This window comes from Geotrypetes seraphini, chromosome 2, assembly GCF_902459505.1.
Source record: "Geotrypetes seraphini chromosome 2, aGeoSer1.1, whole genome shotgun sequence".
Taxonomy (NCBI): Eukaryota; Metazoa; Chordata; class Amphibia; order Gymnophiona; family Dermophiidae; genus Geotrypetes; species Geotrypetes seraphini.
Genome location: NC_047085.1, coordinates 516,111,629 through 516,171,576, shown reverse-complemented (window position 1 = coordinate 516,171,576; position 59,948 = coordinate 516,111,629). Strand labels below are relative to the sequence as shown.

Here is a 59,948-nt window from a genome sequence, read left to right as displayed (position 1 = left end):
ACCATTACCTCTGGACTTAAAAATGCATGATTACATTGCGGCTATGAAGGAGTGATTTTGCTAGCAGTAATTTTGATTTTGATCTATCTGTCTTAACTTTTGCTTTTGCATACCTTTTGTGCCTCGCTATTTAGTTATGATTTTTGATTTTATCATATATTGCCATTTATCAGTGATTTGGTTATCATTTATTTGGCTGGGTTCATATATTTTAGCCCTTGCCTTTGTGATTATTCTACATTGATTATTGATATCTTTGATTTATTGCTGATTTAGATGGTATTGCTGATGTTTATGCATTTGTATCACCTTGGGTCTTGACGATCCTTTCCTACTTAGTTAGGTTGAAGGTGAAATAGACTCCATTGAAGTTATTTCTCCTTCAAGGGGGGGGACTGTAGGGGTGTTTCTGTATTTGCACCTGAAGGTTAGGCCTCTCTGAAAGCCTGAACCATTGTCTACAAGAAATCATGGTCTGCAAGAAATCTTTCTGCTGCAAGAAATTTTCCAGCATGAACTTTACAAGATGAAAGAAGATACATCTTTGCTGTTTCTGCCTGATGCATTATGGGTATGTACCAGAATGTTATACTATTCAAGGACATCCATCTGTGCCTTCATAATGGGACTGTGTGATTCTTGGGGAAGTTATCCTGTTCTTATCTGTCTAACGGCCCTGGGTCTATCAGCCTATATGATACTTTACACAGAAAGGCTATTCATCTAAGTTCTGTTTCTGGATTGGTCCGAGGAAGTCATCTGATGAGATCCAAGTGAGAAGGTGCTAATTATTAATTAATCTGTGTTGAGATGCGAGGAAGCTCACATCTTCCCACAGGTGTTCTGCACGTAACCTTTTCTTTTAATAATTAGACCTGTAAAGTTACCTCGTGTGACTCTCTGCCTAAGAGAGGGTGATTCGGACTCTAAAACAGCTCTGAATTCAGCACTAAAAGGAACTTGTCTGCTGATGAATTATAGCCTTACCTAGGACTGACGAACACGTGTACCTTTAACAAGGATTTCCTGCATCGCCTCAAGCTAACAAGAAAAGTTTCCATTTCACCTAATTTGTGCCGGAGGCCTGATTAAGGGTGAGCATACGGAATTTACTGTCTTATCATCTGGGTTAGATAAGGATCCAATTGTGATAGAGGACAAGGTTTGTAAAGTTACCTTGGTGATACTGTAATCATTTGCTAATCAGGGATTATTATTATTATAAGGAATTGTTTAGTGTGTGTGTAATAAGTAGTTTTACTTAGCAATCTAACAATTGTATTGTGATAATTATGTACTAAGTTTCATTTATGTAATCAGATATTTTGTGAACAATATTTAGATATTGCAGCTGGCTTGTGAATTATATTTTTCTATTTTCATAATAAAGATATTTCTCATTAGCCTGGGTTTTGTGTCGTACAAAACAGACCAAGAAATTTGGACCTGGCAGCGTTTATGGTTTTCCCTAGACAAAACTAACAGACACGTGATTTGTTCATGCAACTGCTTAGTGTACCATAAATCTTGCTACAGAATGGACTTCCAGATTCTCTAAGACTGGTAGATCAATTATTTCAATTTCAAAAAAGTTTAAAAACCTGGTTGTTAATTTGAGTTTAGTTGTTGTATAGTAATTTTAAGCAATTCAACACACTTTTTTCTATCTTTTCCATCCATCTAATCTAACCAATTTCTGTTTTTATCCCACAGTTTTTAATTGTTATGTTTAATTTTTTAACAAACTGTAAACCGAGTTGAGCTCCTTAGAGCAGTGTTTTTCAACCGCTGTTCCGCGGCACACTAGTGTGCCGCGAGATGTTGCCTGGTGTGCCGTACGGTCAGGGCCGCCATCAGGGCAGTACCACCAGTCTAGGGAGAGGGGCGGTCCGCCCCACGTGGACAGGAGAGAGCTGGACGGGGGACCCGCGGAGTTCAATACATCTCGAGCCGCGAGGCTCGTCTTCTGTTCCTGCCTGCCCTGCAGCTAACATATAGCCGATCGCAAGCGTTCCCCGATGTCAGCGCTGACGTCGGAAGGAGGGCTTAAGCAAAGCCTGCCCTCCGACGTCAGCGCTGACGTCGGAGAATACTTCCGTTCGGCTATTTGTGCGTGGCAGGGCAGGCAGGAAGCAGAAGACAAGCCTCGCGGCTTGAGCTTCGTTTTGCTGAGAAAGTTGCAAAGATGGGCTGGTAGGCAAACACGGAACACAAAAGGGGGGAGGGAGTGCGTTTTGGACACAAGGCATGAACTTGGGAGAGAGGAAGGGAGGGAAAGAGATGCTGAGGTGGGGGAGGGAATGGGTTTTTGGACACAGAAGAAATGGACTTGGGAGAGAGGAAGGGAGGGAAAGAGATGCTGAGGTGGGGGAGGGAATGAGTGTTTGGACACAGAAGGCATGCACTTTGGAGAGAGGAAGGGAGGGAAAGAGATGGTTGTGTACATGGGGAATAGAAGAAAGGAGAATTTTTGGTCATAGGGAGAGAGTGAGGTACAGATAGTGGCATACCAGGGTGGGGGGGGGGCGGTCTGCCCCACCCCGGGTTTATGTCCCAAGGGGGTGCACAGCTGGCCACCCTCCAGTGTTGTCCCTAGGCCGGCAAACTGCGGCTCTTTAGCCACGGTGTTGTTGGCGGTGGCAGCATTATAAAATACTTTCTTTGTGTTTATTTGATTCCTATTCAAGAGAATTACTTTATATATAGTCAATATAGGCACAGAGTTAAATTTTTTAACATTTTCTAATGGTGGTGTGCCTCGTGATTTTTTTCATGAAACAAGTGTGCCTTTGCCCAAAAAAGGTTGAAAAACACTGCCTTAGAGAGTAGATTCGATATATAAAATGAAGATTAGGTTAGATTAGGGGTCTTTTTATTAAGGTATGCTAACCGATTTAGTGGATGCTAAATGCGCACCTTAATAAAAGGACCCCTAAGTGACTAAGGCTTAGTCTTAGCAGAAATATAGGGTTATAATATCTCCAACCCCACACCGGCTCTGTGGGATAAACAAAATAAAAATTGTAATCACAAAAGAGAAAATAAAATTATTTTTTCTACCTTTTGTTGGTCCCAGGCTCTGGTTGTCTTCTGATAACTTGCTTGCCAGGGTCTCTTGCCCATTTGTCGTTTTCTTCTTTCTCTGTGCTAACCATCCATCTTCCATCTCTGTCCTCCCCTTCCATTTCCCTTCCCTCCCCCGGAGTTCTGGCATCTTTCCTTTTTTTCATCTCCATCCCCCCGCAGCTGCAGCGATGGACCCCACCATCCCCAAATCCACCATCTCTCTTTTTCTCAACTACCCTTCATCCAGCATCTCTCCCTCCTTCCCCACCACCCCTGGGTCCACCAGCTCTCTGTTTCTCTTCCCAACTACCCTCCTATCCATTATCTCTATACCCCCTCCACACCATCCATTGTGTCCAACTTCTCTCTCTGTTCCCTCCCTCCATCCCATTGAATTCACGTCGGAGCCCCATTCAGTATATCGATAAAAGAATCAGATAAGTTTATCTTAAATTATACTATTTATTTAAAGTATTGGGAAAATAATTAAATATGTATAGAGGTCGATGAGGAGGCTGGAATGCTCAAGTTTTACATGAATTATGGGACTTGAGTGCAGCCGCTGAGGCCATTAACGAAATTAAATGAAATTAAATTATATGGAATGAAGATTGGAAGATTAGAGGTTATAAAAGAGATAAAGACTGCTGAAATTTAATATGACATTTCTGTGAACAATGAAATAATATCATAAATAACTGAAGATAACAGAGTGTGGTATTAATTGAAATTGAGTTTATACTGTCCTCACTCAATGAAATAAATAACATTCAAGCCAATTTAGATAGTGATTTCGATATATATTAGAGAATGACATGGTGGAGCGGTGAATGGCCTTGTCTCTGCAGTTAAGGGAGTTAGCACGTAGGGTCCTGCAGCCCCCTTTCTCCCACCGTCCGTCCAGACATCTCCCTTCCCCTTACCTTCCCTTCGTGGCAATTTCTACAAGGCTATGCATTCTATTGCAGCCAGAGCCTTGAAGTTGTGTTGCGTGTGTCTACTGGAAAGCTCTCCTCTAACACAACTTCCTGTTTCTGGTTGCGTCAGAGGAGAGCTTTCCAGCAGCCACACGCGATGCGACTTCAAGGCTCCGGCTATAATAGAATGCCTAGCCTTGTAGAAATTGCCATGAAGGGAAGATAAGGGGAAGGGAGGGAGATGCTCGGACGGATGGCAGGAGGGAGCTGCTGGACTGCGCGAAGGGTGCTGGGGGTAGAGAGGAGAAGACACTGAAGCAGCCTGAAGGGAACTGGGGAAGAGAGAGTGGGGGGGAAGACACTGGGAAAGAGGCTAGATTAAGAATGTTTGTCTTGCTATCACTAGATATCATTCTCCCCTTTTGACTCGTCCCTATCGATCTCCTCTGCCTTTTCTCCCTACCTCCCCACCCATCTCACCAGCTCCCTTCCCCAATCCCTTCCACTATGGTTAACTCCTACTTAAAGAACAATCTTCTCTCTAGGTTTGCGGGGACCGAGCTCGTGGAGACGGGACAGTGATAGGGATTGAATTCGCGGGGACGGTGATGGGGTCCAAGCTCACGGGGACGGGATGGGACGGGAGCTCGCTCACAGGGATGAGGACAAATTTTTTCCCCGTGTCATTCTCTACTATATATGTTAATTGTGAGCCGCTTTGGCTAAAAGTGGATTATAAATATTTTAAATAAATAAATAAATGAAGATCTAAACCCACAAGAGACATAAATCTGACCATTTTAAGGATCCCTCTCAGGGCCATTTCCTCTGCCCTTGCTTGGACCCTGTTTTTTTGCACCACTTATCTTGAAAATATTGAATTCCTTTATCTAATAAGGGATTCCCTCTTAATAGCTTCTAATGGTAACATCTTAACCACAGTATCTGGTTTTCTATGTGGTCAAACCAAACGTACACACTAAAAGTTCCCTGATCCCTGGGCAAAAGCAGGGGAAGGCTTTAATGCACTGCTCTCTTTTATAAAAAAGAGAGAGGCTGCAGAGTGCTCCCCTTTATAAGAAGGAAGACTGGAAAATTAGAATGCAAGTTAGACGAGTTAGGCTGAGAAATGCCCAATTCAGCCCACATTTATGCCTGCAACTGAAACAAGAGTACTGCCTTTATTTTCTAGGCAAAAGTTTAGCATAGAAATATTGTATTATAAAAAGATAAAAACTTCTGGGGGAAGCACGGAGCTGTAAGCAGAAGCACTTGCAGCTCCACAACACCCGAAACAGATCTGTACATTTTCAGTGATTTATTCCTTGTTCCCTGACTATACGTGTATACTTGGTGCGCATATATACTATGGACTACCGAACAGATCTGCGGGGGTTCATGGCCACCAAAATCATGAGAAAGGAGCGGGGAAAGCTCGGGTCGGTGCAATACAAGATGACGGACCATGCAGGCTCGCCTACTCCGATGACTCCCGGCTCCGTATAGATGACTGAAGTGACTGCGGAGGTCCAAGCTGCCATGGAGGCTACCACTGGAGATAAACTGAAACATATACTGGATAAGCTGGATAACTTAGACCAGCCCTTTGCCTCCTTAACATCTGATGTGCGCAAAGCTCAACAACACGGTTCAAATCAGTAAAGCAGAGGATGCGATACAGCGGATTACTCAGAAGCAAATGACCCACTCCAACACCCTTGCTGATATAAAGGCAAAGATCGAAGACTTGGAGAATAGGTCCCGCCGCAATAATCTGCATTTTGTGGGACTGTTAGAGGCCGTGGATGATAAGTCTCTTGGTGACTTTTTGAAACACTGGCTAACTGAATCTTTGCAGTTATCTACAGCGACAGGGCCTCTTTGTATTGAACGTGTGCACAGACTAGGCCAAAGGATTGAGCCTCAGGAAAAGCCGTATGTGGTGATCTGACACCTTCTCAATTATCACTGAGACAGGGTGGTAAACTACTGCATGAGAACAAGCAGATTATCTGCTTTCAAGACTATTCTGCGGGGATGTCTCAGGCTTGGCAGCATTTTTTCTCCGTGTTCCCACTTAGTGCAAAGGCAGATCTCCTTCACCCTGGTTTATCCAGTGAGACTCATGATGATTCACAAGGGGAGACCGCATCATTTTGATTCCCTTGATCAGGTTCAAAAATTTGTGGATGACCTTATACCAGAGGGAGCAGGGTGACTGATCGTCTTGATGCTACATGAACCTGCTTGGTGATTTGCGGACCTTCTGGGGCTGGCTTCCTGCTGAAATGGAGCACGGAGGACTGCGCTGAAGGGACTTTGCCCGTTCTTCTCTTTTTTTTCCCTCGTATCCTTCACTTTTCTTTCCTTCTGTGTGCTTGGTTCGGGCTGTGCCAGCTCCTGCTGTGAATCGTTTCTAGTTTCCTCGGTGGGAATCTGTGGGTTTAGATTAGGTGACTCAGGGTGTCATGGTTGGGAGGGCAAAGTGTGTGTTGACATGGTTGGGCATCCGAGTTATTCTTTTGGTTCTATTTCCTTCCTTGAGGTACTGGTGAGCTGGGAGTACGAGATAAGTGCTTAATCTGTTGGGGTTGCCGTTGAAGGTGTATTAATTTTGTGGAAGTGGCGCCATTTATGGTGCATGGTTTTTCATGAGGGATGCCGTTTCCCCAAGCTGTCAGAGGTCAGAAGCTTTGGGAAATTAGGAAGGTGACCTCCCCTGATCCCTCTAGTAGAGGCTACCCAAAATGAGCATCTTTATATAACCTATACATTCCTGGCAGCAGATGTGAATCCTGATGTTGAACTCAGGGGCTGTAATTGTGCATTTATTTCAAGCTTCCAAATTACTTATATCCTGCCTATCACGGAGATTGTCTAAGTGGGTTTTACATCCAGCATTTGTACAATCTAACTAATCTGCTTGGGGGAATAGAAGAATAAGTGACTTGCCCAGGTCGCCAGAAGCAGTGCTGGGGGAGACTCCTGCCCACTTCCTGCAGCCATTCTCCCACCCAGCTCCACAGCAACATTTGTATATGGCTCCTCCCCCTCCTCGAAGTAATAGGAGCCGAGATGCCTTCTTGCCTGCCCGCCCTCCGCCAATCAGGGCTAGAGGGCGTTCCCCTTGCACAACTCTCCCCGCCCCAGTGACCATTCTGACCAATCAGCACTGAAAAGAATCCACGAGCTTGCGCCTCCATTTTGTGACGTCATCATCCTGTGCCTAACCCGAGACCTCGTGTTTTGCTCTTTCTTCTTTGTTCCTTTCGTTTGCGGAGATCGCCAGCTCCAAGTCTCCGTTTCTGCCCTTCTCTCCCTCCCTCCTTCCCCGCGGCCAGAAAGGAAAATGCCTGCAGGAGCTTCTGGGCAGGTAAGAGACCATCTTGTTGCCCTTTGGCCCAGGTGCTCTGGGACTCTGGATTTGATCCCTCTGCTGAGCCCCATTGCCTCTGACTTCTAGATTCTCTACATCCAGCACCAACACTTGTGATCTCTGCCATTGTTTGTGTTTCAGATGCGGCTGAGCTTTGAGGATATCTCTGTCTCTTTCTCTCAAGAGGAGTGGGCTTATTTAGATGAAGAGCAGAAGGAGCTTTACAGGGAGGTGATGAAGGAGAATTATCAGACCCTGATCTCATTGGGTAAGGGATACTTTGACATGATTTTTAGCAGTGTCCAGACAAAGCAAATGAGGAAAATCTCATAAAACCCAAATATATAAATGCTCAAAAATAATGTTATGTAGAAACACCGTCATACTCGGTTGATCACATCATTGATAAAATAGACAGCAATGGACAATCTCCAGCTATAAATTGGCATCTTCAATTACAAATAAAAAATATTCTATTAATTTTGTTGAAATTGTTATTACACCTATTAAAAGGAAAATGTCTTCTCATGGTGGTGCTTAAACTATGTAAATAATGAAGATCCTTTCAAATTGAACTTTATTTTTATTCACGGATAATCAAAATACAGCTTAGATGGAAGGGAGTGCCCTGGGGTGGGACTTTATACTATGTTATGCTAATGGTGTCCACTCTGCTCCTTGTGGACTGTGGGCAGATCACTTGCTCCCCCATTGCCCCAGAGAGACTGTGAGCCCACCGGGGCAGACAGGGAATTATGCTTGAGTACCTGAATAAATTAATGTAAATGGACACCGTCTAGCCCGCCTACTACACAGGGCTTTAAACTAGGTAAGTTGGGGGAGGGTACGGGCTACCAATACTCTTTTGAGACTGAACTAAGTAAACACTACATTTCTGGGACACATTACAATTCTGGGTCTAGAGGGAGTACACACTGTAATTCTGGGACCAGCAAGAGTACACACGTTGCAAAATGCACTAAAGGAGCTCAAGTAGTCCAAACGGGAATACCCCCACAGGGTACACACATTACCAAGTCTGGGATAGGAGCACACTGTGGTCATGGGGAGTCCGGGATAGGTACACGCTGTAGCTCTGGGTCTAGGAAGTGTAAGAGACACACAAAAAATACTAATGGTGTCCTAGTTGATAAAGAGGGATTGTCCCCACTGAGATACAACAAACACACAACATGGAGGGCTATGTACGTCAACGCCCACAATCTGGGAAACAAGATCCTAGACTTGGAAACAGAAATGAGGAATGCCGACCTGGATGTGGTGGCGATATCTGAGACCTGGCTCACAGACTCCCACGGGTGGGACATGGTCATACCAGGTTACAACTTGCTTCGTCGGGACAGGGAGGGCAAAATGGGAGGTGGGGTAGCATTATATACTAAAGATGACATTAAGGTCACCAGAATCACAGATGTACAGTACAATGGGGAATCCCTTTGGGTAAATTTGGCCAGAGGGAAGGACAAATGCCTGTATCTTGGCGTAGTATACAGACCCCCAAGACATCAAGAAGACCTAGATATGGAATTAATCGGAGATATAGAGAATATCACTTTGCGGGGGGACACAGTATTGGTAGGTGACTTCAACATGCCCGATGTGGATTGGGTCACGCTTTCCTCTGCTTCCGGCAGCAGCAGGAAGCTATTAAATTATTTGAATGGAGCAGGACTCAGGCAACTGGTATTTGAGCCAACAAGGGATCAGGCAATTTTGGACCTGGTACTTACCAATGGAGAAAGTATCACAGAGGTCTCGGTGGGTGAAACTTTGGCCTCCAGTGACCACAATATGATATGGTTCAATCTCAGGAAAGGTTTCACGAAACCTACCTCACTGACCAAGGTTCTCAAGTTCAAGGACACAAACTTCCAAGACATGGGAGACTTTGTTCACCAAGCGCTACTAACCCAAGCAGACACCGACAGCGTGGAAGAAATGTGGTCAACTTTGAAAACCACCATACAGGAAGCAACAAACCGCTATGTTAAATCAGTAAGCAAACGGAGTAGGAACAACAAGCCACAGTGGTTCTCTATGGAGATCTCGGACCTCATCAAAGAGAAGAAAAAAGCATTCATCTCTTACAAACAATCAGGGACACAGGACTCCAGAGTAGATTATCTGACCAAGTCAAGAGCCGTCAAAGCGGCAGTTAGGGAGGCCAAATTCCGCATGGAGGAGTCTCTAGCAAAGAACATCCAGAAGGGTGATAAATCCTTCTTCAGGTATATCAGTGACAGAAAAAAGAAATCGGGTGGGATAGTACGACTCAGAAAACCAGACGATGACTATGTAGAGACGGACTTGGAAAAAGCCCAACTGTTTAATGAATACTTCTGTTCAGTCTTCACCCGCGAGGCGCCGGGAATCGGCCCTCAGCCACAGACAAGGATTAAATCAGTAGACCCGTTTAGTAATTTCAAATTTACACCCAGCAGCGTCTACTGCGAGCTGTCAAAAATCAAGGTCAACAAGGCAATGGGGCCTGACAACCTACACCCTAGGGTACTCAGGGAGTTGGGTGATGTCTTGGCGGAAACGCTATCCGCGCTCTTCAATCTCTCCCTTAGTACAGGTAACGTCCCGATGGACTGGAAGATGGCTAACGTCATTCCACTACACAAGAAAGGCTCCAGGATGGAGATGGCAAACTACAGACCAGTGAGTTTCACTTCAATAGTGAGCAAACTAATGGAAACCCTAATCAAACGCCAATTGGATAGAATCATGGACGAGGAGAATCTACAGGATCCCCGCCAACATGGATTTACTAAGGGGAGATCCTGCCAATCCAACCTGATCAGCTTCTTTGACTGGGTGACGAGGAAGCTGGATGTTGGTGAGTCCCTGGACATCGTCTACCTGGATTTCAGCAAAGCATTTGATAGCGTGCCACACCGCAGGTTGCTGAACAAGATGAGTTCTTTAGGTTTGGGCGACACATTAACCAAATGGGTTGGGAACTGGCTTGGAGGTAGGCTTCAGAGGGTGATGGTGAATGGCACCCCCTCCGAAATGTCAGGTGATAAGTGGAGTGCCACAAGGCTCCGTCCTGGGCCCGATCTTGTTCAACATCTATATAAGAGACTTGACAGAAGGGCTCCGAGGTAGAATAACATTATTCGCCGATGATGCCAAACTGAGCAATGTAGTGAGCAAAAGTACAACAGACAAAAAAGCAATGGCAGACGATATGGTGCATGACTTACTTCTGCTGGAGCACTGGTCTAGGTCCTGGCAACTCAGTTTCAATGCCAAAAAATGCAAAGTCATGCACCTGGGAAGCCAAAGTCCATGCAAGATTTACACCCTAAATGGCGAGATCCTGACAAGAACTGAAGCAGAAAGAGACTTAGGGGTGATTGTCAGGGAAGACATGAAGTCTGCAAACCAAGTAGAGCAAGCTTCATCCAAAGCAAGGCAACTCATAGGTTGCATACGCAGGAGTTTCGTCAGCCGTAAACCTGAAGTCATTATGCCACTGTATAGATCCATGGTGAGACCGCACCTGGAGTACTGTGTGCAATTCTGGAGGCCGCATTACTGCAAGGATGTGCTGAGACTGGAATCGGTCCAGGAATGGCCACCAGGATGGTCTCGGGACTAAAGGAGCTCCCGTACGAGGAGCGGTTAGGGAAATTGCAGCTCTACTCACTCGAGGAACGTCGAGAGAGGGGAGATATGATCGAGACATTTAAATATCTCACGGGCCGCATCGAGGTGGAGGAAGACATCTTCTTCTTCAAGGGTCCCGCGGCAACAAGGGGGCATTCGTGGAAAATCAGGGGCGGGAAACTGCACAGTGACACTAGGAAGCTCTTCTTCACTGAAAGGGTGGTTGATCGCTGGAATAGTCTTCCACTTTAGGTTATTGAGGCCAGCAGTGTGCCGGATTTTAAGGCCAGATGGGAAAGACATGTGGGATCTATCCGCAAAGATAGATAGGGAGGGCCATTGGAGTGGGCAGACTTGATGGGCTGTGGCCCTTATCTGCCGTCTATTTCTATGTTTCTATGTTCTGAGCTGATCTGGGAGAACAGAAAATTGAACAAATAAATACATTTATCTCTTGCTGGATTCAGAGTGATTTACAAACAGATGATTAGATGTATGACTGACTTCCATATATGGGCAAAATGTTCTGCAGGAAAATTCCCATCTAAGGACCCGTGACCCTTATTTATTAATTTATTTTCTGTCCCATCTTCCCCAAGAGCTCAGTACTTGGCAATGATATTATAATACAGGCAGTCCCCGAGTTACAGACACCCGACTTAAGTACAACTCAAACTTAAGAACGTGGTTGTGGCTTCATTTGATTTGATTTGATACACTTCCCCCTCCCCATTTGCAGTTTTTCACATAATCGTGATTTCACATAATCGCGATTTTTTTCTGGGGAGGGGGAAAATTTTAAAAACATATTTTTTACCTCCCTGCCACCTTCCCGGCCTTACCTGGTGGTCTAGAGGGCTTTCGGGGCAGGAGCGATCTTCCTACGCTCCTGCCCCGTGCAGATCGCCATGAGGAAATGGCTGTAGGGAGTTCCCGTCATCGTACCTTAAGAAGGATATGGCGTTACTCGAGAAGGTTCAGAGAAGAGCAACACGACTGATAAAAGGGATGGAAAACCTTTCATACGCTGAGAGATTGGAGAAACTGGGTCTCTTTTCCCTGGAGAAGAGGAGACTTAGAGGGGATATGATAGAGACTTATAAGATCATGAGGGGCATAGAGAGGGACAGATTCTTCAAACTTTCAAAAAATAAAAGAAGAAGAGGGCATTCAGAAAAGTTGAAAGGGGACAGATTCAATACAAATGCCAGGAAGTTCTTCTTTACCCAACGGGTGGTGGACATCTGGAATGCGCTTCCAGAGGACGTTATAAGGCAGAGTACGGTACTGGGGTTTAAGAAAGGATTGGACAATTTCCTGCTGGAAAAGGGGATAGAGGGGTATAAATAGAGGATTACTGCACAGGTCCTGGATCTGTTGGGCTGCTGCGTGAGCGGACTGCTGGGCATGATGGACCTCAGATCTGACCCAGCAGAGGTATTGCTTATGTTCTTAATTTGTATTTCTGCCCAATGACCCTGACATGCTCCGTGATTCTGGTATTCTGGGGTTAGCATCTGGTACGGTTGATTCAGAATCAACAAAATGCCTTAAGTAATTTAAAGATGTGATAGTGTCTGAAGATCTAAAGGTGAAAAAACAGTGTGACAAGGCAGTGGCTGCTGCCAGAAGGATGCTGGGATGTATAAAGAGAGGCGTAGTCAGTAGAAGGAAGAAGGTGTTGATACCCCTGTACATGTCATTGGTAAGGCCCCACTTGGAGTATTGTGTTCAATTTTGGAGACCGTATCTGGCGAAGGACGTAAGAAGACTTGAGGTGGTCCAGAGGAGGGCGACGAAAATGATAGGAAGAGAGACTGGAAGCCCTGAATATGTATACCCTAGAGGAAAGGAGAGACAGGGGAGATATGATTCAGAAGTTCAAATACTTGAAGGGTATTAACGTAGAACAAAATCTTTTCCAGAGAAAGGAAAATGGTAAAACCAGAGGACATAATTTGAGGTTGAGGGGTGGTAGATTCAAGAGCAATGTTAGGAAATTCTACTTTACGGAGAGGGTGGTGGATGCTTGGAATGCGCTCCCGAGAGAGGTGGTGGAGAGTAAAACTGTGACTGAATTCAAAGAAGCGTGGGATGAACACAAAGGGTCTAGAATCAGAAAATAAGATTAAATATTGAACTAAAGCCAGTACTGGGCAGACTTTCACGGTTTGTGTCTGTATATGGCCGTTTGGTGGAGAATGGGCTGGGGAGGGCTTCAATGGCTGGGAGGGTGTAGATGGGCTGGAGTAAGTCTTAACAGAGATTTCGGCAGTTGGAACCCAAGAAATAGCTAAGAAGAAAAAATTAAAAAATTTAAATTGAATCAGGTTGGGCAGACTGGATGGACCATTCGGGTCTTTATCTGCCGTCATCTACTATGTTACTATGATGTCCAATAATGTTATTAACGGATTCAAGAATGAGTGAAGGGCCTGTAAGGCCAGCATTGTTAAATTGCTGTGCCTGAAAACTAAAACTGAACAAGTCTAGGAGCTACTTGTGGATTTAGGCATTCAGATTTTAGCTCTGATGGAAACCTGGTTAAAATATGGGGAAGGACAATTCCTAGTTAGCTCAGCCCCTCCAGGCTTCTCCTCTAACTGTTGGTGTCTAGAGGGTTCCTAAAAATGGGGAGAGGGGTTTGGCACTGATATTTGCTAAAGAATTTTAGGCAGAAGATATTCCGGTGGGTTCACACCCATATAAAAAATTGTTCCCTTCCCCCTCCTTCTTTCCCTTTGTAAGTTGCCTTGAGCCTGAATAGGTATGCGTGATGCATTGTCTATATTTTCTCATGAGGCAACAATTTCCGAAGTGCCCTTGATATCTAATCTTCCATTTGTGAGTTGCACAAACCTATACAAGCTCAAGGCAACAGATTAAAGAGGAAGAGGGAAGGGGACTCAGAGAGCAAGTGGAGGGGCCTAGGAGGAAGGGATGATATACAGAAACTGAAACATTTAGTTGTCAAAGAGGTGAGGCTTCAGGTTTTTCCTGTATGCAGTAGTTTGTCTCCTTCCTGATTGCTTCTGGGAGGCCATTCCAGGTTTTTACACCCAGATAAGTTAGTATTGAGTAGAAGATTTGCTTGTAGTGGAGGTATTTTGTGGATGGCATGTTTAGTTGAATTCTGTTAAGGATTCTTCTTGATGTTGACCAAGCAGTAGCGAATAGTTGGATGAGGGGAGCTGCTGAATTTCCATACAATATCTGGTGTAGAATGCATGAAGTTTTGAAGATTATTCAGGATGGTATTGGAAACTAGTGCAGTTGCCTGATGAAGGCTGTGATCAAATCATATTTCTTTAATTTGTAGATTAGTCCGACGGCTTTGTTCTGGATGAGTTGCAGTTTGTGGATAAGAGTGGTGTTGTTGCCTAGGTGATGGAGTTGCAATAGTCCAGTTGAGGTAAGACCATCATCTGATGTGATGTGGGTGGAAGTATGGTCTCGTGAGTCGCAGTTGACGCATAGTGTGTGTAAGATGGTCTTTTTCCAAAGGTTAGAAATTTGTGGTTCCATTGAGAGAGTGCAGCCGAGTACCTTGGTGGATTTTTCCATTGTGAGAGTGATGCCCGATGGAAGAGTGAGATTGGACATGCCATTCTGTTGTGCAGTGCGGAAACCAATGGTTTTGGTGGCATTTAGTTTCAATTTGTTGATATTTGCCCAGGTTTGGATTTTATCTATATTGTTTGAGATTTTATCAGCGATATTTGGTTGGTTATAGATTATTGGAATGAGGAGAAGGATGTCGTCGGCATAGAACAGTATGGTTTCGTCTTCCATTTTGATGTGTCCCAGCGAGTTCATAAATAAATTGAATAGGATTGGGGATAATGGGGAGCCTTGTGGGTTGCCACAGAAAGCCTTCCAAGGGTTGGCCTATTTTTCTTGCTTTTTGACCATGTATTCTCGGTTTTGTAGGAAGTCGGCGAACCATTTCATTACAATCCCTGTTATTCCGATTTCTGCAAGTTTGGTTAGGAATAGTTGGTGGTCCACTGAGTCGAAGGCCGTGGAGATATCAAATTGGAATAATATTGTCTGATGACCCGAACTTAGCAGCTGTTTGATTTTTGTGATTAGAGTAATGATGAGCTCGGTGCTATGGGTTTTTTTTTTTCTGGAAGCCGTATTGTGATGTATGAAGGCAGGAGTGTTGCTCTATATAAATGGCTAACTGCTTGCTGATCAGGGACTCAAGGAATTTAGTGAGGATTGGAATGCCAGCAATCGGCATGTAGTAAAATGATATGGAGAGATCTGCTTGGGCTGTTTTCGGTATAGGGGTTAAGGCCATGTTACCCATTTCTTTGGGAAGGTGCCATTGGTTCAGGGAACTATTTAGTAGGTTGGTGAGCCAGTTAATGAATTGATACGGAGCTGCTGAAAGAAGGTATGGAGGACAGTTGTCTAGGGGGCTAGTTTGCAAGGCTAGTTTTGAGATTAGTTTAGTGGTATCAGGGATGGAAAGGTTAGTGAATGAAGTCCAGATTTGGTTTGTTTTTATGGGTTCAGTGTATTCTGTAGGGTTATGTTGGGGAGTGTTTGGAGTGGCTAACTTTGCAACTTCTGATTAGACCAATTTGACTTTGTTGAGGAAGAAATCTGCAAGCTCTTGGGCTGAAATTTTGTTAGAGTGGGTTGCCCCTTTATTTGCTGATATAATCAACAAGATGGGAACATCCTCGATCCTTTAAGAAGCCCTCCCTGGGTCCCAATTCTATTGATAATTATAGACCTATGTCCTCTCTGCCATTCCTAGCTAAATATCTTGAGAAAGTAGTTTTTGATCAGTTAATTGACTTTTTGCATAATAACTATCCTTTACCCCTATCAATTTGGTTTCTGTTTTGGTCATGACACTGAGACCCTTCTACTGCCATTCCTGGACTTTATCCAACTAGGTTTTAGTCAAGGCAAATGTTTTCTCTTGGTCAGCCAAGACATTTCTGCTGCCTTTTGATACTATCTACCACCAAGTGCTGCTAAATAGACTTCTTTCCATTGGCCTATCGAGCACAATACAGAAATGGTTTCAATCCTTCCTTTCTAACAGATCTTATTACCAGTGTTATGTTATTCTCACGGTTCATCGTCTTGTCTTTTCTATTCAATATCTTTCTCCTGCCACTTTGTAGCCTCCTTAAGGGCCTCGTTATTGTCTACTGTCTCTATACCAATGACATCCAATTCCTGGCTAAGATCAAACATAACATTGATGAGACAATTATCGAGTTACAATTGCACCTACAGTTTATAGAACATTGGCTAAATGACTATTTCATGAAGCTCAATGTCACCAAAACCTGCATCCTATATCTGATCATCGTTCTCCTGATATATCAAGATCCCTTAAAATCGGCAATTTCCTTATTGCAATAGTTGATAAATTGCACATCTTGGAGTGATTCTTGACTCCAGCATCTCCATGAAATATCAGATCTCCAGGGTAGATTCCACTCAGTAGTTCAGGCCCTTGATTTTCTCTGCTTTGACTAACAGCCTTATAGTAGGAATATTGAAGTGGCATCTGAGATCCCTGCAAGTTGCCTAAAATGCTACTGCATGTGTCATTACCAAACCAGTGAAACGTTCCCATATATCTCCGGCTCTTATCTCACTCCACTCCAATAGAGCAGAGAGTCTTGAATTTGAGGACATCTAACAATAAATATTTTGGGGAAACCTAATGCAAAATTTTCTTTCCCCCAGGAACAGGCTCTCCTACGATCACTCCTGACATTATATCCCATATTGAACGAGGGGAAGAACCGTACGTCAGGGATGTGGCAGGAACAGAGGAAAAAGAATCTGGGATAAGCAGCTGCTCAGGTGAGTGCAGTAATAAGAGGGACTGGGGTAAATTGTGGCATTATAACCTAAATGTCCAAACCTGGCTCATCTTTATCTCAGCATTCAGGAGATATTCAGGTCCTTAAATGAGGGCCAAAGATCAATTTTGTGTGAAAATATCTTTATTTATTCAAACCATAAATCACATATTGTATTAAACACTTCAAAGCCATCCAACAATACCCACATTATAGGTTACAAATTGTGTATTCTAGAAGCGATGCTATTTTCCTTTTACCAACCAACTGACAAAACCAGCGTCAGCCGCGTTATTCCTTCACAGTGACCCCCTACTTCTAGTACAGAAAACTGAAAGAAGACTGTCATCCCTCCCACCGCCCCCCCCCCCCATCACTGTAGGCTCTGTGTGGACATTTGTCCGCTATCAGCATCCAAATGTCTTCCACAATCTTGTAGATCCCAGACGGTCCAATTTCATTATTATGAACAGGGAAAAGAAGGTGTTTGGTTGGGGTTTTTTTTTAACATTTTTATTTAGAAGAGGCGCAATACAAAAACACAACATTCGTAAACATAGCTCGAATGGAAAACAAATGATAAGAAAGTGTATCACATGGTTCTTTGCGTAGACATAAGGACTAAAAACAGACCTAAACTTCCCCTCCCTCTCCCAACCCATCCCTCACCCCTTTCCAGTGTCAAAAGTTCAGGTGAGCACTTCAGGCTCTATAGGATAACTTGTCCCAAAAAGGTGCCCAAATAGCCCAAAATTTCCTCCAAAGCCCAGTACCACCATGTTTAATGTCCAAATAGTCATATTTTAACAAAAGAAACACCTCATTTCTCCACATGGTAACAGTAGGTACTTCAGCCTGTCTCCACAGGGAAGCTTTTGTAACAATTGAGAATGCCCCTAGAAAGTCCCAAAGAAGAAAATTGAGAAAAAAGGAAAACATCCGCCTGCAGAGGAATTCTGCGTCGTAATATCATCTGTAGATTGAGACAAAGGACCAAAAGGTTTGCACTCGGTCACAAGACCAGAACATATGGAACAAACCAGCTGGTGTAGACTGGCACTTTGGGCAACATGGATGAGAAGCAAATCCTGCCATTAGAGAATGAAACGGTGGATGTTAGCCAAAACGGTGGGGGGGGGGTGCTCACTGCGGGCACGGAGACAAGGCCATCCACCGCCCCATGGAGTGGTGAATGTCCTTGTCCCCACAGTTAAGGGAGGGAACGTGCACCGCCCCCTCCCTCCTGCCTGCCTACCTACCGGCCGAATCTATCTCATTACCTTCGTGGGGCGTTAGTAAAGTAACTTGCTCGAGCCAGCAGAGCCTACCTGCAGTCGCGTGTGTGTGTGCTGAAGCTTCTCCTCTGACGCAAATTCCGGTTGTATCAGAGGAGAAGATTCCGCCCACACACACGCGACTGCAGGCAGGCTCGGCTGGCTCGAGTAAATTACTTTACTAACGCCCCACGAAGGTAAGGGGGAGAGAGATTTTTGAGCCTCGCAAGGGGTGCTGAAGGGCGGTGAGGTGGCGAGAGGGAAGGGTTGTGGCGAGAAGACGCTGAAGGTAAATGGGGGAAGACAGAGTGGTGAGAAGACGCTGAAGGGAAATGGGGAAGACAAAGTGGGGAGAAGATGCTGAAGGGAAATGGGGATTGGGAAAGATAGAGTGGAGAGAAGATGCTGAAGGGAAATAGGGAACAGAGAGTAGGGAGAAGATGCTTGAAGGGAAAAAGATAGAGATGCCAGACTACGGGGGGAGCGGAGGGAAGAAGATGGGGGTCGCTGGTGCTTCGCTGGACAGCTGCCTGTTGTTTACCGGCATGTCGGGGCCAGCGGCACACAAGCGCGCTGCTGCATGGGCGCATGCCACTTCTGAATGGCTGCCTCAGTTCTCACTAGCTCCTCACAAGAAACTGAGGCAGCCATAGAGAAGTGGCGCACGACCAAGCAGCATCACACTTGTACGCTGCTGGCCCCGACATGCCGGTAAACAGCAGACAACCATCCAGTGAAGCACCAGCAACCGGCACAATTAGGAAGTGTCGCAGGCCCAGGCATTAGTGCACCGTTGGCCTTAACAATCATCAGGCAGCCGTCCACCAACCTCCACAATTTAAAGGTGCTGCTGGGGGGCTGGGATGGAATTTAAAGGTGCTGGGGGTATGGAAAAGTGATGATTGATTGATTGGGGGGGGCTGGGAGACGGAATTTAAAGGTGTCGGGTATATATTAGTATACAATTTGGTTCAGAATGGTTTTTTTTCTTGTTTTCCTTCTCTAAATCTGGGGTGCGTCTTATGGTGAGGTGCATCTTATGGAGTGAAAAATACAGGTATAAATTGTGTTGATAACAATTTATAAACAAAACTCTTGCCAGCTGAACATCTTTCTCTAGTTCAGCTGCCAGAACTTTGATTTATAAGGAAGGAATAACCTTGTATGGATGCAGCAGGGACAGTGGTCGCGGAGATAGGGTCGATAGTCGCGGTGACGAGGACAAATTTTTTTCTCTGTGTCATTCTCTATTCGGAAGTGGCAAGATCTTGATTCCACACAACTGTCATAGCATCATAGTCCCAGGGCACAGTATAACTGCCCAAACTAACTTGGTGAAAAGAAAGGCTGGTCCTGGATTGTCTAGATAGTGTCAGTTTCCCAGACCATATCCGTCTTATCTTCATTGAAGGTGTTGGAGTTCAGGGAGTGAAGATAATGAGAAACTTGGCCATAAGACAACCAATCTCTGGCCAGCAAAGCATCTCGAGCTTGAAGATCCTGAAAAGAAAGAGTAAGTCCATGCTCATTCATCACATCCCGCCCATAACATATGCCCTGGTCAGTCCAACGGTGCAAATAAAACTTGGATGTGTCCAGGTCCAAATCATGATTCCCCCATAGGGGTAGTAAAATGGTGGATGTAAAAGGCAAATGCATGCATTTACACAACCATTGCCAACACTGTCTCATAGATTTCAACAGAGGATGGGAGCAAGTAGGGAATATCCGATGAAGTCTTTTTGCATGAAGATAGTATAACAAGTGCATTGGTGCCATCAGCTGTTGTTCCAAAGTCATTGGCATGTAATACTGAATATTCTTTATCTAGTCAACCAAGTGTCAAAGGAGACAAGCTATATTATATCTTCTCAGATCCGAAAAAGCCAAGCCACCTCGCCCCCATTGGCAAGAAGAGCTGCGCAATAGTCATTTGGGGTTTTTTATTGTTCCAAAGAAATTTGCGCAAGACTTTATGATAGAGACCGAGATCCCTATTGGTCACATACATAGGAAAAGTTTGCATTACATAAATCCATTTGGGAAACAGTGCAGTTCTACCCCTCAAAGTCAAAGGATATTTGGTCCAAAGTACCAATAAGTCCTGTGACTTTCCCAACAATACAGTGAAAATTTCTGCATAAGCTTTCCTCAGATCACTAGTAATATAAATCCCCAAATACCTTCAGATGATGCTATCCATGGTAGCGACCATAGATAAGGTGCCTTGGTTAAAAGCTCACCTACGCCCTCTCCAGAGGGCTCTCCTGGCTCGCTGGTCCTGCAAACGTTACCCTGGATGTTGGAAGCGTCTCAAAGTCTGCACTGCTGGCTCTGGGCGGAGATGCTGGCCAAGAGCTTGCCTCTCTGCATCCTATCAAAGGTGCTACAACGGATGCCAGCCTGTATGGCTAGAGAGGCTTTTGCGAGGGTCACCCAGGGACACTGGTTACCATCTCAGATTAGAGCTGAGAGCCCATCCGTCTAGTTCTGCTGACTTTCAAAAAGATTTTATTAAGCAAACGTTCAGGGTTTTCTCGGACAATGCCACAGCAATGGCAAATGTCAACAGACAAGGGGGTGCCAAGAGTGCCCAGTTGAAGCTGTTGTTCCACTGGGCGGAAGCCATCTCTGCAGTACATGTAGTAGGACAGTATCTGTCACTGTGTCATTGAAGAGCAGTCCTTCATTGATATTGCAGTTGAGCCATCTTACATTAGGGGGTGCTAGCTCACTGATGCTAAGAGTAAGCCACCTTAGGGTTGGTGAGTCAACCCTGAGTCAAAGGAGGGAGGGAATCAGGCAGAGAGACATTTAAATGCCCTGAGGCTGAATAGATGGAAGGGGCCCCAAATGCAGATGGTGTGGCAAGCAGGGCTGCAGTACCTAGGAAGAGCCTGTGGAAGAAGAGTGGCCTTAGCAAAGAGTGATCCTCTGAAAGTGATAGAAGTCAAAGCAGATTTGAGGTAGGATAAGTTTATCTTATAACCTAGTTGACAGTGTGACTTGGGAAGTTAGGGCCAAGTAATGCTCATTGTGGAATATGGAAACGAACGGTGGGGATTTTAGGAAGAGGACAAGGTAGTTGAGTTGCCCTGGTGGAGGATAGACCAAATTTACGCCATGGGCCTAAAGGAGCAGGCCATGAAAGAGAGCTTGTGCATATAAGAAGTGACTGGTATCCCTGACTTGTGGAGAGAACAGGTTTCAGCAAAGGCAACCTAAATAAACATAATACACCAATGGTGCACTTATGTCATTTCTTCTAAATCTTCAATTGACTCGACACGGGCTGTGTTTAGCCAAATGGCCTGCATTAGGAGTCTGTACGGTTTCTCTTTATTGTATATACAGTTTCTCTTTATTGTAAACCACTTCTCTTTATTGTAGGAATTCGCTGTATATTGTATTTACAGTTTCTCTTTATTGTAAACCACTTCTCTTTATTGTAAATCGCAAGATTGTTGGCGGTATATAAGAATAAAGTTATTATTATTATTATTAAAGATTACCTTCTTGTAAACTAAATCTCTAGTATCAAGGGCGCATAATAACCTAAATCTATAATAGCCAAATTCAGTCAGAACAGATGCTGCGAATGCTGCTGTGTAAGAATTTAAAGAACCGACTAAGCGCTCTAAGGTGACGTAGGCAGGAGGAAAAAGCCACCAACTTGAGTTGGCAGTGTTTAAGAGAGACACTGTAACTGCAAGCCCTTATGGAAGAATGGTCTGAAATTTGGCAACTAAGATTTAATGCTAAGAAATGCAGGGTCATGCATTTGGGCTGCAAAAATCCAAGGGAGGGGGATGAAGAATTTATGTGCATGACAGCAGAGTGGAACTTGGATGTGATTGTATGTGATGATCTTAAGGTGGCCAAACAGGTTGAAAAGGTGATGGTGAAAGCTAGAAGGATGCTAGAGTACACTGGGAGAGGTATGGCTAGTAGGAAAAAGGAGGTATTGATGCCCCTGTATAAGACTTTGATGAGACCTCATTTAGAATATTGTGTACAATTCTGGAGGCTTCACCTTCATAAAGGATGGAGTCGGTCCAGAGGAAGGCTATTAATAGGGTCATTGTTTTTTTTCATAAGGTGTATGGGGACAGATTTAAAGATCTCAATATGTATACTTTGGAGAAAAAGCAGGAGAGGGACGTTTAAGTATCTACATGGCATAAAGGTGCATGAGGCATGTCTCTATCATTTGAAAGGAAGCTCGAATTAGAGGGCATAGGATGAAGTTAAGAGATGATAGGCTCCAGAGTAATCTAAGGAAATACTTTTTTTACTGAAAGGTTGGTAGATACGTGGAATAGGCTCCCAGTCGATATGGTGGAGACAAAGACTGTCTGAATTCAAGAAAGTGTGGGGGAGGCACATGAGATCTCTTAAGGAGAGGAGGGGATAGTATATGCCATCAAATTTCTAAGCTTTTTCCCCAGAATAGCGATTGCTTAGTCCTTGGGACTTTCTTCCCCTTTTTCCTCTCAGGAGAGTCTCTTTGCTGTCCTAGCTTTATCTAGATAGTTCTCCCTTTTGTATGTTAAAGTGGACACAGACTTGACCTGACTGTGGCCATGTGTACAATTCTGGAGGCTGCAACTTCAAAATATATAAAAAGGATGGAGTCAGTCCAGAGGAAGGCTACTAAAATGGTGTGTGGTCTGCATGATAAGGCATATGGGGACAAACTTAAAGGTCTCAATCTGTATACTTTGGAGGAAAGGTGGAAGAGGGGAGATACAATAGAGACGTTTAAATACCTTCATATATAAATGTGCATGAGTCAAGTCTCTTTCATTTGAAAAGGAACTCTGCAATGAGAAGGCATTGGATGAAGTTAAGAGTTGATAGGCTCGGGGGGCGCTATTGAGCCAAGAGATAAGATGGCCGCATAGTCTCCTCTCTCCTCCTAACAGCTCTAGAATATCGGCACGGAGCAAGTCTTCGAATCTGTTTTATCTTGGGGATTTTGGCTCAAACTCCTTTTGAGATGTCTGCTAATAAATCCACCAAATCTGAGACCTCTCCAAACTCTGGATCTAAATGAACAAAGCATGACCCTCCCTCCCCGGAGAAACCGTCTACCAGTAAGTCTGCTTATGTTTCCTCTGATGCAGTTCTAGACGAACTACGAGCTTTAAAGGATCTTATAACAAAACAATACGATATCACCTGCGAAATTAAAAGCGAAATAACCTCACTTACTGCCTCCTTTGCTGCATGCGCAGCACGTGTTGACTCTCTGGAAAGCAGGGCAGACATGGCGGCGCTCTCCTTTACACAATTTGAAGAACGAGTGCAGCAGAGGTTTAAAAAGCTGGATCAAGATTTTGAAGATCTCTGTAACCGTAATAGATGGAATAACATTAGACTAATCGGGCTGAAAGAGCAAGCCGAAGGATCAGACCTGATCGAATATCTAACTAGCTCTCTTCCGAAACTACTTAACATTACATCAGACCTCTCGCTACAATTTGAGCGCGCACACCGAACTCCATCTTTTCTAAAACCGGGACTTAACTCTATGTCTTTGACAAAACACTCCCAGGTCACTGTTGTCTCCTGGAATATTAATGGTTTGAAAAATCCCATTAAAAGAAAGAAAATACTGTTACATTTAAAAAGAAAACACCCGGATATAATCATGTAACAAGAAACTCACCTCTCATCCACTTCTGTTTTAACCAAATCTTGCCCTTGGATTGAATCTGCCATTGACTCTCTTTCCGTTGGGAGAAAAGGAGGGGTCTCTATCCTATTCTCCAAATCTTTCAAACCCCACATTATTAAACAGGTAATAGATCCCAATGGTAGGTGGATAATAGCTCAATTAGAGGTGCGTAATATCCAATTCCTATTGATAAATGTCTATGCACCCAATGGAGACTCTCCAGAGTTCTTTTTAAACCTCCTTGCCACGATTCAGACCTTTGATCCACTACCAATTATTTTGGCAGGAGATTTCAATATCCCCTTTGATCTACATATTGATAAACAATCTACTACTAAAATAACCCCGCTAAAATCTCGTATATCCTTTCATTCACTTATTTCACAACTACACCTTGCGGATTCCTGGCGAATTCAGCATCCTTCTGCTAGAGAATATACATATCATTCAATAGTTTTTCACGTCTAGACTATATTTTCATATCACAACATCTTCTTCAATCACTTATCAATTCTTCTATGTCGCCGATACTTATATCTGATCACTCTTTAATTTCCTGTGTTCTAAACTGGACTCCTGATCCTGTTCCTAAATCCCCTTTATGGAGAATGCCAATTTCAATTCTGGAAGATGACCAGACTGTGCAACATATAAAAAATTTTATTAATGCTTATTTTGAACAAAACCCCTATTTGGATACCAATCCTTTAACAACGTGGGAAGCTTTTAAGGCCTCTTTAAGAGGGGAATTTATCTCTCTCGCTTCCCATAAACACAAATTGGAACAATCTGCTCTGACAGATTTAGAGAATCAAATCTCAACCTTAGAAACCAAATTCTCCCTTACAAAAGATCCTCTCCAGTATAATACTTTATGTCAACTTAAATATCAGTATAACTCCATCCTCTCTAAACAGGCTGGAATGCAAATCTTTATGACTGAAGCCGTGTATTATGCGGAGGGAAATAAGAGTGGTAAGATGCTAGCTTCCTATCTAAAAAGGAAAAAAAATAAAATCCAGATTCCTGCTATTCAAACTCGTGATGATGTAACCGTAACTTCCTTCTCTGAGATTCTTACAGAGTTTCAAACCTTCTATAAAGAGTTGTATCAGTCTGACTCACCTTCAATATCATCTTCCTTATCCTCCTTTTTACAGGAAATTGATAAACCCATCTGGTCTCCAACTGATACATCCATCCTAGAGAAATCTATTGAGATAGAAGAATTACAGGTTGCCTTGAAACAACTACCGTCTCACAAATCTCCTGGAGCAGATGGAATTCCAGCGGAATTTTATAAAATCTTCCAAAATGATTTAATATATCACCTCCACCATATATTTCAGTACTTGACCCCTGAAAATGTCATAAATACACGCTTCTCCGAAGCTATCATCACTGTTTTGCCAAAGCCAAATAAAAATCTTGTTTTTGTACAGAACTACAGACCTATATCACTTTTAAATGTAGACTACAAATTATATGCAAAAATTCTAGCTAATAGGCTCAAATTAATGATTCACAAAGTTATTCATCCAAACCAAATAGGCTTCATGCCTGGTAGGCTAATTACTGATAATACTAGATTGTTTTTTCATTTAGCACATATTGCTGAACACTCTAAACATCCTATTATTGCCCTTTCGCTTGATGCCGAAAAGGCTTTTGATAGAATTGAATGGAATTATCTTTTTTCTATTTTAAAATGGTTTGGTGCTCCATCTTCTTTTATTAACATGATTAGAGTTATGTACGCTGATCCTTCTGCTAGAATAATTGCAAATAATACCCTTTCTACATCTTTTCAACTACATAGGGGAACCAGGCAGGTATATCCCTTGTCTCCCTATCTATTCAATCTCACGCTTGAACCCCTGCTATTTCGCATTAGACAAAACTCAAATATTTCAGGTATAGTATACAATTCCTTTGAAGTAAAACTCTCTGCTTATGCAGATGATGTTTTTTTATACATCTCTAATCCTGAGAATTCTCTAAAAGAGCTTCTTCAAATTATTGCAGATTACTCCTTTTTTTCAGGATATAAGCTAAATCAAGACAAAACAGAATCTCTCCCTCTCAATCACTACTCCAACTCCTCCATGATTAAGCCCTACCATCTCCAATGGACCCCTACAAAATTAAAATATCTTGGTATTGAACTTACTACATCTATTGAAGATACTATAGCTATTAATGCTCAGCATATTTTTCAACTTGTCAAGACCCTGATCCATTCTTGGCACCCTCTACATTTATCATGGTGGGGTCATCTTGAAACGATTAAAATGATGCTAATGCCCAAAATAAACTACATTCTGCTTATGATTCCATCTCTTTTCCCAGCCGTCTTTTACAAAAAGCTTGACTCACTCTTGTCCTCCTTCCTTTGGAAGAATAAACAACCGCGTATAGCTTTACAAAAACTTAAGAAAACTAGGGATAAAGGTGGTGGTCTTTTTCCTGATTTTCTTACCTACCATAAATCATTCATCATTCACCAAGGTCTCTATTGGTTTGCAGAAAATGATATGTACTTACCAATATGGTTTGAATTGGAAAAACATGCTATACAACCACTTCCTCCTTCAGCTCTCCTAACGACCTCTACAGTTAGTCTCCTCAATCCCATTTTAAAACAGACGTCACAATGTTTATTGGAACTTGACTCCCACTTAGATCATCCATATCTTCAATCACTGTCTCTTTCCTTGTGGTTTAACTCTAACATTCTTATCAATAAGAAACCCTTTCTCTGGAAAGCATGGATAGATAAGGGTGTTTTTTGCCTTCAAGATATCTTAGATACAGACTATAAGTTGCTCCCATTTAATATTCTTCAAACTAAATTTGGCCTTCCTTCTTCTTCTTATTTTAAATGGATGCAACTTAGTCATTGTATATCTGCCACACCGTTTTTTAGTTCCCTTCAATCTCATCAACCTACCCTTCCCCAGTTAGCTTCACAATATTTGACAACAGGACATGTTGCTTCTAGATTATATAAACTATTACTGACGAACAACATACCATCCACTTTAGTGCTCAAGGAAATATGGGAAAGAGATTGTGATTGTCAAATAGATACTGCATCATGGTCACTGTTATGGTCTAAAACCATAAGAGCAGTGTCTTCAGCCAGTGCGTTGCAATCTATGTACTTTTTGTATCACAAAGCAATCTGGACTCCCTATAAGCTTCAAGCTGCTGGCCTCAGTTCCTCTAATGTTTGCTGGAATTGTAAACTACACCCTGGTTCCATCATCCACATGTTATATGAATGCTCCTTTACTCATTCCTTTTGGTCTGATGTATGGAATATTATAAAATCAATTTTCCATTTGGAAGATGACTTATCTTTTTCAATAGTAATGTTTAAATCTCAATCTCCGCATGTTCTCATAGCAGATCAGCATAAAAAACTCTTTGATATATTATTGATATTAGCACAAAAATTGGTTCTTTCAAATTGGAAATCATCCAATCTACTTCATGTTCATCACTGGTGGAATATGGTTTTGCAGCATCAAAAATATGAGCTACAATTGTACAGAAAGAGAGGCCAGTTTCAATCTATATCAATGAGATGGTCTCCATTATCTACGTATCTACAAAATGTATGTACCTGAGCTTCCGAAGCTTTATCTTGCCTTTTTCCTTCTGTAAATGCATAATGCCGCTGTACTTTGTACCTTTTCTTTATTTTCTTGTTATCTGTTCTTGAAAACCTAATAAATTTTCATGGAAAAAAAAAAAAAAAGAGTTGATAGGCTCCGGAGTAATCTGAGGAAATACTTTTTTACGGAAAGGGTGGTAGATGCATGGAACAGTCTCCCAGAAGAGGTGGTGGACACAGAGACTGCGTCTGAATTCAAGAGGACCTGGGATAGGCACGTGGGATCTCTCGGAGAGAGAAAGAGATAATGGTTACTGCGGATGGGCACACTAGATGGTCTATTTGGCCTTTATCTGCCATTATGTTTCATCATCACGGAAGAAACTTCCTAATAACCACAGTTTATAACATATCTAATGCAGACCTTTATTCAAAGTTCAGGCAAGGTACTTGCATGGTTTAAAGGCTTCCTACAATCCAGAACCTATAGGGTTAAAACAAATAAAGATAAATCAGAACCATGGTCCAACCCCTGCGGAGTTCCTCAGAGATCACCTCTTTCTCCCATAATATTCAATATATACATAGCCTCCCGCAGCTCCTACCTAGACAAACATGGCATAACTTCATACAGCTATGCAGACGACATCACTATTCTCCTCCCCTTCGACCACCCAGAATCCACCATGACAGGCACAATACACAGAACTCTTGAAACAGTAGAAACATGGATGACAAATCAGAAACTAACAAAACTCCAACCTTAACAAACCTAGTAATAAACTCGATATCATACCCAATTCAACCCACACTAAAACTTCTTGGAGTACTGATCGACAGAGGCTGTACCATGCAACCACAAATCAACAAAGTAATAAAAACTTCATTCGTGACTATGAGAAACCTAAGACAAATCCGAAAATTCTTCAACAGGAAACAATTCCAACTTTTGGTACAATCTCTTATCCTTGGACTAATAGACTACTGCAACATACTATACCTCTCCTGCCCAGCAACCATGATAAAGCAATTACAAACAATACAAAATACAGTCCTAAGACTCATCTACTCATTGAAAAAATATGGTCACATCACAGAAGCATACCACGACTCACACTGGCTCCCAATACAAGCAAGAATACACTTCAAATTCTACTGCCTACTATACAAAGCTATTAATGGAGAAAGACCAACCTACTGGAACAACCGACTAACCCAATCCTCCTCAACCAAGCACAGGAGAACCCACTCACTATTCACACACCCACCAACCAAAAATGTCAAAAGAGGAAAACTATATGACAACCTAATGACCACCAAAGCAGCTAAACAGTCAAATCACCAATCTGCTATCTACGACCACAGACTACAAAACCTTCAAAAAAGAAACTAAAACTCTACTCTTCAAAAAACACATAAAACCTGTTTAACACGACCAGTTCCTTCCCTAACTCCACCTACCACACACTCCACCCATATCTAATCTAAAATGTTTCTAATTACCCAACATGTTGCTCCTTAAGTTCTCGACAATTCTTATGTAATTCTTAAGTTCCCGACAATTCTTATGTAATATTACAATTCTTGTAACCTCCTGACAACTCTTGTATAATCCGCCTTGAACCGCAAGGTAATGGGGGAATAGAAATCACTAATATAATGTAATGTAATGTCTACTCAAGCCTAGAGGCCGACTGAAACTGCTACTGAAAATGTCTAAACACTTTCACCCAAAAACTGAAATTAGAAACATAGAAACATGGCAGGTAAAGGCCAAATGGTCCATCCAGTCTGCCCATCCGCAGTAACCATTATCTCTTCCTCTCCCTAAGAGATCTCACTTGTCTATCCCACGCTTTCTTGAATTCAGACACAGGCCTAGATTCACTAAACTTACCAACGATTGTAAAACCAGTTTTACTGGTTTTGCGATTGTACCCCAACCTGATTCACTAAACTGCTGCCCGATCAATCTCCTATCTGATCCGATCCAACCCATGCAAATGAGTAAAACCCCATGCAAAATAGCCAAGCGATTGATTCACTAACGGATTTTACTATTCTAAAACCTGACGCAAAATATCTGCCCCATAAAAAAAATGAATAAAGACAGGCAGAGACATGTCAAAAAAAGTCATCCCCCTACGACCCACAAATGGCAGGAGGGATGCCCAGACCTTGGGAGAAGATCCACAAACGCCTCCTGAAACCATCCCAGGATCAAACCCACCCCTCAAGCACACACCCTTATCTACCCCAAAATATCACACAACACTAAAATTGAATTTACATCAATAAAATGTGCATACATGAACATCAGATCCCTAGGCCCAAAAACTGAGATCATAAAGGACTGGATATAAACAGAAAAACTAGGATGCCTCTTTCTCACAGAAACATGGCTAAACTCAGACACTGACCCCAGAATAACGGAAGTTTTCCCACAAGGCTACAAAATACAAGTAGTCTGTAGAGACATAAGAACATAAGAGTTGCCTCTGCCGGGTCAGACCGGAGGTCCATCGCGCCCAGCAGCCCGCACCCGCAGCGGCCCATCAGGTCCATGACCTGTTAAGTGACCCTGTCTTTCCTGTACCTATCTCTATGTCTATCTGTCCCTGCTTTTCCTATACCTATCTCTATGTTTATCTGTACCCCTCAATCCCCTTATCCTGTAGGTATTTATCCAAACCTTCTTTGAACCCCTGTAGCGTGCCCTGCCCTGCCACAGCCTCCGGGAGCGCGTTCCATGTGTCCACCACCCTCTGAGTAAAGAAGAACTTCCTAGCATTTGTTCTAAACCTGTCCCCTTTCAATTTCTCCGAGTGCCCCCTTGTATTTGTGGCTCCCCTCAGTCTGAAGAATCTGTCTCTGTCTACCTTCTCTATGCCTTTCAGGATTTTAAAGGTTTCTATCATGTCTCCTCTAAGTCTCCGCTTTTCCAGGGAGAAAAGCCCCAGCTTATCTAACCTATCAGTGTATGAAAGGTTTTCCATACCTCTTACCAATTTAGTTGCTCTTCTCTGGACTCCCTCAAGTACTGCCATGTCCTTCTTGAGGTACGGCGACCAGTACTGGACACAGTACTCCAGATGGGGGCGCACCATTGCACGATACAGTGGAATGATGACTTCCTTCGTCCTGGTCGTGATACCCTTTTTGATGATACCCAACATTCTGTTCGCTTTCTTTGAGGCCGCTGCACATTGTGCCGATGCCTTCAGTGTTGTATCCACCAACACACCCAGGTCTCTTTCAAGGTTACTTACTCCCAGCAATGATCCCCCCATTTTGTAGCTGAACATTGGGTTCTTTTTCCCTACATGCATGACCTTGCATTTCTCTACGTTAAAGCTCATTTGCCACTTTTTTGCCCATTTTTCCAGTTTCGTTAGGTCCTTTTGGAGGTTCTCACAGTCTTCTGTGGTTCTAACCCTGCTGCAGAGTTTGGTGTCATCTGCAAATTTTATAACCTCACAATTTGTCCCCGTCTCCAGGTCGTTTATAAATATATTGAACAGGAGCGGTCCCAGCACCGACCCCTGCGGAACTCCGCTCGTGACCCTCCACCAGTCGGAGTATTGGCCCTTTACTCCAACCCTCTGTTTCCTGCCCTCCAACCAGTGTTTAATCCATCGGTAGACATCCCCTTCCACCCCATGGTTCCACAACTTTTTAAGCAGCCGTTCATGGGGTACCTTGTCGAAGGCTTTTTGGAAGTCAAGGTAAATGATGTCAATGGATTCCCCTTTGTCCATCTGGCTGTTTATCCCTTCGAAGAAGTGCAGTAAGTTCGTAAGGCACGACCTTCCCTTGCTGAAGCCGTGCTGGCTCGCCTTCAGCTGTCCATTGCTTTCCATGTGCTCGCAGATGCTATCCTTGACCAGTGATTCCATCATCTTTCCCGGAACCGAGGTCAAGCTCACTGGCCTGTAGTTTCCCGGGTCTCCCCTAGATCCCTTCTTGAAGATAGGTGTGACATTCGCTATTTTCCAGTCCTCCGGGATCTCCCCAGTTTTTAAGGATAGGTTATAGATTTGCTGGAGTGTAACTGTTATTTCATTTCTCAGTTCTTTTAGTACCCTTGGGTGGATTCTGTCTGGGCCTGGTGATTTGTCACTCTTTAACTTGTCTATCTGTCGGAGGATATCCTCTTGGCTTACCTCTATTTGCTCTAGCTTTTCATCCTGACCCCCACTTATGATTTCCTCGGGTTCTGGAACATTGGATGTATCCTCGCTTGTGAAGACCGACGAGAAGAATTTGTTTAACCTGTCGGCTACCTCTTTTCCCTCTCTCACCACTCCCTTCTTATTTCCATCATCCAAAGGTCCCACTTCCTCCCTTGCCGGTTGCTTCCCCTTCACGTACTTGAAAAATGGTTTGAAGTTTCCCGCTTCCCTAGCCAGTCTCTCCTCGTATTCTTTTTTTGCTTCCTTAACCACCCGGTGACATTCCTTTTGTTGTTTTTTGTGTTCCTTCTGGTTTTCCTCAGTTTGGTCCCTTTTCCAATTTTTGAACGATATTTTCTTGTCCCTTATCACCTTTTTCACTGCATTTGTTATCCACACCGGGTTTTTTGCTCGATTCTTTTTGCACTCTTTCCTAAACCTGGGGACGTACAGGTTTTGTGCTTTGTGCACCGTATCCTTGAGTAGGGACCAGGCTTTCTCTACGGTCTCCATCTTCCCTGAGCTGCTTCTGAGTTTCTTTCCAACCATCTTTCTCATAGCGTCGTAATTCCCTTTTCTGAAGTTTAGCGCTGTCGATGTGGTTCTCTTCACCTTTGATGTTCCTGCTTCTAGTTTGTACTGGATCATATTGTGATCGCTGTTTCCCAGTGGCGCTATTACTACTACCTCCTTTGTGGGTCCCCCTAGCCCGTTGAGGATTAGGTCGAGAGTGGCATCTCCTCGCGTTGGATCCTTGACCAACTGTTCCATGAAACAGTCCCTCACAGCCTCCAGGAATTTTGTTTCCCTCACGCAGTTGGAGTGTCCAATACTCCAGTCTATCCCAGGGTAGTTGAAATCCCCCACCACTACCACATTTCCTCCTTTGCATTCCTGCCTCAATTCAGCCTCCAGATCTTGGTCATTGGCTTCCGGCTGTCCCGGTGGGCGATAGTACAGTCCCAGTTTAATGTCAGACCCATTTCTTCCTGGTAACTTAACCCAAAGTGATTCCAAAATGTCCGCCCTTACTGCTGTTTCCATCCTGGTCGAGTGAATGTAGTCTTTTATATATAACGCTAGTCCTCCACCCTTTTTGTACGTCCTGTCCCTCCTATAGAGTTTGTACCCCTGTAGGACCACATCCCATTTGTTTTCCTCTGACCACCATGTCTCTGTGACTCCAATTATGTCTAGGTCTTCCTTGTTGGCTATGACTTCCAGTTCTCCCATTTTGGCTCTCAGGCTCCTTGCGTTTGTGTATAAGCAATTAAAGTCCCGGTTGTTCGTTTTCCTTGCTGGTTTCTCTTGTGGTTTGTTGCTCCCGCCGACCCCCTCTAGGGCTGCCAGCTCTCGAGGAGGAGGATTAGCCATCCTGGCCAAAAATACTCTAAATATAGCGCTATAGGACAAAACCTCCACCCCACACATGAATCTACTCGCCTGCCAATTATCGGGCCTCACACTCAAAGGAACCTAACCTACCTACTTTGCTACATAACACCAGGAAAATGGAACATAGCAAAATCAGAATTTGAAGAATTTATACTCAGAAACTCCCTCACATCAACATACAACCTAACCCTAGGTCAGGGGTAGGCAATTCCGGTTCTCAAGAGCCGGAGCCAGGTCAGGTTTTCAGGATATCCACAATGAATATGTATGAGATTTGCATGCACTGCCTCCTTGAGATGCAAATCTATCTCATGCATATTTATTGTGGATATCCTGAAAACCTGACCTGGCTCCGGCTCTCGAGATCTGGAATTGCCTATCCCTGTCCTAGGCGATCACACCTGGAAGACGAATCTTCCAACCAAACAGAAAACCTCCTCTCATTCCTCAAAACCCTATCCTACAGAATCCTAGACCCACAAACCCACACGAGAAGGGCCACCAACTTGACATAGCAGCCTTCATGTCCCAACAACCCACCACACCAGAAATTCATGCCACAAACGGAACATGGTCACGCACCCTCTAGTCAGACCACTACATATACACCTTCAAAATCAACTGGACACAGGGCAAAACCAAACAAAATAACCAAAGCTTTAACATATGAAGCACACAAAAAGATTGGTCCACCTAAATTCTGGAACAAAGTAGACACCATGATACAAGATGGAAACCCCAAGGACTTCATTAACCACTGGTGCACCCTAAGCACATCCATCCTCGAAGACATGACACAACTGCAGAAAAAGACCAGAATCTGTAGACGCTCAGATAAATGGTTTGACAATGAACTACTGCAACTCAAATGACAATGCAGACTTCTTGAAAGAGAATGGAGAAAAAACAACCGAGAACACACAAAAACAACCTGGAGAACACTGAACAAACAATACAAACAGATGCTAAAAGAAAAAAGAAAGGGATACTACACCAATCAGATAGGCATAGAAATCCAAGACACCAAAAAAGTTTTCAAATTACTAAAGGAACTCACAGACACCAAACCCTACCTGGCCACCAAAACCGCCCTGCCCCACACAGCCAATAATTTGGCTGAATTCTTCAGAAACAAAATATCAACAGCCTTCACCGGGACCCCAAACCACCTCGACGAAATCTCGATACCACCTAAAGAAAACGAGGCTTACGCAGCAGACAAAAACTGGTCAGATTTCCCAGACACACAATAGCACGACCTAGACAAAATACAAAAAATACAGTCATGCAGCCTGCGACCTCAACCACTGCCCCCCATACCTGTTAAAAGCTGCCAGCAGTAGATTCCGCACCCACTTCATGTGGTGGATTAGTTACATGCTCACAGAGGGTCAATTTCCACAAGAAATCACCAAAATCATCATAACCCCTATTCTGAAAGACCCAAAGGGAGCAACAGATCAGCCATCCAATTACAGACCTATAGCCTCAATACCGTTATACGTCAAACTAATGGAAGGCCTCATAGCAAAACTTCTCACACAAATACTTAGAAACCCACATTCTTCACACCTCACAATCAGGCTTCAGAGGCAACTACAGTACAGAAACACTACTAGTCTCTTTCCTAGACACAGCCAAACAACACCTAAGCAAAGGCAAAAAAAATGCTACTCATACAACTCAATCTCACAGCAGCATTTGACCAAGTAGATCATGACATCCTACTACAAACACTGGAGGCAATAGGAATCACAGGCAAGTCTACAATTGGTATGAAGATTTCCTCCACTCAAGAAGATATAGATTAAAAGCAAACAATGAGACATCCAAGATGGCTGCTGCTAAGACGTGCTGAGAAGTACGCTCCTTGCCGCTCTGCTTTTCTGGGTTTTTTTCCTTTTTCGGAGACTTTTGCAGCTTGATTTCTTCTTCTGTGCCGAAGAGGAGAGGCAGGAGCGCTACTGGCGCCTCGCAGCGCTCTGTGGTGCCGACTCTCAGCAACACAGAGCTGAGAGTCAGCAACATTGAAGAGCTGCTGTGGCGGATACAAGGGGTCACAACCAATGTTCCCTCTAAGGATTGATGAGGTGTGTGCAAAAAAAAAATGCATGAGTGACAAGTTACATACTCCACAGATTTATGAGCAGGCACGGAGGACGAGTGCCCGTGAGATTGTGGGAGGGTTAAATACTCAAAACTTAGAAGAATAACAATTTACTTAAAGTTTTTTTAATTACGTAATATCATTAGTTCTTCAATCTTCACAAATATTCTCTTCGATTCTTTTCAGTTTTCCAAACATTGTAGACCTTTTCAGCATTTACAGTTTGTCCAGAATTTAAAAAGAGCTTTATTCTCATTAAATTGTCCAGATGCTCAACATCTAGTCTATTTCTGTCTTTTGTATTTATGTTTCATCAAACTGAATCCTCTTTCACAGTCAGCACTTGAAGCCTGGAATGTACCGCAGATATCCAGAAGCAAAAATAAGTCTTGAGGTTGATCCTGCTGTTTTGTGAATGCAACTAGATCTGCAAATGTCTTAACTGCTCCAGTTTGCAATTTCTCATTAACAATCAATTTAAATTCTGGAAACTGCTTACAAAGTTCTTTCTGGAATGCTTCGTTGTCTTTTTCCAGAAGAACATGGTATCGGTTTCCAAGCCTCTTCATCTGCTCAAGACCAAATGTATAATCCTCTAAGTTCACAGCTGTTGAAAAACATTCTTTGTCAAATACTGCCCAATCTTGTAATTCCTCATCTGGAAATCTATTATCCAAATGTTCACATGTCTGCTGAATGAACTTAATTATTGACTTTGTGTTCACTGGGTGCTGAAATGATGAAAGCAAATGGCTGGCATTTTCGGTGTAGTGAGGTTTCTCTCCAAGATACTGTGATCTGAGTTTCTTTATTTTTGCCTTTGCAAACTGAAAGGCTTCCACAGTAGACAGCAAACTTCTTTGAAAAAGTTTACACAAGTCGCTTAATTCTGATAATATATCATTCAATATTGTAATTGCAACATGGTGTTCTGGATTCTGTAGTTTCTCTAGGCAGTATTTATGGACCGGGTCATTATTCTCATCAACCTGTTTTCTACAGTATTCCACTACAATATCATAGTTCAAAACCAAAGCATTGACAGCAAAATGCCTGGATAACCACCGAACTTTGGTGAGTGGTCTGAATGCAATCACTTCTGCTTCAGCAGCTTCGGCCAAGGCCTCAAATTTATCCTTCTTGACAGATGATCTGCAGAAAATTGTGTAAACAGTTCTCAGCAGAGTTTCTATCTCCTTCATCAATGGTATATCTTTCCATGCATCATCTATTCCCAAATCTTCTCTTTGTGCCACAGTGTTGTTCAGACAAATGTGGAACTGGCGAAGAAATGCTGCTACCCCTCTCTGCTTGCCTAGCATAACTGAGGCTCCATCAGAGGTAAACATAACCATCTTGTTCAAATCTAAGTCGTTGTCTGCATAAAATTTCTGAATGGCTCCAAGGATTGACAAGCTATCACGAGCTGTTAATTTAACAATTCCAGCGAATACAGTTTTATGGACTGAATTATTGGCATTTCTAAATTTCATGTACAGAACTAACATTTTGGAAACTGAGATATCAGTTGATTGGTCCACGATCAAGGTATGGTAAGCTGCATTTTTAATCTCCAATAATATTTCCGACCTAATGGTTGAATTTATACACTCAACAAATTCAAAAGCATAGTTTTTGCTTCGCCAGCTTTCTGGTATCTTTTCATATTGCGCAACATGGTCATGAATTGCCTGCACCGATAGCATTGAAGAATTTATTTTAAAAGCAAGTAAAACGTTATCAATGAGTATCTTTACCTCATCAGGAGTCGCTTGTTGCCGATGAACTAATTCTTTTCTGTTTTCACAATCTTCTTTCGATTCTGTCAGCATGTTTTTCAACAGACTTCTGCTTTTGGTTTTCAGTTTTGTGACTGCTTCAATGTGCGATTTTTGGCTCAAATGCCGTTTTATAGTCAAATATGTTTTATTGAGCAAACACAACAGCAACATAGCAATGATACAAAGAACCAAACCAGCTCAGCAGTTTATAGAATACCCCCAAAAGAACCCCCCCCCACCCCCATCCCAACCCAAGCAACCCCCACCCCCCACCCCCGGGTCCTCCATCCAAATACATAGTATCAAAGAAATAGAAAAGAAAGTTAATATACCAATCTTCCAAATACACTCTAAAACATTCTCAACAACTAAAAAAAGACATCTCTTATCGTAATTACTCCAATTTAGAATTATCAAATATAACCTCATCGTTTAATATACAAACATCAACCGTAAATATAGATACAATGGAAACTCATCTTACCAACTGGAACATGGCAATTCAATCCTTTTTAGACAAAGAAGCACTCCTAATTTCAAAAACAATCTCTTCACGTAAACTATTAAACCCCTGGTTTTCAAAAGAGCTCATATTTCTGAAAAAAACAGCTGAGATCACTAGAGAGGAAATGGCGTAAGAATAAATCGCCTACTAATTTACAATTTTACAAAGAACATGCACACTATTACAGGACTAAAATTAATCTTACAAAAAAAACCTACTATTCTAACAAAATTTCAAAGACAAAAAACTCCTCTATACTATTTTCCATAATTAAATCATTTGCCCCCAACTCTCAAAGATCACACACTAATTTAACTAATAATCTCACTGCACAGGAGCTTGCTGATAATTTTTACAATAAAATACAAGACAGTCAGAACACATTTGCTCCGATTAAACCTAAGGCGCCTTCTTATGATACCACTGATTATCAACTACCACTCGCTAAATGTTTCTCTTTCAATCTCCCCTCATTAGAAGATATAAAACAACTTTTTTCGAGAGTTAATCTAAAAGGTACTCGAGACAAAATCATTTCTCCAGTAATCTTAAAAAAAATTTTTTCTTGTTTTGGGCCTCATATTCACAATCTTATCCGAAATAGTTTAGAACTAGGTCGACTGCCATCTGCCTGGAAAAAGGCCTCTATTATTCCAATAATAAAAGATTACAAAACCATTACCTGAAAACACTACAAATTATCGGCCCATAGCCAATATTCCTTTTCTGGCAAAATTAACTGAAAGGCTGGTATTTGAACAACTGACTGACTTTGTAGAAACAACTAATGTTCTGCATCCAAATCAAACAGGTTTTAGGAAAAATTACTCTACTGAGTACTCATTGATTGGATTAACCACTAACATACTCTACCACTTAGATCACCACAATGATCTAAGTGGTAGAGTATGTTAGTGGTTAATCCACTAACTTTTCTCTCTTGACTTATCAGCAGCATTCGATACTATTGATCATGTATTACTTTTAGATAGATTGAAATCAATAGGAATTGGTGGTCAAGTTCTCGACTGGTTTAACTCTTTCCTTTCCGATCGCTCATCTACGGTTATCTTTAAAGACATAGTCTCGAAACCTTATACTTCTAATTACGGTATTCCTCAAGGATCAATATTGTCACCACTTTTATTCAATATTTTTCTCTCTCCATTGCTCTGCCTATGTCAATCAATAGGCTTTACTACTTTCACCTATGCCGACGATGTTCAACTGCTTCATCCACTGAATCCAGACAATAAAAATGAAATAATTGAAATAAATAGAAAACTAGGAGACATTAAACAATGGCTTAACTCAAACATGTTAGCCCTAAACATACAAAAATCCAAAACATTATTTTTCCCTTGGAAAAAGATATAAACTTAAATGCTCCATTTATTCTAGACAATGTTCAATTAAATTCAGTAAGATCTCTAAAAATATTAGGTGTTACAATAGCTGATAGGTTATCTTTCCATGAACACATTACTAACACTGTCAGAACATGTTTTTTCAAATTGCGTATGATCCGCTCAATTGCCAAATTTTTAGAGCCAAAATCACTAAACATATTGATTCATTCATTAATTATTTCAAAGCTTGATTATTGTAACTCTTTATTAATAAATGTCACCCAAAAAGAGAAAAACGTCTTCAAATAGTTCAAAATACTGCTATCAAATTAATACACAACCGCAAAAAATTTGACCACGTTACACCGCTCTTGATTGAGTCACATTGGCTTCCTATTGCCCATCGCATTACTTTTAAAATCTTACTTTTAGTTTTTAAAACATTGACTACAAATGAACCCCAATTTATTAATAGATTACTCATTCCACATAGTACGTCACGCTCTTTAAGATCCACCAATCAAAAACTCCTAACAGTTCCATCACTAAAAGTCATTGGAACTCGTCGCCCTGACATTTTTTCTGTAATAGCCCCACAATTATGGAACAGTTTGCCCCAGTATCTTAGAGAAGAAAATGATCTGAAACAGTTTAAAAGCAGTTTAAAGAGTTTCCTTTTTAAAGATGCATTTAATTTATAAGCTTAATTAAGGATTATTATCAAATTTTTCCTTTTTTTATCTTTTTATTTCCCCGTTATCTCCCCTACCTGTTGTTTTTTACCATTTATGTTTTCTTTTATATATACGATTGTAGTTCTACCCTTTCTTTCCCCATGTATCTATTAGTTTGTATGACTTTATTTATTATTTTGTATGATAATGTGTCAAACTTATGTATCCTTTTATAATTAATCTGATGTATCTATTTTTTATCTGTAAATCGCTTAGCAAATTAAATTAAGCGATTCAATAAGTCAAAAAATAAACTTGAAACTTAAACAAAAATAAACAATCAGAACAAAAGGAATCACATAACAAGAATCAACAGTTAAGCACCCGGCTACGAGCCAGAGGAGTCAAGGTGTCCAAAAAGGTTCCCAAGTACGCTGAAAAATGCGGCCTGGGAGAGAAGAAAGATCCTTTATCCCAGGACAAGCAGGCAGCTTGAGGTCTCCTTGGTCTGGATGTGTTTTTCCAGATAGCTTGGTCCATTTTGATTTAGGGCTTTGAAAAGGGTGCAGAATGCGTGCTTGTACTGGGAGCCAATGTGAGTCTTGGAAAGCTGAGGTAATGTGGTCGTATTTTTTCAGCGAGTATATTAGTCTTAGGGCTGTATTTGGACTGTTTGTAACTGTTTTAGCATGTTGGCGGGGCATGACAGGTAAAGTATGTTACAGTAGTCCACAAGTCCTAGGATTAGCGCTTGTACTATGAGTTTGACTTGCTCGTTGAAGTATTTTCAGACTTGTCTTAAGTTGCACATGGTTGCGAATGCTTTCTGAACCGTTTTGCTGATTTGAAGTTGCATGGTGCAGCCTTTGTCTATCATTATTCCCAGCAGTTTTAGGTTGGGTTATAAGGGATACACCTGAAAACTTGGCTCTTTTCAAAAATCTAACACCTCCCGCTCTTTAGTACCCTGTCTCTCTTTATCTTCCTAGCTCCTTTCCTATAACCCTTCATTGTAGCTCCTTTTCAACCTAACCCTATAAACCGTGCCGAGCTCTACGCTTGTGGAGATGGCGCGGTATACAAACCTAAGGTTTAGTTTAGTTTAGTGATAGAGTTTATTTCTAGGTTTGTTATGGTTGGGGTTTTGTTTCTTTCAATAAGTAAGAATTTGGTTTTGTCTTGGTTCAGTTTTGATTTGTGGTCTCTCATCCATTTTGACACTATTTCTAGTGCAATGTGTAGTTTGTTCGTTGTGTTGGGGGTGGTTATTTATCTATTTATAAATTTTCAAGTTACATATCAAGTATACACGATCAGAAAGTTGGTTAGACAGAATATTGTTTTCTCAAAGTAAACATTTTACACCTTGATATTCCTCAAAACAGGAAAAAAAACAAATAATAAATTTAACTAACTCAAGTCCTCCAAATTGGATCCAAGATTACAAATAAGCGAGAGAAAAAAAAGGAACAAATTAAATCAATAATAATATGCTATACATAATGTTGAGGTAGGAGTAACTTATTTAAACTATAGAGCAATTGATGTTCCACCATCTACTCGGGACAAAGCCAAGAAAGCGGTTAGCTGTTGAGGTTCAAAAAAGACACATTTAACTGAACGGTGGCAAATAATACACTTGCAAGAGTATCTCAAATAGAATGTACCCCCAATAAAGTGACCCCTGGTCTCAAAAGAAGAAACTCAGCGGCGTTTTTGAGTTTCTCTGGAGATATCAGAAAACATTTGACTTTTAAGTCCAAGAAAATCTTTGTTTATTTTTAAAGAAAAGCCTCAATAATCAACTTTATCAATTGAAAGAGTTACAGTCAATATCAATGTGGAGGGTGTTACCATTTCCTTATCAGACATTTCCAAAATTTCCGATACGTTCAACATTGCTTGGTCAGATTTTTTCTGTGATTGAGGCCCATGTTTATTTGGCAAATAGTACACCTGAGAAAATGGAGGCAATGTTTCTTCTGGTACTTGTAGAATTTCTACCAGTATCTCCTAAGCATTTCCTTAGGGGTTACCATTGTCAGACTAGGAAAGTTGAAAAGTCTCAGGTTATTATTTTGTGAGTTATTCTCAAGCGTTTCTAATTTCCTTCTAAGATTTACATTGTCCTTGATTAGGGCCTCTTGTAATTGTTTAGACTCTAAAGTCTTGATCAAGCCTTTGAATAGAGGTTTTTGAAACAGTCAGATCTTCTTTTAAGTCCTTGAGCTCTTTAGTATGTTGAATCAATTTATTCTCTATGTATTGGAAATTGGGGCTAATAGTTTTAACAAAATTAGCCACTAAATCCCAAAGGGACTCAAGAGTTACCTGAGCGGGCTTCTCCCATATAGGAAACTTCTGTTGAGTGTAGAAATGCTCACCCTCCAAGGAATTTCCCTGGTTTTGCCCCATCTGGTTTGCTCCTTCTCCGGTTGTTGAACAAGCCCTTGATTCTTCAGCTGAAACTCCCTGGACTGGGAGTTCTGCCTCCATACTCTCCGTAGTGATGTGAGCAGCTTCAGGGGAAAGGACCGCCCCCAGCTCCAGGGTTACCTCGTCCCTTGGAGAACTAGTGATCTAGGGCTGCGGGGGTGGTGTTAGGACGTCTGGACTGAAGATGGTATCCAGCTCAAGAGGTAGATCTCCGGTCTCGCCCAGCCCTGGTGCCCTCAGTGGGCTGACATCAGACATCAAGGTTGTGACCAATGTTCCCTCTAAGCTGAGCGCATGAACGATCGCTCACTATTTTCATTGGCGTCGCTCATAATTTTTTTCGTGTCACTCAGTAAAATACGCAGAGCAATTTCTAAAACTGCACTATAACAATCTTGCGCAATAAAAGTTCTAGTCACAGCAACTTACTCGGTAGTCATTATATTGAATTAAGTTACTTTAAATATCAAAGAATTCATTATTTTAAAATAATTCATGGCCATGTCTAAGCGGCGAGCTGAGGAAAGTTTATGTGACACAGGCAAGAAGAGGTGCTTGGGTTTTAAAACAGAGTGGTTGACTGAATGCTATGTTGAAACGGATTTACCGCTTAGCACCGCACAGCACGTGCTACTTGGGGAAATTTTTTATTACTCAGAAACTGATGGTGTTAAGTGCAAAATTTGCATGAAAGCAGAATACAATAGTGACTGGACATCAGGAAAAACGTAGACCGATTGGAAAGTTGATAATTTAAAACGGCATTTGATTCTCATTTCTAGGTCGAGTGCACCTGTATAATATGCTCATCATCCCCTGTTCGCTTTACGTTTTTCAGGTCCTTCCTCTTTATTTGACATCCCGCGATGAACGAAGATTGGAACTTTTGGTTCAGAGATTTCTTTGGGCTGGGAAGAGGCCTCGTTTGTCTTATAAACGGGTGGCGACTCCCTGGTATAGGGGTGGCTTGGGCTTATTGAACCTCAGATATTTGACGGTTGGTTGTGGCATGCGCCATATCAATTACCTTTTCAGGGGTACTTCAGCGTTCACCACTCTGTTTGCCATATAAAACACCCAAAAAAGAAACAATGCAAAGAGTAGGCTCCCCCCAAAAAACTATTTTACAATCCCTGATAATTAAGTGGTGTAGTCGGGACAAGAGCAGGAGTGAGCCCCAGTCATTCTTGCCCATGTCAGCTCAACTCTTAAAATGGCTGTCATGATCTCTTGCTGCAGTCTGGTGAGATTGCTACTAGAGGTCACGGCAGCCATGTTGAGAGAATAGCCAGCATGAAAAGGAACCGCTGGGGATCACTCCTACCTTGACTATACACCTCGCCCCCCAGGGCTTGTGAAATAGGCCTGACTGGGGCATCTCCATGTGTGTAGGGGGGAAAAGCAACTCCTGGAGGGATGGAGCAGACCAAAGCACACATTATCCCAGGATAAGCAGGCAGCATATTCTTCACGTATGGGTGACGTCACCGACGGAGCCCCGGTACGGACCTTTTTAACTAGAAAGTTCTAGTTGGCCGCACCACGCATGCGCGAGTGCCTTCCCGCCCGACGGAGGAGTGCGTGGTCCCCAGTTTCTTCATTTCCGCGGAGCGAAGAAGACACGTGTATTTTTCAACAGCAGTTGAAACCAACCTTTTTGCCTTCCCGCTCGCGATTTTTTTTGTTATTTCTCCTCTTTGCCCTTCGGGCTCTTTCTTATTTTCATTTTATAAAAAAAAAAAAAAAAAAAAAACAACTTTGATTTTTCGTTCTTTTTTCGATCCTCCCCCGGAGGGGCCTGTTGTCACCATACAGGCCTCAGGATTTGATTTTGCGGAGGCAGTGTTCCCATTCATGTCCCCGCAGCCCGGTTTTAAGAAGTGCCAGCGGTGTGCACGCCCGATCTCCCTCACTGACCCACACAATTGGTGCTTACAGTGTTTGGGACCTGAGCATCGGGCGGACTCCTGCACCCGCTGTGCCACTCTTAAAAAACGCACTTTGAAGAATCGGCAAATCCAGCAGAACATCCTTTTCGGCACTGGATCTGCTATGGACCCTGACTACATCGACAGCGGCACCGACAAAATCGACGCCCGCCACCTCGACACCGCCCGACCCTTCATCGGCGCCGCTGGCGCCCGGTAAGCCGGCTAAGAAGCCTTCCACCCTTGAGCGCCCTCCCACCTCGGTGGCGACACCGACCCTACCGGCTTCACGCCGACCCCGGAAACGCTCCGCCCCGATCTCGGTGAGTGCCTCGTCATCGGCCTCCTCATCACCGGGGCGTGGAGCGGCACCTATGGAACTGAAAACGAAAAAAGTGGTTCCGGTGCCACCCCTGGATGACAGCATCGCGGCAATCCTCCAGAACCAATTGCAGGAACAGTTGCAGCAACAACTCCAACAACTGTTGCCGACAATCCTGGCTCCGCTTCTTTCGGTACCAGACCGGCCCGAGCACCACACCGACCAACCGGTATCCACTCCATCGGTACCACTTAATTCTTCCATGCCGATTCTCTCGGCTGAACACCTCCATACCCATCCCGTAGGTCAGGCCCATGTTGTTGCCGATCCTCCTCGGGACGGGCAGGGCACCGGTCCCCCCGGGACCCAGACCGGCACCGTTCTTCCCGGGACCGGGACCAGCACCGCTCTTCCTCTCCCGGCACGGTCTTGGTACGCTCTGGTAAATCTCTGTCTAAGACCCACCATACCGAGCCTTCCACCCCGATATCTCGGCATGCACACACCAATGTCAGAGACCCGGACCTGTGGGAAGATTCCCCTCCTGGTACCGAGGAGGATGCATCGTCATTGGACGAGGAGCCCTCAGCACCTGATACCACATCTAAGCCTGAGCAATCCTCTTTCTCCCGGTTCCTCAGAGAGATGTCTGCAGCCCTTTCTATCCCTCTGGAGTCTGACTCTAAAAAATCCCAGGCCTTTCTGGAGGCCTTGGATTTTGAACAACCTCCTAAAGAGTTTCTCAAGTTGCCCGTGCATGATATCCTACGGGAAACTTTTTATAAGAACTGGGAGAGCCCACTCACCATCCCAGGGGCCCCCCGTAAACTGGATAGCCTTTACAGGGTCATCCCAATTCCCGGTTTTGACAAACCTCAATTGCCTCATGACAGTCTCTTAGTCGAGTCCACCTTAAAAAAGACTCGGGGCTCCAGTGTTTATGCCTCCACCCCTCCTGGCAGAGAGGGCAAGACAATGGACAAATTTGGCAAGCGACTTTATCAAAACGCGATGCTGGCCAACAGGGCAAATAACTACACATTTCATTTCTCATTCTATATGAAACATTTGGTACAGCAACTCTCCGCCCTTCAGAAATACATCCCAGAACGCAAGGTTCCTCTCTTCCAACAGCAAATTTCCAGCCTTCTACAACTACGCAAATTTATGGTGCACTCTATCTATGATTCCTTCGAATTGACCTCCCGTGCATCTGCCATGGCTGTTGCCATGCGCCGCCTGGCCTGGCTACGGGTTTCTGATTTGGACATTAATCACCAAGACCGCCTAGCCAACGCTCCCTGTCTTGGGGATGAACTCTTTGGGGAGTCCCTGGATTCAACCACCCAGAAGCTCTCAGCCCATGAGACCAGGTGGGACACCCTGATTAAACCAAAGAAAAAGACTCCACCTGCCCGCCCTTACAGACCACAGTCCTCGTATCAACGCAGGTTCTCTGCAAGACCGCTCAATCCACCTTCACAACAACCTAGGCGGCCCCGTCAGCAACAACATCACACCCAGGCTCGTTCTCAGCCCAACCAACCTGCCAAGCCTCTTCCTCCTTCCAAGCCCTCTCAGCCCTTTTGACTCTTCTCTCCAGGGCATAGCCAGTCTCCCGCCTTCATTGCCTCTTCCTCAACCAATCGGAGGACGCCTTCAAATCTTCCTCAGCCGTTGGGAGGTCATCACATCGGACCTATGGGTCCTCAACATCATTCGCCACGGCTACTCTCTCAACTTTCAGACTCTTCCACCAGACCATCCTCCCGTAGAGTCTGCTTCTCACTCCCCCAAATCCCCCTCCTCCTGAGGGAGGTCCAATCCCTCCTTCTTCTCAATGCCATCGAAGAGGTGCCTCCGGACCAAAGGGGTCAGGGATTCTACTCCCGCTACTTCCTGGTTCCCAAGAAGACAGGAGACCTTCGTCCCATCCTCGATCTCAGGGACAACAAGTGTCTGGTCAAGGAAAAGTTCAGAATGCTCTCCCTTGCCACGCTTTACCCTCTTCTCTCTCAACATGACTGGCTATGTTCCCTGGACCTCAAAGAGGCCTACACTCACATTCCAATCCATCTGAATTCTCGTCGATACCTCCGTTTTCAGATACAGCATCGCCACTATCAGTACAAGGTGCTACCCTTTGGCCTCGCATCATCACCCAGGGTGTTCACCAAGTGCCTTATTGTGGTAGCGGCCTTTCTCAGGTCTCACAACCTCCAGGTGTTCCCTTACTTGGACGATTGGTTAGTAAAAGCACCTACGTCTCCACTTGTGCTACAAGCCACTCAGCACACCATCTCTTTCCTACATCTCCTGGGGTTCGAGATCAACTACCCCAAGTCGCATCTGCTTCCCACACAGCGACTCCAGTTCATCGGAGCAGTCCTAGACACCACTTTGATGAGGGCTTTTCTCCCCTCCGACCGCCAACGGAACCTGCTACACCTCTGCCATCAGGTGCTCCTTCGTCGCTCCATTCCAGCTCGGCAGATGATGGTCCTCCTGGGACACATGGCCTCGACGGTCCATGTGCTTCCTCTGGCGCGACTCCACCTCAGGACACCTCAGTGGACTCTAGCCAACCAATGGTCACAGACCACGGATCCTCTTTCTCATCCCATCTCTGTGACATCGTCTCTTCAGCAATCTCTTCAATGGTGGTTGAACTCCTCCAATCTTTCCAGGGGTCTCCTTTTTCATCTGCCCCCTCACTCCTTGACTATCACCACCGATGCCTCCCCCTATGCGTGGGGAGCTCACCTAGGAGATCTCCGCACCCAGGGACTTTGGACCCCTCAGGAGCGTCAACATCACATCAACTTCCTGGAACTCAGAGCCATGTTCTATGCTCTCAAGGCCTTCCAGCACCTTCTCTACCCTCAGGTTCTTCTCCTGTGCACAGACAACCAAGTCGCCATGTACTACATAAACAAGCAGGGCGGCACCGGGTCTCCCCTCCTCTGTCAGGAGGCCATCCGCATCTGGACCTGGGCCACGGCCCGCAACCTCTTCCTCAAGGCTGTCTATATCCAGGGCGAGAAAAACTCCCTGGCCGACGATCTCAGCCGCATCCTACAACCTCACAAGTGGACGCTGGATCCTCCCACTCTCCACTCCATCTTTGCTCGCTGGGGCACTCTTTGCAGCTCCTCACAACCATCAGCTGCCCCAGTTTTGTTCCAGACTCTTCTCTCCTCACCGTCTCGCCCCAGATGCATTCCTACTCGACTGGACGGAGCGGTTCCTCTATGCCTTTCCTCCACTGCCCCTGAGCCACCATGATTCTCATCGCTCCTCGGTGGCCTCGTCAACACTGGTTCTCCCTTCTACTTCAGCTCAGCTCCAGGGAGCCCATTCCTCTTCCTGTGTTTCCTACTCTACTTACGCAGCAACATCAGTCTCTACTACATCCCAATCTGTCTTCGCTCCACCTGACAGCTTGGTTTCTCTCGGGCTGACCTCTTCAGAGAATCTGTCCCAGCCCGTACGTTGCATTTTGGATGCATCCAGGAAACCAGCCACCCTCCAATGTTACCATCAGAAGTGGACCCGGTTTTCCTTCTGGTGTCTCCGGCATCAGCTCAATCCCACCTCTTTAGCGGTGGAAACTGTACTGGACTATTTGCTCTCTTTGTCCGATGCTGGCCTCAAGTCTACCTCCATCAGAGTCCACCTCAGTGCCATCACTGCTTTTCATTAGCCTATCCTCGGAAAACCCCTCACGGCTCATCCTCTGGTTTCCCGGTTCATGAGGGGCCTCTTCAATGTCAAACCACCTCTAAAGCCTCCTCCTGTCGTTTGGGACCTGAATGTGGTTTTATCAGCCCTCATGAAACCCCCTTTTGAGCCTCTTGCCACAACTTCACTCAAATTTCTCACATGGAAGGTGCTTTTCCTCATTGCCATCACCTCTGCCAGGAGGGTTAGTGAGCTGCATGCACTGGTTGCCGACCCACCTTTCACTGTTTTCCACCATGACAAGGTGGTTCTGCGTACCCATCCTAAATTCCTTCCCAAGGTGGTTTCGGATTTTCACCTCAACCAGTCCATTGTGTTACCTGTCTTTTTCCCTAAGCCCCACTCTCACCCTGGGGAACAGGCGTTGCACACGCTGGACTGTAAGCGTGCCCTTGCTTACTACCTTGACCGTACTAGGGCTCACCGCTCGTCTCCTCAGCTCTTTTTGTCCTTTGATCCTAACCGTCTAGGGCGCCCTGTCTCTAAACGGACACTTTCTAACTGGCTTGCTGCCTGCATCTCTTTCTGCTATGCTCGGGCCGGTCTCTCACTGGAAGGTGCTGTCACGGCCCACAGAGTCAGAGCTATGGCTGCTTCTGTGGCTTTCCTCCGTTCTACGCCCATCGAGGAAATCTGCAAGGCTGCCACTTGGTCCTCAGTTCACACGTTCACTACTCACTACTGTCTGGATGCTTTCTCCAGACGGGATGGACACTTCGGCCAATCTGTGTTACAAAATTTATTTTCCTAATGGCCAACCATCCCCCCTCCCTCTCTGTTAGCTTGGAGGTCACCCATACGTGAAGAATATGCTGCCTGCTTGTCCTGGGATAAAGCACAGTTACTTACCATAACAGGTGTTATCCAGGGACAGCAGGCAGATATTCTTACGACCCACCCTCCTCCCCGGGTTGGCTTCTTAGCTGGCTTATCTTAACTGGGGACCACGCACTCCTCCGTCGGGCGGGAAGGCACTCGCGCGTGCGCGGTGCGGCCAACTAGAACTTTCTAGTTAAAAAGGTCCGTACCGGGGCTCCGTCGGTGACGTCACCCATACGTGAAGAATATCTGCCTGCTGTCCCTGGATAACACCTGTTACGGTAAGTAACTGTGCTTTTTGGCTTCCGTTGACTAGGCATGGCCAAAACCATGGCCGTAGCCTTTGGGCAGAAACCAAAATTAGGCAGGAGGACTTTAGGCCAGTGTTAGTACTGTAAGAGAAACTGAAATTTGGTCGCCCTCTTCTTATATTTCAAGAAATGGTTTCCAAATAAGAAACAGATCAATTCTTAAGCCACAACTAGAAAATCCGAGTGTAGGATAAACAGTCCTTATTATAGGTAATATTTTAGATTCTAGAACCCACCACTGTCTTCTAGCACATGATTAAAACCTTCTGTTTATATCCAACAGATCATCAAAAAAGGAAGAGAGAAAAGGAGCAAAGAGAACATCCTATAGAAATAGAGGAAATCCAAAGACAATCAGAAAATGTCTGTAAGAATATTTCCCATGGAACTGAGAGGATAAACTCAAAGACCTGTAAGCAGGAATCAAAAGAGCAAAGAGACCCTGAAGGAGACTCAGTGGATGGAGTCACTAAGTGTGAGAGAAATGACAGGGAGCTCAGTGACATCCCTGAGAGCCAAAGATATCAGACAGAGAGACCCTTCCAAATTAATAATAGTGATAAAGTGACTTCTGAATTCCACCATGGCAAGAAGAGGAAAAAACACCAGAAAGAATTCACACATCTTGTATATAAATCTAATAAGCGCTTCCCCTTGTCTTCAGGACTCCAACTGCATACAAGAAATCATAAAAATGAAAAACCATTTACATCTACTGCATGTAATAAAACCTCTTGGTTTTCAGATCTAAAAGTTCACAAGAGAATCCACACGGGAAACAAACCATATAGGTGTACTGAGTGTAATAAAAGCTTCACTCATCCTTCAGCTCTAAAAATTCACCAAAGGATCCACACGGGAGAAAAACCACATACATGTACTGAGTGTAATAATAGCTTCATTCAGCTTTCACATCTAAAAAGTCATCAGAGGATCCACACAGGGTATAAACCCTTTACATGTACTGAGTGTAATAAAAGCTTCAGTCATGTTTCAAATCTAAAAAAACATCAAATGAGCCACACAGGGAACAAACCATTTACATGTACTGAGTGTAATAAAAGCTTCAGTCGTGTTTCAAATCTAAAAAGACACCAAGTGATCCACACAGGGAACAAACCATTTACATGTACTGAGTGTAATAAAAGCTTCACTCAGCTTTCAACTCTAACATGTCACCAGAAGATCCACGTGGGAGATAAACCATACACATGTACTGAGTGTAATAAAAGCTTCATTCATCCTTCAAGTCTAAAAATTCACCAGAGGATCCACACGGGAGACAGACCACATACGTGCACTGAATGTAATAAAAGCTTCATGGATCTTTCACGTCTAAAAAGACACAAAATTATCCACACAGGGCACAAACCATTTACGTGTATTGAGTGTAATAAAAGCTTCACTCGGCTTTCCTATCTAAAAGTTCACCAGAGGATCCACACGGGACACAAACCACATACGTGTACTGAGTGTAATAAAAAGTTCACTCGGTTTTCAGATCTAAAAGTTCATGAGAGGCTCCATACGGGAGACAAACCACATAGGTGTACTGAGTGTAATAAAAGCTTCATAGATCTTTCACGTCTAAAAAGACACCATAGGATGCATACGGGAGAGAAACCACATATATGTACTGAGTGTAATAAAAGCTTCACTCAACATTCCTATCTAAAAATTCACCAAAGGATGCACACAGGAGAGAAACTACATACATGTACTGAGTGTAATAAAAGCTTCACTCAACATTCCTATCTAAAAATTCACCAAAGGATGCACACAGGAGAGAAACTACATACATGTACTGAGTGTAATAAAAGCTTCACTCGGCTTTCAGCTCTAAAACTTCATGAGAGGCTCCATACAGGAGACAAACCATATACGTGTACTGAGTGTAATAAAAGCTTCACTCAGCGTTCCAACCTACACATTCATCAGAGGATCCACAGGAGAGACAAACCGTTTACATGTTCTGAGCGTAATAAAAGCTTTACTTGGTTTTCACATTTACAAATTCACCAGAGGAGCCACACGGGAGACAAACTACATTCATGTTCTGAGTGTAATAAAAGCTTCACTCAGCTTTCAACTCTAACATATCACCAGAAGATCCACAGAGGAGAAAAACCACTTACATGTACTGAGTGTAATAAAAGTTTCACTCAGCTTTCAGCTTTAAAGATTCACCAGAGGCTGCACACAGGAGAAAAACCATATACGTGTACTGAGTGTAATAAAAGCTTCACTCAGCTTTCAGCTCTAACATATCACCAGAAGATCCACAGAGGAGAAAAACCACATATATGTACTGAGTGTAATAAAAGCTTCACTCAGCTTTCAGCTCTAAAAGTTCACCAGAGGCTCCACACGGGAGAAAAACCATATACGTGTACTGAGTGTAATAAAAGCTTCACTCAGCTTTCAGCTCTAAAAAATCACCTGAGGCGCCACACGGGAAACAAACCATATACGTGTACTGAGTGTAATAAAAGCTTCACTTATGGTTCAAGTTTAAAAAATCACAAGGGGATCCACACGGGAGACAACCAACATACGTGTACAGAGTGTAATAAAAGCTTCACTTATGGTTCAAGTTTAAAAAATCACCAGAGGATCCATACGGGAGACAAACCGTATACGTGTACTGAGTGTAATAAAAGCTTCACTTCTGGTTCAAGTTTAAAAAATCACCAGAGAATCCACACGGGAGAGAAACCATATATATGTACTGAGTGTAATAAAAGCTTCACTCAGCTTTCAGCTCTAACATATCACCAGAATATCCACAGGGGCGAAAAACCACATACGTGTACTTCAAGTTTAAAAAATCATCAGAGGATCCATATGGGAGACAAATCACATATGTGTACAGAGTGTAATAAAAGCTTCACTTCTGGTTCAAGTTTAAAAAATCACCAGAGGATCCACACGGGAGACAAACCACATACGTGTACAGAGTGTAATAAAAGCTTCACTTATGGTTCAAGTTTAAAAAAACACCAGAGGATCCATACGGGAGAGAAACCATATACGTGTACTGAGTGTAATAAAAGCTTCACTTATGATTCCAGTTTAAAAAATCACCAGAGGATCCACACGGGAGAGAAACCATATACGTGTGCTGAATGTAATAAAAGCTTCACTCAGCTTTCAACTCTAAAAATTCACCAGAATATCCACACGGGAGGCAAACCATATTGAGTGTAATAAAAGCTTCACTTATGGTTCAAGTTTAAAAAATAATCAAAGGATCCACAGGGGAGACAAACTACATGTACAGAGTGTAATAAAAGCTTCACTCAGCTTTCAGCTCTAAAAATTCACCAGAGGGTGCACACTGGAGAGAAACCATATGCATGTACTGAGTGTAATAAAATTCATAGATCTTTGACTTCTAAAAAGACACCAGAGAACCCACAAGGGAAATAAACCATTTACATGTACTGAGTATAATAAAACTTTACTCAATTTTCATATCTAAAAATTTCCAAGAGGATCCACACATGGGAGAGAAACCATATTGAGTGTAAGGAAAGTTTCAATCATATTTCAAGTTTAAAAAATCACCAGAGGATCCACACGGGAGGCAAACCACATAAGAACATAAGAATAGCCTTACTGGGTCAGACCAATGGTCCATCAAGCCCAGTAGCTGGGAGAAGGGGGTGGGGAGTTGTGAGCTAGGAAAAGACTGCGCCTGCACTGTAGGGTTCCTCCGGGGCTAGGCGGAGCTCCTGGACTCCCCACATTATGCAGCGTTCCGATGTCTCTGGTACTGAGTGTAATAAAAGCTTCAAAAGCCACCAGAAAATCCACATGGGAGACAAACCATTTACATGTACTGCAGTTCCACGCTTCTAAATATACATGCTAACAGATAATTGATTCTAATTGTTAAAATGTTAAATTGCTTGAAAAAATTGCTGGCATAATTTATCCGAGTAACAAGCTAATTAGAAAAATTAGCTTGTTATTCGGATAAATTATGCTAGCAATTTGGGTATATGACGTAAGTTTTGGGGATTTTATAGAAGTAGAGGACGAGTGTAATAAAAGCTGCAAGGGCTGCTTGCGGGGGAGGGGGGTGCATAACACAGTCCAGGTGGGTTGTGAACTGGGGTGGGCCTGGGGACCCAGGGTGGCATGGTGGGTTTTGCACTGTTATTGGGAGGTGGTCAGATTTAGACATATTGGACATGCCTGTCTGTGTCTGGCAGTGGGAACTAAACCATGCAGCTCTCCCAACCCATCCAAGTAGCATAAAGGACCATGGCTTTAGCTTAACAAAATCAGATGTCGGAGTTTATGGCATTCCTTTTCTTTCTCTTTTATTATGTAAATCTAAATCTGTGTCAGCTTTGTGGTATATCAAATTTTAATAAATTGTAAAATTATAATTATGGAAATCCAAATCAGTATCTCAAAAAAGGATCTTCATCTCGCATATATTTTAGAACCGGATACAGCCTACTTTAAAACCCACGTGCTGGAAACTGCCAGCATGAACTAGGACCGTCCAGAACTGAAAATGTGCTCCGTGCAACTCCCCCCTTTCCCCCCACACCAGAGCTCCTATTCTGCCTAGTATTGTCACAACCAAGCAGGGATGGCAGGAGACGGGACACAATTTTGAAGCCCCTGCCTCCCTTGCACCTTGCATGGCCGCACTGCCCTCATAGAGCACGCTATGGTCCTGGCATGCTCATCCATTTTACAAACTGAAATGTCCAGAGTATATACGGGGAAAACAAGGGACACGAAAATCTGTGTGATACCTGTACCAGAATGTGTTCTTAGCTGCAATCGACTTGAGTCCTAGCGACTTGATGAATTATAGATCTAAAAAGAAATCGGTTTTGTGCTAGTCCGCACAGAGGCCTGCAGTTGAGACTTAGATGCTTTCTGCTAGGAGGTTGAGTGGTGTGTCCGTTACCTTTTTACTCTCAGATGGCTGTGGAGGTGATGTATACCAGTTGTGGACTTTTTCTACCTGGTCATAAACTTGCTGTGCTTCTATGTTAAGAGAGTGTTTTAGTTTGATAGCTGGGATGTCAGGAGGTGGAGGTGTTCTGGTTTATGGGGTTGAGGTGTGATGGATAGTGTGTGTCAGGGTATTGGTGTTCATGGTGTGGTGAATTGGGCTTCTGGGAACATGCTCTTCCTTGAACTGGAGTGGAAGGTTAGTTTGATCCCATTGAGGGATTTGGGAGAGGGGGGTGGACGGGAGAAGGAAGGAATTGTCCACGAGGGTTTTTTTGGAGGGTGGGAAGGGAAGTTGGGGGGCTGATGATGGTGGTGGGTGGGTTGGGGAGAATGGGAATTTCTGTTTTTCAGACTGTCCAGGATTGAGGGGCTTAAATTGGTTTCTTACAATATCAGGGGGCTTAACTCACCTCATAATGGGAAAGCTCTTTTTCGGGAAGGCTAGTGAGGCTTCGAGCTTCTGTATGTTTTATTCAAGAAACTCATCTTTTACGGAAAAATGAATGTTATGTGAAGGATCCTTGGTTCCTTGTATCTCTGTGGGCGTCCAAAGTGGGGAACACCAAAACAGGGGGAGTTGGAATCTTGTTTCACAGGGGGGTTACGTTGTGAAATCTGGAGGTTAGTCAGGGATCCCAGGGGAGGTATATCTTAACAGTAGTTTTCTTGGGGGTGGACCTGCATTCCCTTGTGAATGTGTATGTACCTAATGGCAAACGGGGAATATTTGCGAGATTTGGTGTCTAAGACTCCAACATAAGGAGGGCTCTCTGATCCTTGGGAGGGGACTTCAACCTTACTATGGCTCCCAATTTGGACAACTTTGGTAGTACGGGGAACTATGGTAGGAGGGATAGGAGACTATTTTGAGAGGCTATCAAAACATTGGATGTAGCAGATTGGTGGTGTTGGCTGTATCCTCTGGACAGAGATTTTACCCATTACTCTTCGGTTCATGAATCCTATTCCAGACTTGATTGTATTTTTGTGGACAGGACATTGCTGCAGAGGATGATGGGGGCGGGGATTGAGCAGATCACTTGGTCCAATCATACGCCGATGTGGCTGCAGTTTTCAGCCCGGGCTGAGGGGCAAGGTCAAAAATATTGGCGGTTTAACGATAGTTTTTTGGATGATCCTGCAGTGGAGCAACAGATAGGAGAGTGGATACAGGAGTATTTGGATTTGGTTGTCAGACGTGATGCTTCTTCAGAGGCGATTTGGGAGGGGTTGAAAGCTACATTATGTGGTTGTTAGATTACCTTCGCTGCATTTAGGAAGAGGAAATAGCGGGATGAGATGCAACAGTTGTCCAGAATTAGTAAGTTGGAAGCCACCCATAAACATCAGCCCTGGAATAGAGAAGTATAAACATCAGCCCTGGAATAGAGAAGTGTTGACACAGGTGCAGCAGTCTCGTAGAGATTTGCACTCTTTTGAGTTGGAATGTTTGCGTTTCAATCTGTAGATGTTACAGCAGAAATATTTGGAGTTTTCCAATAAGGCTAGTAGATTGGTGGCACATCGGCTGAAGGTGGGGCAAGCTCAGAATAATACAATGTGTATTTGTGCCGCTTCGGGAGAGATCTTGAGGAAGGAGGAGCCCCAAGAGGATCTGCAGCATTATTTGGATTCTGTTTCTTTACCGTGGATTGTGGAAGAAGATGTGGGACGACTTGACTGACCAATGAAGGTGGGGAAGTCTTTGGGCTTGGACGGATTTACGGTGCGATATTACAAATGTTACCAGGATATGCTTCTGCCACCCCTGTTGCGCTACTTTAATTTGCTGGACGGTGATAGGTTGCCTTTATGCGGCTGGCGGGAGTCACTATCCTAACTAAGGAAGGGAAAGACCCCCTGAATTGTATCAATGTGAGGGAGAATAGCATTTTGCCCTGTATGAAAGCTTGGGAGGAGGATTGGGGTCAGGCTATCCCTTTGGGCCATTAGGACACTATATGGAGGGAGGTGCCCTCCTTGAGTCTTATCAGCCTTGATTTTGGAGAATGAGTACAAGGTACTCATGAGATGGTATTGTACCCCTATACTTATCGCCAAAATGGGCCATGGTGGTGAATGAGTGTGTTGGTGGGGGTGTGGTGGGAGTATACATTGGTGCGGAGCTTTGGGGCCACAGTGTTTGGGACTGTCTAGAATATTAAGAAAAACTGTGCCTATTTCGTGGCCTCATGCCCTTTTATCTTGGCATGAGCTTGATCTGGAACAGGGAGAGTCTAGTTTTTGTGAGTTGGCCTTTACAGCTGCTCGGATTGTGCTTGCGGCTCACTGGAACCAGTCGGTATCACCTCGTTGGCAGATGGTGGTACAGAAATTGAACCAGTGGCCACATATGTGCCAATTAACAGCCCTTCCATATGGGAAGAGGCATTTGGAAGAATTTTCTTTTGTGGTCTTGATTCCACACTGGACTTGATGGGGAGGGGGGATTTTTGACTTTACATGATGTGTGGATTGGTTTTATTAGGGGAGGGGGAGGGAGGTTGTGACTAATTACAGGAGGTTGTATTTATTGTGACCGTGATCTATTCTATTAGAAGTTACCTTCTTATTCTGGTTGCTGGTGGATGGACTTTTGCACCATTGTATTGCAGTGTTTTCTGTGTATTTGTTTCTGTGCATTGAGACTTTTGCCCTATTGTATTGCAGTGTTTTCTGTGTATTTGTTTCTGTGCATTGAGACTTTTGCCCTATTGTATTGCAATGTTTTCTGTGTATTTGTTTCTGTGCATTGAGACTTTTGCCCTATTGTATTGCAATGTTTTCTGTGTATTTGTTTCTGTGCATTGAGACTTTTGCCCTATTGTATTGCAGTGTTTTCTGTGCATTTGTTTCTGTGCATTGAGACTTTTGCCCTATTGTATTGGAGTGTTTTCTGTGTATTTGGTTCTGTGCATTGGCTGTGTATAGCTTCATCATAATAAAACATTTTCAATATAAAAAAAAAAGTACAATAGGTCTTTTTCTGTCCTTGGAGGGCTCAAAGTTAAAAAAGAGATCCGAAGTAGGATGTGAACTTGAGTCCTTTGCTTCTCAGTCTACTGTGCTAAGCACTACTTGTAGATGAAGTCAGTGGCACACCGAGGGTCAGAGGCACCCAGGGTGGTGGTGCCCCTCCCCCGCCTCCACGTGCTCCTTCCTTGTACCATAACTATAACGTATGGGACAAACCGTGCCGACAATCCCACACAGGACTTATGTGCGCTGCCTGCAAACAGTTGCTATTAGTAAACTAATAAGTGTTGGTGCTTCCGTTGGGGATGTGTGGAAACCCCCCCCCCCCCCCCGCACTACACTGAAAACTGCTGTTTTGATTCAGCAGTTTTCAATTTAGGGGTCCTCCACACCCCCCCCCCACGGGAGCGCCAACACTGGTCAGTTTAGTGGGGGTCCCCCACGCCCCCTCAGAGTGCTAACAGCAATTGTTTGAAGCTGGCGTGCATAAGTACTGCGCGGGATTGTTGGCGCGATTTTGTCCCGCACATTTTTGATGTCACCTCCTTCCCCGCACCCTCCTGCCGTGCGTGTGCCGCTTCCCTTCCCTTCCCCTGTACCTCTAACATTCGTGGCGCATACTGCAACCCCCAAGCTCCGGTCGTGCCTGCATGGGCTTTTCCTCTGATGTCACTTCCTAGGCACGGGTCCAGGAAGTGACATCAGAGGAAGAGCCAACAGTGAGGTGACATCAGCTTGGGGGTTACTGCTTGCGCGACGAAGGTTACAGAGGTATGGGACAGGGAAGCGGCGCACATGCGCTGCAGTGGAAGGTGGGAACGTAGTGAGGGAGGAGCAGAGAGTAGGATGGTTGCCTGTGCCCTCACCAAGATGGCGTCCCCCTTACTACGCCACTGGATGAAGTTGTGGAACCTGGTATTCTTTGCTGGTTTCACATTCTGGAGAAAGGAAGGGGGCCAGCAACCATTGTGGGAATCAAGAGGTGTCATGCCTTAATCTGTCCTGTCGACAGCTGCTCAATTGGGGCACCTCTCTGTACCATGGATGTGCTGCGCACCAGGTTTAACTAACATCCGTCTTTTTCGACACAGACATCCCCTCCCCTTCTGTGATGGGAGCTGGACATCCTTATTTTGGTCCTTCCTGAGTCCCACCTACAACATGCCCAGACCATGCTCTAAGAACTAGACGCAGGGGTGAGATTTTGGATCAATGTTCACCTTCAATCCATACAGGCTATTCTTTTTCTATTTGCGGTTTAATTAGATATCGTGCCAACCTAGGACCCCTGATGGTGTGTTAACCGAAACACGGACCGTGTCAGGTCCCTAGGTTTGTGTAAAAGTGGTAACATTAACCATAATCATTAATTGATATAATAAACATAGCCTGCATCTTGTGCATTTGTTTGCAGTTCTTTGTTTTTCCTTCTGTTGCTTTTACTTTACTGCAGATTGTGTTGGATTTTTCTTTTGTTTTTAGAAAAAATCCACAACATATTAAAAAAATTTTCTTGCACGCTATCCATTCCAATACAGCATATCATAGTGCCCCCTGGCTGCCAGTGCCAATCTACATACTCCACTCAGGATTTTGTAGACTCCAATCATATCTCCCCTCAGCCATCTCTTTTCCAAGCTGAAGAGCCCTGTTTACCATCTTGGTCGCTCTTCTTTGAACCTTTTCTAGCGCCACTATATCGTTCTTGAGATGTCAAAATGGGTTCATTATCCTATACCTGGGTCACATAAGAATTATGAATGGGGACAGTCACTGACCTTCAAGCCTTGCTTTGAAGAATGCTGGTGTAGAAGAACAGGTTGAGATAGACATTAAAGAATAACAAGGGATGGTTTCCTGCGGGGACAGTGATGGTGATGAATTTTGTCACCGTGTCATTCTCTGCTAATCTAAGACTTCTGTAAACTGAACCTGCTTATTTAAAGGTGACTGTCCTGTGTTTTGGGTGTGGTGGCTTAGTTGAAGCAAGTTGAGATTGTTGTTGGAGAAAAGGGGTTTCTCTCTTCTAAATGTTCTTCTTTTGGGACCATTTAACAAATGAAGTAGGAACCAGACTTATGGTGCTTTAAACCTGAGAGAATGGGGGGAATTGACCCAAAAGCTGAGGTTGCTGGACTGAACGTGATATGGCTAACTGCCTAAAGCATACAGGCTGCTGCCCTAGAAATGAGATATAAAAGTGTATACAGTATTTGTCTTTTCTTTTTGGAACCTTTACATTTGGAAACTTTTCTTTCTTAAAAAACGGTTACTTTAAGTCTATGAGATTCTTTTCATGGGTGTACTATAATGGTACAATGCTTGTTTAACATTCTTTGGGCTCCTTTTACGAAGCCGCGTTAGCGGTTTAACCCCCGTAATAGCGTGTGCTAATTTGCCGGCCGCACTAGCCACTACCGCCTCCTCTTGAGCAGGCGGTAGTTTTTCGGCTAGCGTGGGGGTTAGCGCTCACTAAAAAGGTGCATGCGATAAAGCCGCTAATGCGGTTGTGTTTTTCAAGTTCACATATTTGTTGAATGTTATTTCTGTTCTCCGTAATATAAATGATATTAAAAAAAACAAAAGAATCTTTATATTGTGGGTTTAAATGGGATAATGTATAAATTTCCTGTCACGCATGTGAATTAGCCAGTCTCTCCATGATGTGGGTTGATGTTTATTTTAATTTCCTATTATTTTTGTATGTTGATGATATTTTGTTTTTCTTGTGATTTCCTAATATTGTAATATATGCAGAAATCTTAATAAAAAAAATAATAAACCCTTTTTTGTTGCACCTTCTAAAGTGGTTCACGTGTGCCGATTGGGCGAATGGGCAGGGCTTCTGGAAAACCCGGCCAGGAATCCCTCACAGAGGGCACAGATGGATCTTTTGGAAAGTTGATGAACTGAAGATTTAGAGGTCCTTTTACTAAGGTGCGTTAGCCGTTTTAGCTCGCACTAAACACTAACGCGGTCATTATAAGCACCCACACCTTAGTAAAAGGACCCCTTAGTCCTCCATGAGCTGTCTTTCA

At 43.5% G+C, this 59,948-nt stretch overlaps 1 protein-coding gene across 1 annotated transcript; it reads left to right on the top strand.

Annotated features, from left to right (window-relative positions):
- Window positions 1-7,206: 7,206 nt before the first annotated feature.
- Window positions 7,207-53,006, top strand: LOC117354634 (zinc finger protein 850-like). The gene is made up of 4 exons (XM_033932455.1): window positions 7,207-7,356; window positions 7,501-7,627; window positions 16,720-16,839; window positions 49,235-53,006. The coding sequence occupies exons 1-4, from the start codon at window positions 7,333-7,335 to the stop codon at window positions 52,150-52,152; spliced, it is 3,189 nt and encodes a 1,062-aa protein (XP_033788346.1). The 5' UTR covers window positions 7,207-7,332; the 3' UTR covers window positions 52,153-53,006.
- Window positions 53,007-59,948: the final 6,942 nt, after the last annotated feature.

Coding starts and splice junctions, on each gene's coding strand:
- LOC117354634 (XM_033932455.1), top strand. CDS start 7,333: ATGCCTGCAGGAGCTTCTGGGCAG. Junction 7,628..16,719: donor TCAGACCCTGATCTCATTGG/GTAAGGGATACT, acceptor TCTTTCCCCCAG/GAACAGGCTCTCCTACGATC. Junction 16,840..49,234: donor TGGGATAAGCAGCTGCTCAG/GTGAGTGCAGTA, acceptor TATATCCAACAG/ATCATCAAAAAAGGAAGAGA.